General features: G+C 36.6%; 6 protein-coding genes across 8 annotated transcripts in view; 3 read left to right on the forward strand and 3 right to left on the reverse strand.

Moving 5' to 3' along the window:
• The first annotated feature begins 4,319 nt into the window (after positions 1–4,319).
• LOC147277503 (calcium and calcium/calmodulin-dependent serine/threonine-protein kinase DMI-3-like) lies at positions 4,320–8,290 on the forward strand. The gene is made up of 7 exons (XM_086254484.1): positions 4,320–5,182; positions 5,667–5,721; positions 5,818–5,928; positions 6,760–6,992; positions 7,472–7,679; positions 7,914–7,973; positions 8,079–8,290. The coding sequence occupies exons 1-7, from the start codon at positions 4,491–4,493 to the stop codon at positions 8,253–8,255; spliced, it is 1,536 nt and encodes a 511-aa protein (XP_086110610.1). The 5' UTR covers positions 4,320–4,490; the 3' UTR covers positions 8,256–8,290.
• A 10,802-nt stretch (positions 8,291–19,092) lies between these two features.
• On the reverse strand, positions 19,093–22,587 carry LOC147277504 (Leucine-rich receptor-like protein kinase family protein). Its single transcript, XM_086255240.1, has 2 exons — positions 19,740–22,587; positions 19,093–19,475 (listed from the first exon to the last, which is right to left on the reverse strand). The coding sequence occupies exons 1-2, from the start codon at positions 22,585–22,587 to the stop codon at positions 19,093–19,095; spliced, it is 3,231 nt and encodes a 1,076-aa protein (XP_086111366.1).
• A 12,732-nt stretch (positions 22,588–35,319) lies between these two features.
• LOC147277505 (uncharacterized) lies at positions 35,320–36,012 on the forward strand. Its single transcript, XM_086255652.1, has one exon. It carries the CDS (start codon positions 35,320–35,322, stop codon positions 36,010–36,012), a length of 693 nt encoding a protein of 230 aa, XP_086111778.1.
• A 4,236-nt stretch (positions 36,013–40,248) lies between these two features.
• On the reverse strand, positions 40,249–46,241 carry PDE338 (Nucleic acid-binding proteins superfamily). Of its 2 annotated transcripts, none has more exons than XM_086255248.1 (8): positions 45,220–46,241; positions 44,828–44,902; positions 44,683–44,754; positions 43,967–44,047; positions 43,739–43,836; positions 42,670–42,795; positions 40,942–40,990; positions 40,249–40,833 (listed from the first exon to the last, which is right to left on the reverse strand). In XM_086255248.1, the coding sequence occupies exons 1-8, from the start codon at positions 46,102–46,104 to the stop codon at positions 40,672–40,674; spliced, it is 1,548 nt and encodes a 515-aa protein (XP_086111374.1). In that variant the 5' UTR covers positions 46,105–46,241; the 3' UTR covers positions 40,249–40,671. The 2 variants fall into 2 exon arrangements, with proteins under 2 accessions (XP_086111374.1, XP_086111375.1); XM_086255249.1 differs by having other exon boundaries at positions 40,662–40,829.
• Positions 46,242–48,643: 2,402 nt separating this feature from the next.
• Positions 48,644–50,228, reverse strand: LOC147277507 (uncharacterized). Its single transcript, XM_086255653.1, has 4 exons — positions 49,664–50,228; positions 49,086–49,616; positions 48,836–48,966; positions 48,644–48,709 (listed from the first exon to the last, which is right to left on the reverse strand). The coding sequence occupies exons 1-4, from the start codon at positions 50,226–50,228 to the stop codon at positions 48,644–48,646; spliced, it is 1,293 nt and encodes a 430-aa protein (XP_086111779.1).
• A 20,615-nt stretch (positions 50,229–70,843) lies between these two features.
• The window catches only part of LOC147277508 (uncharacterized), a 2,328-nt gene continuing 1,082 nt past the window's right edge, over positions 70,844–72,089 (forward strand). The window contains exon 1 of one of the 2 annotated variants that reach the window (XM_086255255.1): positions 70,844–72,089. This exon is cut by the window's right edge and continues 142 nt beyond it. In XM_086255255.1, the coding sequence (XP_086111381.1) occupies positions 70,844–72,089 (1,246 nt within the window). The other variant, XM_086255256.1, reaches the window with a different exon arrangement.

The raw sequence follows: 72,089 nt of genomic DNA on the forward strand, positions 1-72,089 counted from the left end.
ATTGTTTTTCATCATTCCCATTCTAGTAGGACCTCGCTTCTTCTGTGTTTCTCTAGAAGTAGTAGCTGAAGTCTGTGAGTTTTGTTGTACAATTGGAATAGTTGTCCCAACTGAATCGTCCCTATGATCATTTCGAGCAGCTGGAGCATCTTGACTAACTGGAGTAGTTGCTGCAGCAGTCTCTGAAATTTTCATTCGTTTTTTCTTTTGATGATTAAATGCAGCCAATAATGCTCGACCTTGCTTAGTTGTTCTTTTCAAACCCTTTTTAGAAGTCTTACATCACATGCACATATAAATAAATATCATAGTTAGTATAATAAGACAAATGATTAAATGAGTTTGTAAATCAAAACCAAAGGAGTAAAGGAACTTACATAGCTCATCTTCAATTGTTAAATTGTTCCAATAGGTAAAAGCTGTTAAAAATTAAATCTAACTATATCAGTAACACCAAGAAACTCAAACAAAAGATCAATTTGACAAGTAACTTCATTACCAAACTACATTAATTTACAGTAAGCTTAAGTTAAATACCGTTTGGGTTTTTTTATCACTCAAAGATCCACATGTTGCCCCAAATTCCTTCTACGCGTGCAGCCAAAACCAAGTTGATTGTGCCCTGAAAAAAATTGATAAATCAACAATGAGAATCTTATAAGTAGATCGACGTATCAATTAACAAAAACAAACATGTTTCTGTACAAACAAACATAGCAACAAAAACTGCCAGAATGAGAATCTTCTAGGATTTCATTACAAAGCCTGTGTTCCACCAGATTTAGGATGTAGAGCCTATGTTCTACCAATAATATCAATGAAGATAAACCTATATATAGTTCGTTGATAGGAAATATAGAAGTATATATTCCCATATTTTGCTCACCAAAAAGATAGACCTATATATCAATGAACTTGCACACAAGGTATCTTGCAGATATATATATATATATATATATATAAACTATATGAATCCAATGATGGGGCGCATATTTGAAGTTAATAGGAGTCAGTTTCACTGTACATTCTCAATTAAGGTCAACTTTTGAATTTAATACCTTTGCCAAAAAGGTATCATCAATAATTATCTATTGATCTTTAAAGTCTGTGGACCAAATGTTCAAAAGGTGTTATGCACACTCAATAACCATGCATGATGCATGTACATGAAAAAGACATTTTCATGAATTTTTTTTTTCAAGAACGACTACAATTTTAGAAGAAATTTTATGCCATCCAAGGAGCAAAATTTTATGTTCTTGTGATCTTTGGTGAAGCATGCCTGGAAAAACATATTAATATTAAAAATGGTAGTAGAAAGACATGGTGATAAGCAATTAATGTTTATGGAAAGAGCAATTTTTTTGCTTTGCACTCTGTGTGCTTGAAATGTTGAATATGAAAGAACCTCACAATTAACTTTCTGCTACTTTTGAACAGGAGCATCAGACCGTCCAAAAGTAAAACCAACAGCAGACAGTCCAAAAGGAGCAGATTAATGCAACCAAACATAGAAAATGCATATAAGAGCTAAGCTGCCCATGCACACATATTTTTGAAGTGTCATCACATACAGACCCAAGTAAAGACAAAGTAAGATATTCAAATGTTGTTATTTCTTGCAAAAGTAGATGTCAACCTGAATAGATATTTGGGTTCATTATTGTCTAATACATACCAGAAAAATCAGTGACAAAATCAGTAGGAATCGCACTAAAAAATAAAGATTATTTCACTCACTTCTAATGAACTGAATCAGCAAGTGTGGAAGTGAAGCTAACAGAAGCTACTGCTAATGAACTGTCCACCTGCAGAAAAAATGGATATTATTTCAAAAAAAGGAAGAAAAGATGACAAAAGTTACCATACTAGCTACAACATTGTTAAATTAAATAATTAAAATCCCCACAAACTGAATCCAAGCCCTAAACTTCAATCCAAATATATCATTTAACTAAATAAAAAAGGAAAACAATTGACCAAAAACTAACACTTAGAGATACTAAAAATGGACCCATTCTTGTTTTCTCAATGGACCCATTAATGAAGGTTCTGCGCTGACCTGTAGTTCTTCAAGAATTGAACTTTGCAATTAAGATACAGACAGTGTGTTGCGTATGCAAGAATTGACCTATTAATGTTGTTGCTTAAGGGTTTGCTGCTTCTAATTTTCAGGGATATATCAATGCAGGCCTTCCTCAGGGTGCGATAACCATGCACGATGGAATATTACGCCTAGGATTAAAGCCTGATAGGCTCACCTATAATACTCTAATATCAGCATGTGTAAAAACTGGGAAGTTGGAGGTGGCGATGCAATTTTTTGAGGAAATGAAGGTCCCAAGCTAAAAAGAAAGGCCAGTTTAGAGCTTGTATATGTTATTTTAGTAGTATTAGATTGTTTCCCAGATTAAGGAAGTTACTAAATATTTTTCCGTCCTTTTAGGATGAAGCACAGAAATTTAACCATGGCAGAATTTAAACATATTTGTGTTCTTTTTATCTCAATTAAACAAAAAAACTAAAACTTAAAGATCCTAAAAATGGACCCATTCTTGTTTTCTCAATCAAAACCAGAATCTAAAACCCAATATTTAAACTCAGAGACTAAAAATCTAGAGAAAATGAAGTATAAAAGAAAGATCCTAAAAATTAACCCAATCTTTTTATCTCAATCAAAGTCAGAAACTAAAACAGAGAAGAAAATGAAGTAAAATAGAAGACCCTCACCTTGCCAGAGTAAACGCGCAGGGAAGAGAAAGGAATGGATGGTCTGAAGAGTGAGGGAGAGTGAGATTACTCAGAGAAAATGATTTGAAGAGTGAGGGAGAGTGAGATTAGTCTGAGACGTTTGGCCTCTTTTTTCCCCAAACGTTAAATTTTTTTAATAAAAAAACTGAAGTTTGGTTTATTGGGCTTTGAGCTGAAATATTGTAGGCGCCAATATATATTACCTTCCGCGCCAATAATTTTTAGATATAACAATGATTTATGCACGTTGTCATTACTAGATAATCCACCACAACAAACAAACGTTGTTTTTTCCTGAACAAATGACAACGAGTGATTACATGTGGTTATATGTGGAAAAAATTTGCAACATGCACTCCGTGTTGCCGTATAAGCTTTTAAGAACGAATTACCTGCACGTTGTGATACCAAGATTAATAATAGTATACCACAACGAGCATTTAATTGCACCTTGTTAATCGGTGCCTTCAACAATAAACATTACGCACGTTGTCTTATTAACGTTGTTATATCCTATTTTTGTTGTAGTGATAAATAATAATTGACACTGTTGGTTTTTTTAAAAGTTGGAAAAATGGCAAAAAAGTTACTTTAACGGGTCAACAGTAATGGCGCTACAGTAACGCCATTACTGTTGACCCGTTAAAGTGAGCGGCTACAGTATTTCACTGTAGCGGTTGAGCTTTAAAAACAATCTATTTTATGAAATGAACTTAAAAAAAAAAAAAACCCTAAATTTTTTTGACCAAAGGGAATGATATAAATCATTTGGACAAGATTCACGATAAATTTATCAAAATCTGGTTTGCTTAATAACATAAAGACATGCAATTAATTCCGAAAAGCTTTTTAATTTATGGTTTTGGTGTTGCGGCTTAGCACAACATTTGAATCATCATGTCTTTTGAGCAAAACATTTTTTATATAATTTTCGACTATGAATATATAATGAGGATTATCCATACATTACTATTCACACGTATGGCACTATTGATCAATATGGCACTGTTAACACTTCACCCACAAAAATCAAGAATATTTAGATCTTGATTATATAATGGGGATCTTTAGATCCTCATTTTATTTTATAAAATTAAGGATCTTCGGGCCTTTAATAAATTTTTATGAGGATTGGTGATCTTCTAGCCCTCAATCAATTTTGCCAAAGGATCAAGAGACATTTAGTCTTGAGATTAATTGTGGGATCAACAAAATATTGATCTCTTCATATTAATTGTCCATTTCTTTATTCTTCCTCTTTTCTTATCACATCCATACTTTACAACAGGAGGAAAATTCTATTCTACTATTCGAATTATTGACCTACTAACAGGAAGAATATAATTAGTAATTACACAGTGTATATGTTTCGAACTTGGAAGAGACAAAGTAGAAACTTATACAACACATGCTTAGTTGACTCTGTCTTTGTCGCTTCTCCGTCAGCTCCTACCCCTCCACAGCATATTTCCCTCCCATTTGAAATTTTTTAACATATGTTTATGCATTAAACAAGTTCAACAACTGTTCACTGGCTGATGTCAATGCAAACTTCCAATCTTCTCTCCCTAATCTATCAACCCAACCTATCCTTTACCACCATTCTTAATTATAATAATATTAAGGTTAATCATCATTATTATTTTCTCTCTGCTTCCAGAGTCCTCAGCTTCCAAGATTTGATTTTTCTTTCTCTCTTGGGCAGTTCTCCAATTGGGTTTGTCATCATCATCATCATCATGGGACAAGAAACAAGAAGACTTGCAGATGAGTATGAGATAGCAGAGATTTTAGGCAGGGGAGGATTCTCAGTAGTCAGAAAAGGCATAAGCAGAAAATCAGGCAGCAGTGACAAAAACAATGTGGCCATCAAGACCCTCAAGAGGCCATTTGGGCCATCAAATTCAAATCCTTCCGGCTTATTCCCGAGTCGAAAACAAGTATCCATATCCAATGTCTTGCTCACAAACGAAATCTTGGTCATGAGGAAGATAGTTGAAAATGTCTCCCCCAATCCAAATGTGATTGACCTCTATGATGTGTATGAGGATGAAAATGGGGTCCACCTTGTGCTGGAGCTCTGCTCCGGGGGAGAACTTTTCGACCGGATTGTCAAGCAAGAAAGGTACTCTGAGGCCGGGGCTGCTGCGGTGGTGAGGCAGATTGCACAAGGCTTGGCAGCCCTTCACAGGTCTAATATTGTCCATAGGGACTTGAAGCCAGAGAATTGCCTGTTTTTGAATAACACTGATGACTCTCCTTTGAAGATCATGGACTTTGGGCTCAGTTCTGTTGAGGAGTTTACTGACCCAGTTGTTGGCTTGTTTGGTTCCATAGATTATGTCTCACCAGAGGCTCTCTGTCAGGGACCAATCACTTTCAAAAGTGATATGTGGGCTCTGGGTGTAATCTTGTATATCCTTCTCTCTGGGTATGTATGTTCATATTTTTCAAAAACTTTTTTTTTTGTTTCCTTTCAATTCTCAATAATTTCCATGTCTCAATTTGTCAACCTTATAACAGCATCAAGGCATTTGTTTTCAGTAATTTGTCCAAACTAAACAATGGGGTTGTTTCAGTGATTTATTCAAGCTAAACAATGGGGTTGTTCAAACTAAACAATGGGGTTGTTCAAACTAAACAATGGGGTTGTTTCTTATGTTTTTCTCTTTACTTTCTGGGCAACCAAACAGATGACTGTAACATTAGTAGTTTCCAGCATATTTTAATCCAATTTAGTTGTTAGATTCTACAGTTCCTTTACTCTGTTGCTCAACTTTTTTTTAGCATAAGCAACTCAATATAAGTACATCAATTTGTGGATGCCTTATCAAGTTGTCATGATTCATGAAATATTCAAATTCTACAAATTTCTAGGACACTAATTACATATATGTTCTCCTGCAATAATTTAGGTACCCACCTTTTATTGCTCAGTCTAATCGGCAAAAGCAACAGATGATAATGGCTGTAAGTCCTTTCCATTTACATTCTATTATTAGAACATAGAAATTAATGTCATACTTTTTTTAACATAATTACAAGAGAAAATACTTTTGTGTGCAGGGAGAATTCAGTTTTTATGAGAAAACTTGGAAGGGCATTTCTTTATCAGCAAAGCAATTAATTTCGGATCTTCTCAAAGTTGACCCTGAGAGGAGACCTAGTGCTCAAGAGGTATGGCAGTAATTGTATGCAAGGTATTTGTGTTAAATATTATTGTTGACTGAAATACGAGGGTGAGAAATCAAATTGTAAGGAATGAAAATTTTGAATGAAATGTACAAAAATAAAGTATCATAATCTTAAATTCCTTTTTTCTTTTCTTAAATCATAAGATAACTTGAAGCTAGAATATAGCAACTTGGTATATGAGTGTATCGGCATATGATATGAGGAGGAAGTCTCTTATAAGCACAAGAAAATTGAGCCTACATAAGCATGAGAAATGCAAGAGTCGTTAGATAGATTTTGATAGCTTTACAATCTAATAGCTCGCATTCTTTCATATTTTATGTATGCTCACATTTTTTATTCTATATAGAATTTCATTGTGTGACATATGATTGTATCTGTATATGACACATGGATGGAACATAGAGAATCATATGACACACAAGGACGAAACATAGAGAGATTCCCTTGGCCATAGCCGGCCCAAATCTCAACAACATGGAAAAAAAAATTTAGTACTGGTTTGCCCCAGCCCATCCAATCCTACCCCTGGTCCACTCCCTAGCCCTCAACCTTCCCACCCCCAAGGCCCAGCCCACCCCAACCTACAAAGCTGTTTTCCAATATTAATATTATGACTTTATGCTCTCCAATATTACTATTATGTTTTCAGTTAACTTATATGATATCTGTTCTGATCTAGAGTATAGCAACTTGGTACATGACTGTATCTGCATGTGTTAGGCTATCAGTTATTGGTAGCTCCAAATGCACTCTTCTAGACTTGTAAGAAACCCAGTGAACTTTAATCGGTTTAATTCTTGTTTGGAACAGCTTCTGGACCATCCTTGGGTTGTAGGTCTTTCAGCCAAAGAGGACCAAATGGATGCTGAGATTGTATCACGACTGCAGAGCTTTAATGCTCGGCGCAAACTGCGTGCTGCAGCCATAGCTAGTGTGTGGACCAGCTCCATTTTCTTGAGGACAAAGAAGCTAAAGTCATTGATGGGGTCCCATGACCTTAAACCGGGGGAAATCCAGAACCTGAGTTTACATTTTAAGAAAATGTGAGTAGTCACCTTACTAGCTACTTTGTATTAAAGTGGAAATTGGATCTCGATCTGCTGATTTTTTTTTGGTTCTGGTACAGTGCTTATCCCAAAACTACGTCATTTTAGGATTTAAGAGTTTAGCGTTTTGAGTTTAAGTGAATTTAAGGCTTAAACAACGTAGTTATAGACATAAGCACAAATTCAGACTCGTGAACGTGGTGACAAAATGTAGGCTAGTCATGGACAATTGTCACTGAGGCATTCAAATTCTGGTAATTATAAAAACTTGCATAAGTAGCAGTTATAATACATAAGCTATAGAAATTCAAATCTAAACAACCCTAAATTACAGTGGCATGACTCATGAGCCTAAGTTCTCTCTTACCAAAAAAAAAAAGCCTAAGTAGTCTCTGAACAAAAAAAGCCTAAGTTCTCTGGTAATTAAACCAATGCTTATAATTTCTGATCAAGAAAGTGAATTTGGAAAAGTGCAGATGTGTAAACGGTGACAATGCCACTCTATCTGAATTTGAGGAGGTTCTGAAAGCAATGAACATGTCATCACTAATCCCTCTAGCACCCCGGATCTTTGACCTATTTGACAACAATCGTGATGGAACAGTTGACATGCGAGAGATACTCTGCGGGTTCTCTAGTCTCAAGAATTCACAAGGGGATGATGCTCTCCGCCTATGCTTCCAGGTGCATTCTCTTTTGTGTTTTTATGTAGTACAAACAAAAAAAAACATAAACTCACTAACTGAACTAACTTTGACTCATATTGAAGTTTCCTGAGGAAATTAAAGTTACTACTAGTAGTTCAAACCCCATATAGTTTTTATAATCCAAAATGTCTTCTCTTGCTCGCCTTCTTCACTATTATCGATCATTCACAGAAGTTGTGCTAACTGTCTCTCTATTTTGTTTTGCAAACAGATGTATGATACGGATCGGTCTGGATGCATCAGTAAAGAAGAAGTAGCATCCATGCTCAGGGTAATGCCTCTCCCCCTATCACCTTAAATTCATCTCATTTGGTAGTCTGCTCCTTTGGTTGTTTTCACAGAAGAATATGACCAAACAATTAATTATATTGAGCAGGCTTTGCCAGATGACTGTCTTCCAACTGATATCACTGAACCCGGGAAATTGGATGAAATATTTGATCGGATGGATGCCAACAGTGATGGAAAAGTTACCTTTGATGAGTTCAAAGCTGCCATGCAGAGAGACAGCTCTCTCCAAGATGTAGTCCTCTCCTCTCTTCGACCATTATAGTTTTCATCTTCACCAACTTTTCACTCAATTCTGGAAGTTTCTTTCTATCTTCGAACGGACATGTAGACAATAGAAGACCAATGACAAGAAAACTGAAAATAATCTGTATGCTAACTTTTGCCATGGAAATCAGGAGCTTTGTCATTGTCACTTTACAGACTATACAAAATAGGAAATCGGTTAAACTGACTTAACCAGGCTAAACGAGCAGAATTTCAGTTACAGAAATGAGAAAATCCAACCCTGAGTTTATCTGAGTGAGAAGTTATATATCTTCTATTTCAAACCAAAACATAACCTATCTGCTGCATGCAGCCAATGTACAAGTATTAGGCCTTCTATTTATATAATTTGCCAGTCATTCCAGATATATATATGTCTGACTACAAAATATTCTATGTAGGGCTCAATTTTCTTTAGCATTTAGATGCTTCATGTCATCAGACCATATATCAAAGTTGAGTGCAACTTGGTAGTATCCACTGACTTGGGTGTATGTATATTTAAATGAGCTATGAATTGCAAAAATCTAAGCTGTGTTTTCCATCCAAAAGAAAGAACAAAAAGTGACATCTGTACACCATAAAAAAAAAAAATGTAACATTCCTTTTATATTTTTAGTCTACTTTACTTTTGAGATATTTGACAAGACAGAAGAAAATTTTATGAATCAAGATTTCATTCTCTTCCGGCCTGGTAACCTCCATATCTGTAACAAGTCCCGATTAATCATTTGATGCATCAAGTTCTTGCCCAATTAAGTCAATAAGAACACATTTTGCAAATTCCCTCTTCTCTCTTTCTATAACCCCAAAAGATGAAACTGTGTTTTAGTCACCAAGTACAGATGATTCGTAATAAGTACACCAGATGATTTAATTTATTGAATATATATATATATATATCTCAAGTGTGTCTTGTACTGTTTGTATTCTCATAGTGAAGAACAAATATTTCTCGCGACGTAGGCAGGAAATTTGTTGAACCACATTAATCTCGTGTATGTTGTAAAAGTATATAGAAAATAGGGTTTGTGGAAAAGAGAGGCAGAGAGAATATGATCTGTCACTTTCATTCATGTTATAAATATTCTTATATAGATGTAAGGTTTACTAGGTTTTGAATATTTACTAATATGCCCCTACAACTAATTACAGGAATAGTCACACATAATAATATATTTACACTTTTTTTATGTTCTTGTTTATTTATTTGATTTTATTGTGGTTTGTTGCATGGTGAGTTTATATCTGAATCTTTGTTAGCATAGATCAAATCCCAACAAAGACATTCTGATGTGAACATTTTGGGGATGGTTAATTTCTATACTTGTTGTCACAACTCACCTTCTTGTTGGAAAAATGTGTATGTGGGTAATTGCTAGAGAGGGAAAAATGCTTCAAAGGCACGTAAATGTTTACGCTTTCTTTAAGACTTTATTTGCCCCCACAACAAGTGTGCAATGAGGATATGCAAATAAGTCTCTAGGATACAATGAAGCCTAGCAATTAATATGCTAATGTTGGTCTGCGTTTTGCACAATCGAAGACCAACCCAACACTCAAATGAAGGTTTTCAAGAGACTCAAGGTTTCTAGTAATTGTTTTTGCAGTATAACAATTAATTACTAGATGTTTTTCTAGAATAATAACTATAGTAAAAGCTTGTTAGAAATCTCAAAGGAGATGAAAGCACAAGATACAAGAGATGGAATAGAATTTTTGTATGTAATTAATCTGCAAGAAATCATCTTTTTATATAGATATGATGTACCTTTTCCGGCCAAGTGGTGTAATACATTTTCAGATTTTTTGGTTACCACTCTTTGTTAAGAGTTGTCAATTGCAGCCAATATAAATTAATGGCCATTAGACACCTTTTGATCAAAAGTCACGTACAAAATTCAACAGACATCTTTTGATCATAAGCCATATACTTTAAACCCAATAGACACATTTTGACATAGACATCCCTCTGTAGATTTAACCCAAGTGGTGCAAAGACCACTTTGCACCCTTTCACAATGAAAGGTTAATTTCATGCGGTTATAAAACCACCACTTTACTAAATCCTCTTCCTATCTCATATTTATATTATAAAAATATATCTAACCATTCTCCACCATTTTCAAAATATAAAGTATAGTTATACGTAAAAGAATTTAAAAATTTTGAAAATTCCTTGAGCAAGATCTTGGAAAACATAGTGCATAAATCAAGGTGTCTTGTGGACTTGAACTTTAACTTAGTGAGAACACCTCAAAGTTAATCAGGATGGCGAAGTAGCTTTGCTTTGAACTTGCGATCCTCTGTGACTAACCGGACATGTTTCACACACTAGATTTCTACTTCTTTGTGTGTTCTAAGAAGCCGACACGTGGATTGGCCTTGTGTCTGTATCCTTTTTCATGAGTGCTCTAGAGACTAGCCCAAGTCGCATAGGAGGCGGCACCACCTCCGACACTCATATAGGTAGGCATGTAGTACCCCTATAACTCTAGTACTTTCAATCATGTCTATTAAGAGCCATAGTTCAACCTCCACCATTCATTACAGGTACTAAGCATGCACTTTTACCTTGGGATGGATTGAATAAATATTTAGAGTGCTTGCAATCACAACATATGATGTACTTTGCTCATTGAACTCAAGGACTTGATGTTTCAAGTGTCGAGTTGAGTTTCCATCATTGGTGATTATTAGAAATGGGCTTTAACCCCATCCCTTTTGATGTCTTCCACACCAAATCCCTTGCAAGTCCTTTGGTTAATGGATCAGCCAAGTTGTGGCATGATCTGACAAAGTTAATGGTGATCACTCCATCACTTATCATTTGCCTCACATAGCTATGTCTCAAGCCAATATGCCTAGACTTGCCATTATATACTTGGCAATAGGCTCTTGATAGTGTTGCTTGACTATCACAGTGAATAGAAATAGGAGGCATTGGCTTAGCCCAAATTGGTATCTCTATTAACAAGTTCTTTAGCCATTCCGCTTCTTTACTACAAGAAGCCAAGGCTATAAATTCGGCTGCCATGGTGGAGTCCAAGATAAAAGTTTGTTTCTTAATTAGAGCCCTAAAAAATGGCTCCTCCACCAAGTGTAAAAATCCAGCCACTAGGGATTTATGATCCTCCCGATCTGTTATCCAACTAGCATCAGTGTATCCTTCTAGAACTGTAGGATACCCATTGTACCATATTCCATAATCCATGGTCCCTTTTAAGTACTTTAATATTCTAGAGATTGCATCCCAATATAATTGACTAGGATTACTTGTATATCTACTAAGCCGATCTACAGCAAAGGCTATATCTGGCCTAGTACAAGTCATAGCATACATTAAACAACCTATTATTCTAGAATATTCTAATTGATCAACAGATCTACCATTGTTAAGATACAACTTCAAGTTTGGATCAAAGGGTGTTGAAACAGGTTTACTATCAAAATGATTAAATTTCCTAAGTATCTTTTTTATGTAATGTGATTGTGTTAACATCAAACCATCATTACACCTTTTAATTCTCATACCTAGGATAACATCTGCTTCACCCATATCCTTCATGTCAAAGCTAGAAGATAAAAATTTCTTAGTTGTGTCTATACTTTCTAAATCAGTTCCAAAAATTAGCATGTCATCAACATACAAACAGATAATCACACCTTTATTATTATGGAACTTACTGTAAACACACTTATCAGATTCATGAATCCGAAAACCATTAGACACTATAACCTTATCAAATTTCTCATGCCATTGTTTAGGTGCTTGCTTTAAACCATATTAAGATTTAATTAACTTACATACCTTATGTTCTTGTCCAGGCATGACAAATCCTTTTGGTTGTTGCATATATATATCTCTTCCTCTAATTCACCATTTAGGAAGCCGTTTTCATGTCCATTATCCACTTACACCCTATTAGTTTTGATCCAGGTGGTAGATCAACCAATTTCCATGTCTTATTACCCATGATAGAATCCATCTCATCATTGATGGCTTCTTTCCAAAAGGCTGCATCTTGGGTTTTCATTGCTTCCTCATATGTAAGAGGATCAGACTCTATGCTAGGCGTAATCATAGTTTGCCTATTGTGTGAGTCTCTAGTACCTTCTACAAGATACACTATGAAATCCGGCCCAAAGGATTTTTCTATTCTTCTCCTTTTACTTCTTCTGAGTTCATTAGGCTCAGTAGGCTCACTAGTTTGACTAGGCTGATTTGGTGATCATTATCTTTATTATCTCGTAACACCTCCACCTTTTCATTGGTGGCCTTAGGTAAAGAATTGAACCTATTCTCATAGAATTCAGCATCTCCATATTCTATTACAGTATTAACCCCAATAGAATTATTAAGTTCTATGACAAGAAATCTATATCCCTTGCTATGTTCTGCATATCCTAAGAATATGCATTCTATAGCCTTTTGTCCCAATTTCTTTATCTTAGGTTCTGGTAACCTTACTATGGCTCTACAGCCCCAAACTCTAAGATAACTTAGGTTAGGATTTCTTTTGAACCATAATTCATAAGGTATAGACATAGACTTCTTAGTAGGTACCCTATTTAAGATGTGACAAGCAGTAAGCAATGCTTCTCCCCAATATCCTTTACTTAGACTAGAATTTTGAAGCATTGCATTAACCATCTCCACAAGGGTCCTATTTTTCCTTTCAGCCACCCCATTTTGTTGTAGGGTATAGGTTATAGAGGTCTCAAGTACAATACCAACAGATTCACAATAAGAAGGAAAATGGTATTCTCCACCTCTATCAGATCTAAGATACTTGATCTTAGTCTCACAAAGATTCTCTACTTCATTTTTATAGATTTAGAATTTCTCTAGAACTTCATCTTTACTATGCATGAGATAAACATAACAAAATCTACTAAAGTCATCTATAAAAGTCACAAAATATTTTTTTTTCTCCTCTAGTAGGTGTACTATGTAAATTACATACATCACTATGAATGATTTGTAATAAAGTAGAAGTTCTTTCTATCTTAGGAAAAGGCTTCCTAGTTAATTTAGTTTGCATGCAAGTTGTACATTTATCATGCATATCATTCACATACTTTGGAATTAACTCTAAGTTAGTCATACCATTTAATTTCTAATATTAAAATGACCTAATCTATTATGCCACAAGAATAAAGAATCAAGCATATAAATAGAAACTGTGGATACTTTATTAATATTGAGTTTGAACATTCCATCATACATATACCCTTTTCCAACAAAGGTACCACCCTTGGTCAAAATAAACTTGTCGGATTCAAAGACAAGTTTAAACCCAAACTTATTCAATAGACTTCCAGAAACTAAGTTCTTTCTAACATCAGGAACTTGAAACATATCTCTTAAGGTAAGGGTTTTCCCAGAAGTGAACTCAAGATCAATTCATTTGCCTTTAATAGATGCAGTTGAAGAATTTCCCATGTAAAGAACATTGCCATCTTCACATGATTCATAGGTCTTGAATAGATTTTTATCCTTACATACGTGCTTGGTAGCACCAGAATCTATCCACCATGCTTCATAATCCTCCATCATATTGACTTCAGATATCATTGCCGTAAAATTCTCCTTAGGGTTGGATCCTCCTTGTTCTTTTTTAAGAAGACGACATTCCTTCTTAAAGTGACCAGTTTTTCCACAATGGAAGTAAGATCCTTTCTTTTTCTTGTTTGAGTTTTGACCTTGGTTGTCCCTTTTGGAAGATTTATTCTTCCTCTTGTTGTTAGTGGACTGTTTAGGCCCATTATCAACCATATGGACTTTATAAAAGGGATCATCACCTTTTTCTCGGGTTCTATACTCCTCCTCAATACAGAGGTGTTGTCCCAATTGTTCTATGGATAAGTCATCCTTCTTATGCTTAAGGCTTTTCTTGTAGTCTTTCCAAGGAGGGAGTTTATCCACAATACCAGGGACAGAGATGCTTGAATCCATATGCATATCATACTGATTAAATTGATTGAGTATATGCACTAATTCATGAAATTGTTCAATCACAGGTCTAGCATCTACCATTTTATAATTAAAGAATTTAGAAACAAGGAACGTCTTACTTGTTGCATCTTCGGATAAACACTTAGCCTCCAAAGCATCCTAAAGCTCTTTTGCAGTTACCATGTTTTGGTAGATATCGAACAATGTGTCACTCATGGCATTGCAGATCTTGGTCCCATTTAATACGTTCATGTTGCATTGTGACCATCTCATCATCATCATTCTCTGCAGGCCTTGGAGTTGTAAGAACATACGCCACCTTGAGACTAGATAGGAGAAAATGCATCTTCTTTTGCCATCTCTTAAAGTTACTTCCATCAAAACGCTCTAACTTAACAAAATCAGCAGTGAATTCCCTTAATGAAGACAAAGCCATTGTAGCAAAAATAAAGTCTTAAGATTGTTGGAACAATGTGTATGTGGGTAATGGCTAGAGAGGGAAAAATGCTTCAAAGGCACGTAAATGTTTACGCTTTCCTTAAGACTTTATTTGCCCCCAAAACAATTGTGCAAAGGGGATATGTAAATAAGTCTCTAGGATACAATGAAGCCTAGCAATAAGCTAATGTTGGTCTGCGTTTTGCACAACCGAAGACCAACCCAACACTCAAATGAAGGTTTTCAAGACACTCAAGGTTTCCAGTAGTTGTTTCTGCAGTATAACAATTACTAGATGTTTTTCTATAATAATAACTGTAGTAAAAGCTTGTTAGAAATCTCAAAGGAGATGAAAGCACGAGATACAAGAGAGGGAATAGAATTTTTGGATGTAATTAATCTGCGGGATTAATGTCATTTTGCTCCCCAGACTATTACACATGTATCAGTTTGCTCCCCAGACTTCTAATTTGGAAAATTAAGGACCCTGACTTTTTCAATTTTGCCAATTAAGGTTATTCCGTCAATTTATACATTTTTCATCTAAAATGTCGAGATGATCAAGCAAAATTTAGCAAGAAATAAAAGAGAAAAAATGATGCATGAGGAAAAAATGATAAGATCTAATTGGAAGGGACCATTTTGCCCTCAAAGATTTGGATAAAAAATGTGTAAATTGACAAAAGAACCTCAATTGGCAAAATTGAAAAAGTCAGAGTCCTTAATTTTCCAAATTAGAAATCTGGGGAGCAAACTGATACAAGTGTAATAGTCGGGGGAGCAAAATGGTATTAATCCCTTAATCTGCAGGAAATCATCTTTTTATATAGAGATGATGTACCTTTTCCAAGTGGTGTAATACCTTTTCAGATTTTTTGGTTACCACTCTTTGTTAAGAGTTGTCAAGTGCAGCCAATATAAATTAATGGCCATTAGACACCACGTACAAAACTCAACATACATCTTTTGATCATAAGCCGTATACTTTAAACCCAATAGACACCTTTTGACATAGACATCCCTCTGCAGATTTAACCCAAGTGGTGCAAAGACCACTTTGCACCCTTTCACAATGAAAGGTTAATTTCATGCGGTTATAAAACCACCACTTTACTAAATCCTCTTCCTATCTCATATTTATATTATGAAAATATATCTAACACTTCTAAACCTTCTTTTTATTATTATTATAAATTATAAATTAATGATTATTATGTTATTAGTTCTTTGGGATACACCTTTTAAGGTAGCATTCTCTGTTCGATAACACAGGTTTTAAAGCTTATGGATTTAGAATTGAACTGCTGCACCATTAACTTGTTGTGTCGCAGGTCAAATGAAATTTGCAAATTCTAAATTCCAACAATTTTGCTAATTCGTATTAATATCCCTTATATCCAGCTATTCATACTAAAATGTAAGCAACGAAGCTAAAACCACCAGCTACTAATCTGTACTGTCACTACATTCTATACTACAAATCTTCATTTGTGTCCATACCTCTCCCATCATCGCTACCTCTGTCATCTGTACTGTCATTACAATCATCAGTATTTTGTACTCTCAAACTCAAAAAATTCCGCTCACTGGGGATTGTCACATCCATCCAGCTCAGGTCATCACTGCCAATAACTCCCAGGTCACATTTATTCTGTTCTAGATAAATGTTGATAAATAAATATGATGCCAAGCAGTAGAGTTATCTGACTTCTTATTATCCTTTGCTTTCAGAAGTTAGGACCCTACAAGTGTAGCATAGAAGAGACCAAAAGAAGGTGGAAAAGAAAGCAATGGTGTCAACCTTGTTGAAGAAATAAGATTGGTTTCTCATGTGGTGGGCATGAGCTATCTAGATTAGTCCTTGAAACTACTCTGTGGTGGCCTCACAATTGTGGAGGCACCAAATATGAATGTACCCTGCCTTCAACTTGATGATTTTGTTGTGCCATTGTGTCTCGAATGAGTTGACTAAATTGAATATTTTTAAGAGAAAATAATAACAGAAATAAAGAATAGTCATGGAGTCAACCATTTCCTCCAACACTTCTTTATATCTCACATTGGTTTATTAGAAAAGAAACTTAAAAAGGGTGGCTGTTATACAATTGAAATGATGCAAGTTCTATTTTTATGAAGTCATATTTTGAAATGCTCCATTCTCTTTTATGTTTCATACACTAATATAGGACTTATACAGTTGTACTTATGGTAAAGAACATTTAACCCTACACCCGAGGTCTCGTGTTTGAATCCCCTCCCCCAATGTCATATATATATATATATATATATGTATATAGTTCATAGATTCCATGCCTTGGACCCCGACATACCATGAGACTTGTATTGTAAAAAAATTGGGTTTCTTTTGGGAAAGTGGACAAACCTGTTATATATATGCAGTTCTTATGTTGGTACCACTTTGCATCATTTTGGAAAAAAAATTATTAATTTGGTTGATATCATGGTCTGTTGTGGTAGGTACTGCACTTGCTTCTCTGTGGTGATCTTTTGGGCATGAGGCTTGAGTTCATGAAAACTTTTCAGGAGGATTCTTTTGGAAAAGTGGGCAAACCATGTTATCTGCAGTTCTTATGTTGGTACCACTTTGCATCATTTTGGGTAAAAAAAAATTAATTTGGTTGATATCATGGTGTGTTTGTGGTAGGTACTGCACTTGCTTCTCTGTGGTGATCCTTTGGCCATGAGGCTTGAGTTGATAAAAACTTCTCTGGAAGATTCTTTTGGAACAGTGGGAAAACCATGTTATCTAGATTTCTTATGTTGGTACCGATTTGGCATTTTAGAAAGAAACAAATAATAATGTGGTTGATATCATGGTGTGTTTGTTGTAGCCTGGTAGGTACTGCACTTGCTCAGACAATTAGGGACCTCCCTCATAGGGAGTGTACTTTGTGTGGTTTTCACTTTTCACAACAGAACTGATTGCCTGTTGGTTGGAAAGCTTTTGTGTGATTCTTTTGGTTGGAAAGTTTGTAGCTACTTTAGCGTCGAGCATTGGTTTTTTGTAAGAATGGTTTCTTTTGTAGTGAGAGTTGATAATTATCTCTTTTGTATAGTTCTCTTTAGGTTTGCTTTGGAATTGTGTTTTATAATAATTTTAGATAGTTCTTTAAGAATACACATAGAATGAGAACACAGAAACTATCTTCAAGAATACAAGGATGAGAATGCTTGTTGAGAACAGGACAGAAGGGGTTGTCTAGCCGTTCTCCTTGGAAGCACTCTGTAGGGACACTCCTCTTTCAGAAGATAGGAGGCACTATAAAATAGGATAAGGGTCCAAGCGATTTTGTAGCATGTGTATTTGTTAGAAGCACATAAAAGATTTATATAAATGAAAGTGCTTCTTGTAAAATGTATTTGAAAGCATTGTCTGAGGAAGCACCTCGTAAGTTCTTTGTCAAAAGAACTAAAGAGTGCTTAAAAACATTGTCAAACAAGTCCTAAATCTGTTTTGCAATCACCTTATTTTCTGGGTTGTATTTTGCCATGATATCCGGATTGAGAGGATTGACTTGACCATCAAAGAAACAGAAAGAGAAGCTTATTGGATTAATAATCCAATCATTGATCTTCCAATGTCTGTTTGTGATACCATGTTCTAATGAATCAAGGTATTTGATATATGATAAAATTTGATTTCATCACATTGAATACTCTTCTTCTTTTGAACCAACAATTCTAAAAAAACTAAAAGGGGCATGGACCAAACAAAACAAAGCGAAGGAATTCAGACGTGGGAGACAAATCTTCTGTCTGCTAAGCATGTGGGGGAGGGGTAGGGAAGCATGCCCTGCTTCTGGCTGTCTGCTTTTTACACTGCAATACAGGACCTACATGTGGGACAACATCTGCTTTCTCTTCTCCTAGCCCCCAAAATTTCAGATATTGTTTGCAATTTTTGTTGAGGGAATTGCAGTTCTTTAGTATTGTTACATGCAGAGATTTAGATGGTCCATAAAACATAAATTTGAGGGTATTCACTCTATTTGTGGTCAATTATTAGTATTTCAAAATTGTTGAAAAAAAAAATGCAATTATTGATGTATAATTTCAGCCATTTCAGTAATTCAAACCATGGATAAATTATTGGATACGTGGGTTATATATGTATGACCTCTATCTCACAATATGTATGGTCGCTGGAAGCCTGAAAACAAAATTAGCCATAATGATGAAAATATAGTAAGAAAAAAAAATTAAAGAAAAGCTAGGAAGTGTGACATGAAGCAATTTCACCATATTAACTTCTCAAAGCTGTACAAGAAAACCTACACCATCCAAGTCCACGAAAAGCACTACTCAAACTTTCCTTATGTCCCTCAATAATAAGCTTCTCTCATATTGGGATAGAAAACCAATTGCTTATGTCCTTGAAAGGTAAAAGAAAAAGAAAATTGAAAAGGAAAAAAGAAAATCAACTTTGATTTGAAGACTGCTTTATTAGTGGTTGGGAAGTTTTTCCCCATTCTTCAGGTGGGCTCTTAACCTCCATTAGCAATGCCACCACTTCCTTCATGGTGGGTCGTTCCACCGGCGAAGAGTTTACGCAAAACATTGCTATTCCAAGTGTTTGTAGCATCTCTTGCACCATTTGATCTGGGAGGCCTTGGAGCTTTGTATCTAGTATTGATGCAGCTGGTTCAAAGCTTCCCATCTTCTTCTTCACCCATTCAACAATGTGTAGTCCATCACCAATCTGGGGCTGAACGGCACTACGCCCGCTTAGGATCTCCAGCAAGACCACACCATAACTGTAGACATCACTCTTCTCTGTTATGTTCATTGTGTATCCATACTCTGCATTCATAATGCAAATTTCTTAGAATGTGCTCTGACTATTCAAGAAATAAAATATGGACCATTAACAATGCTGAAAATTATGGCGCTCAAAATGTCCCACAGCAAAAAATTATATGACCTTCAAGACTTGTGACAAAATAAACACCAATCTATTTGACCAGAGGCATCAATATTGGACATTTATAAAATAGTCTACTGCATAACCAATGAGACAAACAACTAGAACAAGATGCAATGTTAATGGGGAGGGAAGTGGTGTACCTGGGGCAATGTAGCCATAAGAGCCAGCTACTCTGGACATTGCATGGTGGTAAGTTGGAGAGTTCATCAACTTTGCTAGACCAAAATCTGCCAGATAAGCTTCATACTTGGAATCTAGTAGAATATTATTGCACTTCACATCCCTGTGAAGAATTGTTGGGACACAATCATGATGAAGGTATGCTAAACCCTGGGCTGACCCAATTGCAATCTTGTACCTAGTCTCCCAGTCCAAGTTCCTATTCCCTTGCAATAGCTGTTGGAGATTACCATTGGGAATGTAGTTGTAAAGAAGTAGCTTGACACTCCTATTTGAACAGTAGCCTAGGAGCTTCACAATGTTCCGGTGGCGAATGTGCCCAAGAATTTGAATTTCTGCAGCAAAAGAGTCTATTGCTTCCTCCTCTCGCTTTGTTTTCCACAGCTTCTTCACCGCAATCAAGTCCCCGTTTGGCATTTCTGCCTTGTAGACAATCCCGGAACAACCCTTCCCGATCACATTTTCGTCTTTCAAACAATCCAAGATGTTATCAATGGTGAGATTGAGCTTCTGAAATGGGATGAAAGTCCACGGATAAGAGAAATCTTCAGCCCCCGATGAGGATGCCAATGATCCTAAAGATTTCTCTACCATATATCTATGGTTTCGCATAACAAGGATCCATGAAGCAATAAGTGCTATGGTTACTGAAGCCAGAATCACTGAGATTAAAGCGACAGTTTTGGCGGATTTCAAACCATTCTTCCGCATTAGACTTGAAGAACAAGTAGACCCATCAACAGACTCACAAAGATGAGGGTTCTGAAGATATGAATTTGAGGAAAGAGTTCTGAAGAACAGTGTAACTGGAATGGCACCTGAGAAATTGTTGCAGGAGATATTAAGGGAAGTGAGACTAGTTAGAGAACCAAGAACCTTAATTTTTCCATGGAGCATGTTATGGGAAAGGTCCAGTGACTGTAATTGAGTCAAACCAGCCATTGTCTCCGGGATTTCTCCTGTAAAACTATTTGAGCTCAAGTCCAAACTGATTGTCAAGCTTGTCACATAACCAATTTCAGGTGGGATTGCGCCAGAGAGGCTGTTGTAGCTCAAATCCAATAAGGTCAGCTTCTGCAAGTTTCGAATAGATTTTGGTATTGTACCTGTGAGTAGATTATTGTTGATGATGAGCTTGTTCAAGTAACTCAAGTTTCCAAAGCTCCACGGAATGTCGCCAGTGAAGCTGTTTCGGCTGAGATCAAGCTGCTCCAAATTCACAAGCTCCCCAAGCTGAGGTGGAATTACACCACTTATGTAGTTATTGTGCACATCCAATTGTTCAAGAACTGTGATGTTGGCAATCTCAGTGGGAAGGCCTCCGGAGAAATGATTCATGTACAAGTCAAGGAACAGAAGGTTTTGCAGTTGGCCTATCTCCTTTGGAATTTGTCCTGAAAGCTGGTTTTCTCCAAGTCTTAACCTGACTAGTGATTGACAATTTGCAACACTTCGCGGTAAACCGCCAGATAAAGAATTTCCCAGAAGCAGAAGCTTGCTCAGCTTCTTCAAACTGAAAATCTCTTCTGGGATTGACCCAGTAAGCTTGTTTCTTGAAAGATCAAGTGCATAGAGTTCAGTGCAGTTTCCAAATGAAGATGGTATGGTTCCAGACACTGAATTACCCCACAAGAAGAAACTCTGCAAGAATTTCAAATTACCAACCTGCCATGGAATTGTACCTGATAATTGATTCTTGTCAAGCTGAAAAGCAGTAAGGCTTGTACAGTTGCTCAGCTGCCACGGAATGGTCCCCGTGAGCGAATTATCCGATAGATGAAGCAGTTCCAGAACCACCAGCTTCCCCAAGTCACCGGGAATGGCTCCAGAAAGATCATTTGCGGAAGCATCAAGAACAACAAGCGAAGAACAGTTTGAAATCTCAGCTGGGATTGGTCCTGATAATGCATTGCTCCAAAGAAGCAGGCTAGTGAGCTTTTTCAACTTCCCCAGTTGTGCAGGAATTGAACCAGTGAGATTGTTCAGGTACAAGTACAGATTCCTTAGGTCTGAACACAGCCCAAGTTCGGGCGGTATTGAGCCAGATATTTCAGTGTCATAAAGCGCCAATGTTTGGAGATTGACTAAGTTTCCAAATGTAGGTGGTATGGTCCCGGAAAGTGCCGTGGAGGCAGCACCAAATGTGGTGAGATTGGTGAGTAATCCTAATTGTGATGGAATTTCTCCGGTTAGATACGGATTCCCACCAACACGAAACTGTTGGAGGGAAACCAAAGAACCCAATTGGGATGGTATTGAACCGTTGATGAGATTGTCTTGGAGGCAAAGCACTTGGAGTGAAGTCAGATTGGCAAGTTGCTGGGGTATCCTATCTGACAATCTGTTGGCATTGAGGAAGAGGAATTGGAGAGAAGAGAGTGTGCCAAGCTCTGGAGGAATGGAACCAAAGAGAGAATTGGAGGAGAGGTCGAGGAGGCGAAGACGGGTGAGTTGGCCAAAGGAAGGTGGGATTGAGCCAGAAATGTTGGTGGAAGATAGGTTGAGAAGCTGAAGAGATGAAAGAGAAGAGAGTTGTGGAGGCAAAGAGGAGAGGTTGAGGAAAATGTTGGGGAGAGAGAGTGAGATGACTCTGTTTTCAGCAGAGCATGTGATGCCCTGCCATGAACATGGTGTTTGGCTTGATGGGTTCCATGAGGAGAGCACAGAAGAAGAGTAGGATTGTTTTGCAGGGAGGAGGGATAGAAGAGCTTGGCCATCTGGGGACAGAGAGGCAACTAAGGGTTTGGTCATGGTCATGAAAATCAACAATGTGAGGGAAAATGTGAAAAAGTGGGTGTGTTTTTCCATTTGGGGGTTTTGGGGAAATTGAGGCTTTGGTGGTGGTGAAGGTTAAGAAATAGGGTTGATGGGGTGGTGGTGGTTGTTGATGTTGGGGTAGTCTTGGTGGTGATGTTGGTGAAGGTGGTGGTGGTGGTGAAAGTCCACTCTAGGGAGACAACATGCATGTGAAGGAGGTATTTGTGGTTGAGAGAATGCTTCAATTTTACAACAAGGTTTTAAGTGTACCCATGCATGTGAACAAAAATGCTTCTCTCACACATCTTTAAAGTGGAGTTATATACAGTGTGGAAAACTGGAACTTAGTCAAAGTAACGGTGGAGTGTGATGTTATCTTACCGGAAAAAGCTTTTTCTTCTAGCTGTGCTGCTAAACCAGAGCCACTTGTTGTGATGGTGGTGGTGGTGGTGGAGATGAGAAGGTTAAGCCCAAGCTCTTGTTGTGTAAACACCACAAGAAATGGCCATAGCTAGCTTGAATAGTTCAGGGTTCAATGGTGGTGGTGGTGAAGAGGATAATAGACTATAAGCTTTGAGTACTCTTTCTCTTTCTCTTTGCTTGTGTTATGTTTCCAAGACCACTTCAATCTCATTTCGCCATTTGCATTATATAAATATACATAAATATACAGTGAAGTGCTTTGAGTATTAACTCTAGACTTCTAGTGCAGTGCTTGGGCGCCAGTTATTAACTAGATTACCCAAAGTACCCTTAATAGCCAGTGAAGAAGCAATTGGGGGAGTAGTCTTTCTCCCTAATTCATTGAGGGCAATGTTGACAGACTGCAGTGGGGGGTTGCTCATATGGTTTTCCTCCTGTCTATCCCCACCCATACACTTGTCAGTAATCGAAGATATTTGGAACCTTTATCTTCCATGCACACCAAATGTTAAATTTGAAATATTTTATCTTCTGTATTAAATTCTGTTCAGTATTTTCAGCATTGAAAATATCAAAACCATGTAATGTCCAAGACAATTACAATTAGGATTTCTTGTTTATTTTACGATGTAATCTTATAATAAGAATTATTTATTTTTTAAATTATATTTTAAAATTATTATTGTAAAAATCAACTTGTAAATTATAAATTATTTAGTCAAATAAATAGATGGGTTTTTTTTTTTTTTTTAAGTCTAAAACAAAAAAGCCCATGATTGGTTAGTTCACCTGCAAAATCACGGTGACAGGCTGATCCACTTTAATTTACTGAGTGCTCGACAATTGCAACTATCAGACAATAGCAATTAATGCGACATGACGACAATAACTATTTGAATTGTATAAAACACTCGTGTTATACTATTATTAATACAACGTTTTATTTGTACAAAGTGGATCTATTTATCATTGCAATATTTTATGTGGGCTTAATTATCATTAAGAGTCCAAAGTGAACTTTAGAATCATTATCTATAAATAGATTCACTGTCTACTTATTTGATAACAGTTAAATGATTAAATATTTTTAAATAATATGAGAAATGAATAGTTCTAATCATTCAACTACACAACTACATAATGTGCAGAAAAAAAAAAAAAAAAAAAAAAAAAAAGGTAGAAGAAGCTAGCTAGCATTCCTCTTACAATTAAATAATATTTCATAATTAGCATATGCATGCCTAATTCCTAAATACTAATTAAGGATGTGATCCAATGGTTCAAGTTAATTAATCTAAGTTGGATAAGAATAATGTTATATAAACTACATTTACTATCCGCTTTGAGAGAGATATTAGTAAAGCGGTTATTATTAGTAAAGATGGTACAAATAAAATACAGAAATCAACAATTTCAGTATACAATCGGTGAAGATGGTTCAAGTAAAACATTATTGGATGGTAATATTATCATGCAGCATGGTACTGAAACATCTATATATTTACAGTTCACAACCTGCAGCTGACCTAGCATGCAAGTGACAAAGGCATCCTATAATTTGTTAGCTCATCTAAGCCTGCACTGTACTGCACCCAATCCTCCTAACAAAGGTTTAAATTGTTTAATTAATGTAAAAATGGAAATTACATTAAGACCGAGACAGAATCAAAAATTTCAGAGTCTAGGGCATGGGGGTGAGCACACACAGTGAGACTGCCTGGTGCCTAGTGCCTAGTGCCTAGGAAAGAGAAAGGCTTTGATGATAATATTGGAGTAGTGAGAGGCAGTGACTAGTGAGCATGGAAGATTGTGAAAGGTAAAAGGGTTTGGAGTAAGCAAACCAATTTCAATGTCTTTTTCCTGCATAAACTATTTGGCCTCAAACGTGGTCTTGGTCTTATTATAAAGGGGCTTAATTGGGTTTAAGGGTGGCGTGGAAGTAGAGGTGAAATTTTATTGGAGCGTTTTGGGTCATACCATTTTTTTACTGCTGATTTCTGTGGTAGGGTGAAATTAAGTAGGGTGCAGTGATTTGGATACCGAGGTAGAGATGGTGGGTTTGTTTTGGGAGTAGTGGGGCAAAAGAAAATGTACATGATCACATGAATGAGAGAGAGAGAATGAGAAAGAGATACGGTTTTGGAATATATTAGTGCACAATGAACGATTAGGGTTTTATTAGGGCTTTAGGTTTTGGCTGTTTTCTAACATTTCAGCCGCGCGAAATATTTATCTCATTAATGTCACATACAAAAGCTTTTCATGACAAACAATTTGGGCGCCCACAGGTTTGATGAAAGAGGAACAATAATTTCAGGTTCACTTAAATTATTCACCAGATCATATGTGTTTATATGTACATGCAATTATTTTACTTGCTAGAAATCAATAAATTAATTTTATAATATATATGTTCAAATTTAAATAAATAAAACATTATTACATTGCTTCGTCAAAAATTTAATGTGTGTATAACAATACTTAATAGGAAAATGTTGATTTTTAATGCCGCTGTAAGAACATATGTTTAAGATGAGCTTAAGAACCCATTGTTCCAACCTAAAGGGAGTGGCTTAATGATCCTGAGTTGCTCAAACTTATGTCCTTAATTAGGAAGGGAAATTGGCCATACATGCATATATGGGCAAATTAAAACCTAATTTATGTACTTATGCTTTGGCAGCTTCAAGTCAAAATGGATAATTAGTTTAAGAAAATAACTTATCTATCACATGTATGACCTAGCTATAGCACGTGATGATAAAAATAGATACAATATATAGATGTATACAACTCATACATGTAAGTTTTATCTTAGCTTAATTAATGCCTATCGAAGGTTCAATTGCATGCAATGACTTAATTTAGGGGTGACATTCGTCGGTTCGAATCGGTAATGGGGTTATATCAAATCAAAATTTATATTTTTCAATTTCAATAATTAATTTTCAGTTTTGGTATTTTTCAATTTTGGTAATTTTGGGTAGCTCTAATTTTTTAATATAGTTTGTTAATTTCGATTTTCAATAATTTTTGTTTACTTTTGGTTTATTTTCAATAATACTAATTATATATCAATATAAATTACAATTGATATAAATATGATGCAAAATCTATAATGTTTGATGAATATCTATTCTAGAAGTTTTAAAAACATTTTTTAGAACTCTTACACATTATAAAAATTAATTTTACAACATTCGTATTTAAGTATATTGCTGACAAATTTTTTAAAGTAAATGATTTTAAAGTCCATTTTGCTTATGTTCACTATTTACTTTGGAAGGGCATTGGAATGAAGCTTTTATTTGTGCCAATTTTTTTGAGGATGATGTGCGAGCAATTCTCTTTGTTTTTTTGAGTAGTGGATATAAATTGGGCCAACATCTTAAGGTTATGAAGGAGGGTCTGAGGGCGTGTTCTAATCCTCAAGCTTCGAGGGTGTTTTGGCGCTAGTTATAGGCATTAAATGTGCCAGTGAAGGTGAAATTGTTTTTATAGAGGGTTATTCATAATGGTTTGCCGTGCAAATCAAACTCAGTGCTTCGAAAGGTTACAACGGATGTTTGTTGTCCGGGCTATCATACTCACTCTAAAACTTTGTTACATGTATTGTGGGGATGTAAGATAGCTCTTCAAGTTTGGAAGTTATGGCCTCCGTTTCAAATCTTAATCGACTTGGCATGGTGATAATTTTGCTGAGCTGATGGCGTTTGTAGAGCATAATTATCAGTTGAGGAGGATGGGCAGTTTATGACTATATGTTGGAGTTTATGGTTTGCACGGAATGCATTGGTTCAAGAGAAGATGCAGCCTATTGCTTGTACTGTTCTTGAGAAAGCTTTGCAACTGCATGCAAGTTTATGGATGCCCAAGTTTCGCCCAAGATTCCTAAGTTGTTTGTGCTTGCATCTTGGGAAACTCCTCCTACTAGTATATATATGTTTCACTTTGAACGTGGATGGTGCATTTAATCCCACAACGGGGGCGGGGGGTGTTGTTCGTAACGACCGTGGGGAGGTCGAGGTGGCGATGGCCCTTCCTTTCTTAGGTATCTCTTTTCTTCAGCATGCCAAAATAAGGGCTTTATTACACAGGTTGGAATTCACTATGGTGGATGGTTTTTCCTCTATTTTTCTTGAGTTTGATTCTCAATTGGTCATTTCTCGACTTCGGAGCAAGGAGTTTGATCTAGCTCTTGATGGGCACATCCTAGAGGTAGCTAAGGGCATTTGCCATTCTTTTGTTCACTTTTTTTATCGTTACATTCCTAGAGCTTGGAATCGAGTGGTGGATTCGCTTGCTCAGTTTGATATGAGTTGTGGGTCTCAATTGAGTTGGGTCTCTTTTATTCCTTCTTAGCTTGAGGTCCATGTTCTCGCTGATTGTAACACCCCTTAGTTTTGCTTCAATGAAATGATATTTCTAAAATTGTTAGAACATGCACTAAACAAGCCTAGAGGGGGGTGAATAGGCTTAATCAAGTATTATACCAAATTTTAATTTTACCAAATTAATTTAGATACGTTGCGCATTAAAGAAAGTGAAATAACCAACTTAGATAAAACAATCAATCACAAACAAAGTACACACAAGGAATTGTTGCCGCGAAAAACCCTCCATTGCGTAAAAACTGCGTGCGGGAACTAGTCCAGAAAAACAATCCACTATGTAAATAAGAGTTTACAACCAGTGACTCGATCCAAATTCTACCTAGACTCCTTCTAGTAAGAATTGACTGACCCCACGCCACTTTGCAACTTCTTCCATTACACCAATTGTTGTGGAGATCTTCTTGCCAACACCCTGAAGACAAGAACTCATGAACCCTACTTCAACCTTGATGCAATGAGTTCAAACCTGTATAATGAATGAATGTATGGATGATGATGATATATAACATGAATAGATTCACAAGGAACAATCTAGTTTGCTATCTATACGTTGAATGCACAATTAACTAGTCTCACAAAAGTGTTTATGCAAACCCTAGTTCATATCACAGCCTCACACTAGCAATAATCCTCATATGATAAATCTCTTTTTTGTGTATTATGCGTGAGCAACCCTAGTATCAATTCTAACTAGGTATATATAGTCATAACACAATATGGAAACCAAACACCTTGAATTGGAAGGTAAACGTGAGAAGGAAAAATCTGAAAACGTACTATGCGATTGATCCCACTTACATTGGGATCAATCCCTCAGAATGCACAAGCTAAGGGAAAATCGGCATTGTGCGATCGATCCCACTTATGGTTTATGTTTTAAACAGTTAGTAATTTAAAACAGATTATTGGGTAATAAAATGGGTATGGATGAATAAAAATATGTGTCATTGGATTAATTTAAAGGCTCTTATAAAACATTCCCTCATAATTAGTCACTCATATTAGCCATTCTGTAACATTTAATGACCCAAAAGTCTAGTTTTAAGTTTGCATTATTTATATAATATTAATCCTTGTCAATTTTTTTGTCAAATAGATTCATGTTTTAAAATGTGCGGCTGCATTTTACAAGGCCATTGATTCCCTTCTGATCCATTGGGGTACTTTTTCTTTTCTTTTTTTTCTTGTTTTGATCTCATACCATACAAGATGATGTAAGCTTAGGGTTTATGGTTTAGCTTCTACTCAAAATATTAAAACTAAAACTTAAATCCTATGCAATTATGAACGAGTGCCAATCAACCCGAAATAAATTTTTCAAAAGTTTTTCTTGATAAATCGATTGGCATACATTTTTTAATTGCTATGCATGCTTGGTAATAGAGTTAGATTCATTGAAACCATCACTTAATTACATATTATACCTGACTAGTAGTAAATCACAAATGATTTTACTTTTGTGTTTTTTGTTCGTATATTAATTTTAAAATTTCACATGCATAAATGAGTAACAGTTACAACTCCTTGTAACTGATGGCAATTACAAAGGTTTGTAATTGACGAGGCAGTTACAAGGAGTCAACTGACAGGTAGTTACAAGGTTTCAACTAATGGGCAATTACAAGGTTTCAACTGACATGTAGTTACAAGGGGTGAACTGATAGGGTAGTTGCAAGGGGTTGTAACTGGTAAACAACCGATCGATTGTCATTTTTATATAAAAAAAAAAACATTGTAATTTTCCATCAATTAAAACCCTTTGTTTACCAGTTACAACCCCTTGAAACTGTCCTGTCAGTTCACCCCTTGTAACTGCCCCGTCAGTTACAAACCTTTGTAATTGCCATTAGTTACAACTCCTTGTAACTGCATGTCGATCAGTTGAAATTGCTCTGTCAGTTGAAACTTTATAATTGCCCGTCAGTTGTAACTACATGTCGATCAGTTGAAATTGCCCTGTCAGTTGAAATCTTGTAATTGCCCGTCAGTTGAAACCTTGTAACTACATGTCAGTTGACCCCTTGTAACTGCCCCATCATTCACAAACCTTTGTAATTGCCATCAATTACAACTCCTTGTAATTGCCTGTCAGTTGAAACCTTGTAATTGCCTGTCAATTGAAACCTTGTAACTACCTATCAGTTGACCCCTTGTAACTGCCCCGTCAGTTACAAAACTTTGTATATTGCCATCAGTTACAACTCCTTGTAACTATTACTCAATTAAGCAAAACTTTAGAAAAGAAATTTTGTTTTTTGTTCGTGTATTAATTTTAAAATTTCACATGTACATATAAGGTACTAAGTAACAGTTACAAGGAGTTGTAACTGATGGCAATTACAAAGGTTTGTAACTGACGGGGCAGTTACAAGGGGCCAAGTGATAGGTAGTTACAAGATTTCAACTGACGGGCAATTACAAGGGGTGAACTGATAGGGCAGTTGCAGGGGGTTGTAATAGGTAAACATGGGGTTTTAATTGATCGATATTGGACAGTTACAATGTTTTTTTTTTTTTTTAAACGCCAATTGATCCGTGGTGGTGTCCTTGATCGGCCCATTAAAAAGTCTACTGTTTAAATATATTTTTCAGTGTTTCTCTTATTTTATCATTATATTTTTTGTACTAGGATTATAAATTTTTTTGTATATTTGGCAATCCAATAGTTCAAATGTCATATGCATATTTGGTTATGGATCTCATGCTTATAATGAAATTCTCATAAGAGTATCTCATTTTAGAGTTTCGTTATCCTGTGTTGATTTCTTAGTTTGGGTTGAGGAGGAACCACGCACCTTTGTTTTTTGTTTTTTTTTTTTCTTTTTGTGTGGTCTAAGTGGAGGAATCGCGCACCTTGGCTCTACGTTGTTGTCTGATGTAATTGTTTCTTCTTAGTTACAATATATTTCTTTTCCTTCTGTTGAAAAGAAAAAAGAAAAAATTAACCTTAGGATCGGCCTAACAAATCATCATGTAGCATCTTAAGAAGAGGTTCTACTAGTAAAAAGCAAATATATAAATACAGCAAGAAAAATGGAACAAAAATAATGTATGAAGGCCTAGGGGTGTCGTATAAATCAAGAATATTCTTGTATCTACCTAATGATTTACTCATATAATTGAAAGCTTCTAAATCTAGTATATCATGGATCCCGTACACATATCTGGTCAAACTTGAAAGAATCCCTACACTCTTCATTTGAAATGATATATATGGAGATGAACTTTTTTTTTTTGTGTGTGTCTGTAAGATATGAAGATGAACTTGATTAGCTTATTGTTTGTGGGTAAACCCACACCAATACAACAGCCAATCATTGCTCGACACGTGGCTGATCTGATCCATCTTCAGGTTTGACTTTTCAACGGTCAAAACTCGGGTCTTCATGTCACCACATCAGCTCAGCGTAATTTCATTCCTGATTCTGATCAGCCCATCTATTCGGGTTCCTCGCTCCCGATCCCATCCGATCTGAGAATCTTCCAGGAATCGAGTGTTCATCTTTTCCTTGGTTATTCGAGATCGGTACGGCTCGGCTTTGGTGATCATCATCTCAAAAACCAAATCATAGCTGATTTCTATTCGACGGGTGTATGACATCATCTGTCTGATCGGATCGGCCAGATCACCTGAACATTCGATCCGATCACACATGGGTTTCGCATCTACATGTGGGGACATGTGTTCGGATCGGCTCGGCCTCCCACCACCATTCTAAGAAGATCACGTTGGGACAAACCGTCATACTCAAGTGCACCTGACATGATCCTCTGATAGATGAGATATTCCAGCCCATAGACATGACTATTGGGGCATTCCACCTGATCTTCCATCATTGCATTCAATGCAGCATTGAATGCAAAGGAGGTGGGTAGCTGTGCACGCCACTACTCATGACCGAACACGTGGATCTTTCTCAACCACTCATCCACATGCAGGTAACTTACTCCCCACAACTTCCTTTGTCTATATAAACCAACTTATATGCACAAAATCAGGATCTATCAATCACCAAGCAAACACATACACCAATTTTCATTCACGAAAGGCTTACCAAAGACATACTCAACTTGCTGAGAATAATCTAGAACATTTTTACCTTGTTCTTCCCATTCTCCCAAGTTCATCACTTTCATTCAAACACCTCCAAATACACATCACTGACTTCATCATCGGAGCATGTTTGGCTGGTACCACACCGGTCCATCTCCTTTGATCTTGTATTTCATACAGGAAGAACTCCAATCGACATCCACGTCATCATCTACATCATCTCTAAGTTGTTGCATCTATCTTACGGATATTTGCATTAACAGATTGGCGCCGTTTATGGGAAGATCGTCTTGAGCCGTTGTGTTCATCACCACAAGTGCTAAGCTCTTCCTTCAAACAAGTCATCATGACTACCATCTTTCATGACAGCAGCTCTTCCTCGGGAGGATCCCAGAATAATGAACAACATGGGCCTGAGAAGACGAGAAGAGCCCAACCTCCTAAAGCAGCAAAATCCAAAAGTTCCTTGAAGATCAAGGCCGCTCACAAACTCCTCAAGGAGAACCAATGCCACTTAGTTGCTTAGAATGCACTTAGCTGCGTAGCAGTCACCCATGACATGGCCGTGATTGGAGTGATACTTGTAGAAGATGCCCTCCTTGATCTGATCTGGGGATGGCCCCTTGATCTCCCTTGCATCTGGGAGTTGATCCTTGACCTTGAGGAAGATTGTCTCCAGACTGGCGTTGAAAGGGGGTGTTCTCCGTATATTGGACAAATTTAGGCCCCTTGCCCAGAAGTTGGCGTGGTTCCTCAGTCCTGGTCTTTTTGGTTTGAATCTGAGGTTTGGGGCTTACGACATCTCCCTCCTTCCTATTGGCCGAGGTCGACTTGGAATTTAGGGCTTCCACCTGGGCATCCCAATCTTTAGCCCGTGCCCACTTGGTGGCTTCGGCGGGTCTTAGTTTTTCATTCTTTTTTGGTTTCATTTCTCATGCACATCGTTTGGCCCCTGCAAACAGGAATTCATGCTCTGCCTTTGGTGCAGCTAATAGTTTGTAACTACTGGAAACTCTGATGCACGTGCTTGTAACTATTGGAAACTCTAATACACATTCTTTTTACTTTAATATACATCCGCCACTATGTCCACATAGGGTCAATATGTATTGCAGCAAATTTTTGAAATTTCGTGTCAGCCCATATCGGCACTGTGTTGGCGTTGGCACTTGCAAATGTGCTCACTTGAATAAGACTGTATATACCCACTAGTGTGTTACGGTCACATATAATAATTTTCCAACAAGAAAGGAAACAACAATAACAGTGGAACACGGAATCAAATTCGAACCTGAAGTTGTGGGAAATCCTCCCTGGCGAGGAACTCAACAAAGCGAGGAACAACCCCAGATAGAATAGCTTCTCCAATTGGAGGGCTTTGGTCTAAAAATTCAAAATTCGGATTATAATTACCAATATGCCCATTTACAATGTAAGCACAAAAATTAAACGACTAAGGGTGTTGAATTTTAAAAATCCAACAAAATCTAAGTGTTCTCAATTAGGATTTTAATAGATTCTATAAAAATCTTGGTGTCCCAACTCAGATTTTAATAAATTCCTTATAAATTCAGGTGTACTAAAAAACTTATAAATTTTATTAAGTGATGAATTTTGGTGGATTTGGATATATTATGTTCAAATAACAAAGGCCATGACAATTTCAACCATTTCTTCTTGAATTTTGATGAATTCTATGAAAGTCAATAAGAATCTATAAAATCTATGAAATCTACAAGCTCTTTTAGAATTTATTAAAATCCGAGTCGAGGACACCATGGAAAGCTCAAAGACAGAATAATGGCCCTAATCATGTAAAATACCATTAGAAAGCAATTTTCGAAAGTGCGCAGTGGCCTCGAGCTGCAAATTATTATTGTCAGAACAAACCCCAGCAAGCATCGAAGGTAGAATCTCTAACTGCAATCAATGCCATGCCCATAAATAATAAATTGGACCATTAAAAGCCACAAACGAAGATATTCGGCGGATAAACTCCTAGACAAAGACTGTACCTTCCTCTCGAGGTTTGAGGGCCGAACCTTGCTCCGGTTCTGGTGGACCTCGATGCTGGCGCTAGGCCTCCGCGACATGATGTTCGCTTTGCTTGTGCCTTGGGACCTCTCGGTCGGAGACGGAAAAGGACGAGAAAACCTAAGAATTCTGAACTTTTTTTTGAGTATTCGAAAGAGAGGGATTACTGTTTTGTTAAGATATCATATATTATTTACATCATTAAGGCTATATATTTTTTTTTCTTTTCTTCCAAGTTTAAGTGTATAAACCAGTGTTTTAAAAGGCGGTGGCGAGGCGTGCGTCTAGACGCGAGTCGAGTCGAGGCGGCCGCCCATCGCCTCAGGCGGAGCTCTGTTTAGCGATCCTCCCGTTTAGCGCATACGGAGGCGCGATATCGATCAAGGCGCTGCATCTGAGAGGAAGGCAGCGCGTAATCGGTTTGAGGCGTAAGCCTCAGCAAGAGAGATGAGGGTTTTTTGTTTTTGTGTTTTTGTCGTTTTGTCCCTTGATAACGTCGTTTTGTCCCTTGATTTATCTGGGTTGGTTTAATGAAACGGTGTGTTTGAGTTGGTTTCCTGACCAAAACGACACTAGTGGTTTGTGCTTCGTTGACGGAAGAAGTTCGGTCAACGTCCTCTACCACTCTGCGTTTAAGCAGATGGGAATCGGCGAGGACAAGTTGGAAGCTGACACACCTGCCCTGATCGGATTCGGGGGAGAAGTGGTCCAACCCCTCGGACACGTCTACCTTTCCCTTTCACTCGGGAAAGGAACGGTCAAGAAAACTTGCATGACGTATTTTATCGTTGTCAAGCGACCGTCAGCTTACAACATCATCCTGGGCAGACCAGCTCTGGTCGACCTCGACTGCATTGTCCATTATGCCAACCTTCTTATCAAATGTCCGGTGGGTGAGGACTGCATAGTCATTCATGGAGACCAATGTTCGGCTCGGTGTTGCTACGCCACTTCCATAAAGCAGAAAGGCTAACTACCAAACTTCTAGGAACTGGACTCCATCACTGATTCAAGCAGATGGCCAAGGGCAGAAACGTTTGACTTCACCATCGAGCCGAACTCAGATGTCCGACCTCTCCTAGCCAAGACTTGGGAAGATGTGTCGATCACAGAGGACAGTCCGGATCGGCTCGTCCAAGTGGGGACTCAGCTCACCCCAGCTCAGCGGGCGGCCATACTTGACTTCCTCCGTGCCAATGCGGAAGTATTCGCCTGGTCTTACGATGACATGTCAGGCATATCGTCTGACGTGATCACCCACAGGCTGAACATGGACCCGAGATGTAAACCGGTCCGTCAAAAGAGGAGGTCGTACGATCCAGTCCAGTATGCAACCATGGCTGAAGAGGTAACCAGGTTGCAAAACAACGGGTTCATTCAAGAGGTCAACTATCAGATGCAGCTGAACCCAGCCAAATGTGTCTTTGGGTTCGCTCAGGCAAATTCCTTGGCTATCTGGTCAGCCATAGGGGAATCGAGGCCAATCCGGAGAAGATCCATGCCCTAATCAACATGAAGTCCCCAAGAACACGTAAACAGATCCAGAGCCTGACTGGAAGAGTTGCCGCCCTGAACCGGTTTATCTCAAAATCCACTGACCGGTGCCTCCCTTTCTTCAAAGCCCTGAAGGGAGTATGGAAGAGCATAGAATGGACCCCCCAATGCGAGCAAACCTTTCAAGATCTGAAGACGCACATGGGGGAACCTCCCATCTTGTCCAAACCAGAGGAAGGCGAAGAACTTTTTCTTTACCTATTCGTCTCTGACTCGGCTCTCAGTTCGGTCCTGGTGAGAGAAGTCGGCGGGATACATCATCCGGTCTTTTATACAAGCCGAGCTCTCGTCGACGCCGAAACCTGATATCCTAAGTTCGAGAAGATGGCCTTCGCCTTGGTCAGCTCGGCTCGGAAACTAAGGCCTTACTTTCAGGCCCATTCAATCATCGTCTTGACCGACCAGCCACTCAGGCAAATACTGGCCAAACCCGAGACTTCTGATCGGCTCATCAAGTGGTCAATCGAACTTGGTGAGTTTGACATTACCTATCATCCCAGAACGGCCGTCAAGGGTCAGGCCATGTCAAACTTCATCTGTGAGTCCACCATCACAGCAAAAGATCCACTCGACACCGACGTTACATCAACCACATCCGATCTGAACACAAACGGCGATCGTACCCAAGCTTATCTCCTCACTTGGACCCTGTACGTAGACGGATCTTCCAACGCAATTGGAAGCAGAGCCGGACTTGTTTTGATCTCCCCAGAACAAGTCGTGATGGAGTACGCTCTTCGCTTCGGATTTCAAGCATCCAACAATGAAGCGGAGTATAAAGCACTCATCGCCGAACTCAGATTGGCAAAGGAGCTCGGCGCAACTAGGCTAAACATCTTCAGCGACTCCCAACTCATCGTCAATCAGATATTGGAAGAATATGAGACTCGAGAACCAAGCATGGCGGCCTACCTCGAGAAGACCCGCACACTGCTCGGGGGGTTTCAGAAATACAAGATATCCCAAATCCCAAGGGACGAACCGTCATACTCAAGTGCACCTGACATGATCCTCTGACAGATGGGATATTCCAGCCCACAGCCATGACTATTGGGGCATTCCACCTGATCTTCCATCCTTGCATTCAATGCAGCATTAAATGCAAAGGAGGTGGGTAGCTGTGCATGCCACTACTCATGACCGAACGCGTGGATCTTTCTCAACCACTCATCCACATGCAGGTAACTTACTCCCCACAACTTCCTTTGTCTATATAAACCAACTTATATGCACAAAATCAGGATCTATCAATCACCAAGCAAACACATACACCAATTTTCATTCACGAAAGGCTTACCAAAGACATACTCAACTTGCTGAGAATAACCCAGAACATTTTTACCTTGTTCTTCCCATTCTTCCAAGCTCATCACCTGTTCTTCCTCACTTTCATTCAAACACCTCCAAATACACATCACTGACTTCATCATCGGAGCGGGTTTGGCTAGTACCACACCGGTCCATCTTCGTTGATCTTGTATTTCATATAGGAAGAATTCAAGTCGACATCCACGTCATCATCCAACAAGGAATCTAATCAGCCAGATCATCATCTCTAAGTTGTTGCATCTATCTTACGAAAATTTGCATCAACACTTATCCATATTTTTGTTTGTATTAAATTACTCTACTTCTAGCTCTAACTTGGTTTGTTTGGGGCATTAATTAATTGTTCTATAGGTGGGGTGACATTGGCCGAGATCCATCCTACATGAGATGGTTTATTCACTTATACATGTGGACAGTGGATTAAACTTAAAGTACAAGTAACATTAAGCACATGTACATAAAATCCATCAATTTATGGACATGCAGTTTATATTGGTGACATTAACCACATGTACATGAAATCCATCAAATACCAAGTAGTCAACCAACCATGGGACCACATATATAAAATCAAGATCATATAAAGTTGGTATATACTATATATAGTTCTAATCAATACTCTTCTGCCACATACAGATTCGTATCCAAAAATGATGTAAGATATTAGTGAAATACAGGTTCATATTGCTTAAGCTAGCTTGAAGTACAATTAATTCATGCACTGATGTCCAAAAATATATATTCAATTTCTTAGTACGTACAAGGCTATAAGCTATTGTTTTGATTGTCAAGCAAGATATATATATATATATAAATGTTGGGTTTTTGGCTGTACATAAATAAAAATTAATAAAAAAAAAAAATTGGGGGGGGGGGGGGGTGTGGGGTGCATGTTGAGGGTTAATTTAAAGAGACGAACATAAAAGGGGGTACAATGGGCCGTTTTGTGCTGTATATGATATGTTTTTTTATAAACAATAATATAATATAGTTAAATAATAATTAAATAATAGAAAGTTACATATTATAGTCTCTTAAGTCTGAGCTGCAATGGGTTTGACCCGCATATAGTCTTAGGGATCCAACTTTGCAGTATATATATATATTTTTGATTTTTAAGATCCTCTCCCTCACCACTGATACATGGATGCATATAATCTCTGAGTAGGAGACTGAATATATGTCAAAATAAGATTAATAAAATAATAATGCTATTTTTTTTTTTTTGACAAGTATATAATAATATAATTTTGGTACTAATATATTAAGTTTTAATTAGTTGGTACGTAGCTTTATCCTCCTGTAGATTAAAAAGTGGTTCTATGTTCAAATTTCCTTATTAATTAGTGAGTGTCCTATGTAGGAGTGGACTTAACCCTGCCAGAATGGACTGGTCGAAACCAGAATAAACCCTATGGACTTGGGTTTGCACTTTACAGTGAACTAGTTAGGGAGTCCTCTTTGCTTCCCTACTTTTCTCTTGTTGATTTTCATTTTTGTTCTAGCTCTTGTAATAAGGCAGCTCATAGACTTGCCAATTTCTCTTTATCCATTGCTTCTGATGTAGTCTGAATGGAGGATGCTCCATCTTGGTTATTATCCATCTCCTTAATTAATAAGAATGGCTTGACTGTTGGCCAAGAGCCTTAAAGAAATGAGAGGCCTCATTCCCTATATAAAAAAAGAAAGTATTCAACTATAGGCATTACTATATTTCTCTCCTTGTGTATGTGAAGGGACAGCCTAGAAGTCAATTAAGCGCACACACACACACACACATATATATATATATATATATCAGACAATTCCATTCATTGTACCAATCAGTGTTAAACACATTAGTGGAACTTATCCTTGAAAATTGGCTTGCAAGAAAGGTGCCCAAATACTTATACCAAAGGTAACTAGACAATGTGGGACTATACTAACATTGCCATAAAAGTTAGGGTTGGAGTCACTCGGCACTGCCCAAGAATAGAGATACGAGTTCGACCCATCCTTGTGGTACACCTACCCTAATGCCATGGTACATAGTAGAACTTATCCTTCAAAACCAGCTTTCAAGGAAAAGGTGCCCAAATACTTGTATACTACATATTTCAAAAGTACCCAGACAATGTGGGATTATGCTAGCTAGCAATTAGAAGCCAGAAAAATATATACTCTAAAACTCGGCTCTTTCATCAACTTTTTCTCACTTCTATGATTTTATAGGACTTTTATAATGATGGAAATTTTAGTGATTATTATAAATAATATAATGAAACCATCGAATACTAAAACATAATTCATTTAGAATGAAAACTCCAAATGACTAAAGCTATAAATATGAAAATAAATAATACTTAAAATTTGAATAGCAATTTGGAAATTTCTCCAACATATGGGTTCAACAAGTGATACTTTTTTTTTTTGGAGAAAGAAGCTTTGAAATTAGAACCTCCAACACTGTGAAGAGATTTGAGAGTTGAGAAAACAGTTTGGTTCTATAGCCTCTTTTGACACTAGAATTGGCATCAAAATTTGTAATTCTACCTTTTAACATTTTTTTTCTTTTAATTTTTTTTTTTGTAAGGAAGAAAATTCTCATAATTCAGTTTATCATCTAATAAAAGTAATTCCCAGCTACATAGTCTGTTCACAATAAGGCCCTATACAAAATCTGAAAATCCCACCTCAGAAAAATTTACCTTGTGACCAAAGAGTTGTCACTTTTGAGGACACCCCAAACAGTTGTTTATCACGTGGATGACCTCAGGTACCTTTGTTGGCCTTGTTTTGGTCTTTAATTTAATTCATGGAGCCCCAAACCCTATTTAGTTAGGGCATGACAACTTGCCCTATTAGGTACTTTATGCTAAAGTTATTTCACTATAAAGAAAACAAAAAAAATCCACTTATATATGAGAAATAGTGGAAAACATGAAGAAGACAAAAAGAGATGCCCCCAAAGATTAGCCGCGGACTAATTATGATGATATGTATGTGGGTGATATATAGCAAATAAATTAGTCATCTGACTATGTAGGCTAGGGTTAGTAAGGCCTCCTAACTTTCTCAAGAGACAAACAAAGCTTAAATTTAAGAGACATCTTACTGGAATCCTGTTATGGGTCAAGCAATTGATGACTTTTTGGGTCAAATATGACATTTTTCATTGCATAAATATGCAATTTTTTTGTGATTCTTTTCGAAGCTTTATTAATGACAAAACTGCAATAGTGCATTAATTTGGTCATCACTCTTAAGAACAGAGATTCTTTGTAACCAAAATTGTCTTATTTCAACTCTTCTTGAACTTATCATGTCAGTATATTTTATAATTTTTTGAACTTCATAGTTATCCTTATTTTTGTTCTCTAGTACAGGTGAAATTCATAAATAAATGGTATACATTATTTTCAAACCAGGCTTTGTTGAACTGATATTAAGGGAAAAAAAAAAAAACAAGGAAAGTAGGCCAATGCCCTACAATTTGGATATTCAACAGACCTAATTTCAGTGCAACAAGCCCGTATATAAATTGCAATGATGGTGATTTAGCTGAGAGATACCAAGAAATAGCCCCACGGTACCTCAATCAGTTAGGTATATAATATGACTCAGTTGGCCTAAATAAGGCCAGACAATCATGCAGATCATACATGTAAAATGAGCAAACATCATTTCTATAGAGTCTAGCTACCATTAGAACACTCAAAAAAGTTGTTGCAAGCTCAATTTATCTTTGCTATTTCAAGACCAGATTTACAGGCACCACCAAATCATAACACCTAAGTTCTTAAATTAAATATCCACCTAATTTCCAAATGAAATAGATTTCTTTTGAGTTCTCTTTGAATAATAGAATTTCATGTAGGATGTTTTAATGCTAACATGATGATCGGCCACAAAAAGTGTTGAAATGGTGCATGGACAATCAAGTGCAAAACATAATTACACATCCCAATTCACTAGAGCTCATGGTTAGGAGTTCTCATGATAGCAAGTGAATGAATAATCAGTTCCATGGGTGAAGCATCAACTTACAAAAATATCATGAAGACTTGCATCTTCAATAAAAATAAGGGGACAAAACTAAAAAGGAAGATAGAAGAAATTATGATTTACAAATTTCAGTAGAATGCTCAATGGAATAACCATGTTTTATGCTGTGAGCATCTTATGCTTTTTGCTTCTGCAGATTTTCCAATGGGTCATGAGGTAAATGAAGTAAATGCACCAATCTAAGACTAATTCATTTTCTTTCTTCTACAGGGATGTGTAGCTTTGAGATGGATGGCACAGTTAAACAGTCCTCTTTTAAATCACAGGGCAGCCTAAAGCATCAGCCTCATTCTTTCCTTTTTATTCCTTTTCGAATTTAAACCACTTCCAATTTGCATACATGCTTAATTTGTCAAAAGGTAGAGCATCGCTTGGAGGGGGTTCTGACCTACGAGTGGCTAGAACAGAAGGAAGCTTTTGCCTGTACTTTTTTGCCATCAATTCAGCCTCTGACCACACTTTCTGCCAGAAGGAAGAAATTTATATTTGCTAAGCTCAACTCATTATGGAAGCAGTACTCAGGCCAAATGATATTTTCAATTCAAAGGGGGAAAAAAACAATATGAATACCTCTTTGTTTGATAAAAAAAGGCCAGGCTCGCTTTCAAGGTCAGCAATGCTGTAAGCCACAAAAGCGAAAGTTGAATTTGGCATCAGTCAGGATTTCCCAACCAAAATGAATTTGAAGAGGAAAAGAAAAAATCAGTAGACAATAGCTAGCTCATGAGAATACCATTACCTGTAGGGGGTAGAACTATAAAGCATTAAATGTTTACAAAACGGCAAATCCACATAACAAAAAAAAAAAACCCTATACAATTTTGCTCCTCTATAAGCATGTTCTTGCATGCCAAACAATCTGTTCTAATTATTACAGTGCTTACAACAAGGCAGCAACTTGGAAACCCCAAGTGACAAACTGAAGACTGCCAATCCAGGCAGTCTATTCATGATAAAGTACTTTCCGGAGGGGGAAATTGAAGAAAATTGATTGACCTTGATATATTTCTCAGTTACTGATCTCTAGAGAAACATTTTATACTGCATGATGAAGTTCTGCAGTATATTGAGTAATGCTAGAGGTTCTACAATTTTAGACCAAAATAGTGGAGGTGGGATCCACTTGTCACAGCAACTATTATGACTAGTTGGTACACATCACTTGCCACATAATGTGGTTAGCTAATGTAGTCTGAAAATGTGCTCCCTTTAGCATTATTTGTATATATTACATAACTTTTAGCGGTAGTAACAACATGACGTACCAATGTTAACAGAATTGCTCATCCATTTATGAGCAACCTACATTAAAGAACAAAGTTGATTAATGCTTTTATTATGTAAGTTCCGGTACCCTAGATCCAAAAAGAAAAATAGTATCAATTTTGGCCTACACTATGAAGGCCACAAATAATTGAAATATATTTTCTTGCAAAACAAAAAAGATCATATACTTAACCGAGTTTATCTTAACACGAGGAAGACTATTGCAGAACCAATGGAGAACAAAGAGAGAGAAAAAGGAGAGAAATAAAGAGAGCGTTGAAGAGAGGAAATAAGAGTAGACTGAATTTCAAGTTATTCAATCAAGCTGTGTAAAAAGGGTTACATCATGACCTATTCATAGGACCATCCGAAAATCAATTCCCTAATCAAATTCCTAAATTAGGATCTCCATCAACATGCCAAAATCTCCTTAAACAAGAGTGCTGTTTTTGTATTTCTTCCTTAGGGGAACCCCACAATACGTATGAATTCTGATATATTAGTCTTGTTTATAACTTCTAGTACTAGTTTGAATTGACTGAAATCAAATGTTGTCTAATATTTGACATAGATGATTCCTAAAGGATTTATGTGATTTTATTTTCCATAAGGAAAGGAACGACTTCAAAGTTCAAATCTCAGACCATGTCCACAGAGCTTCATCATTAACCAAAATGTACTATGGAACAATTTTTATATAATGGAGTTGCGGCTATAATGGCCATGTGTCTTAAACCTTTTGGTCGCATTCCAGAACGGGCCTCCAGTTTAATGGTCAAACTGTTCATCAATCCAATTCAATCCAGGTTTTAAACAAAACTAGTTCATAGGTTATGCCTGGACCGGAAGTGTGACCAGTTCCCAGTTTAATACCTCGGACTGGTTGGTTGGGTCCAGGCTTTAGAACATTGGTCTAGAATAGTGGTAAGGATTGAATTCACCGAGTTAAAAGTAAAAATTGGAGATTTGACCCAGGACAAATTATGGATGAACTCAAAAAATAAGCATTCCGGTCCTTATATAGTTATATACCTGAGAGATATTTTGTCAGGAAACATCGACTTGACAACCAGAACTTTGATCTTCTCGTTAAGTGAAAGTAAGTCACTAACAGAAGTAATTCGGGCACGAGTGAGGTTTGAGATATGCAGCAAGCCACTGAAACAATAAAAAGGTTCAAAAAAATTATCGACCAGTAACAAGCATAAGAAAAATTAAGATACATATTTAACATGTTTACAGTCTTAGATCAAAATGATGCGATCAGGGTTTAGTACAGTCAAAAAGAACAAGCCTCAGCATCATTATAATTTTTATTGACAATGTGACAGCAAAGCCACATCCTGAATGGATGGGCTTTCTCATTTTCTCATTTTGGATAAAAACTTTTCCTTGCAAGGTCATGTTTACATTCAGATGTTTATCCTGCTGTATCTCAACTCTAATTTCTAAACTAGATCATCTGCTTTGGAATTTTAAAATTAGTACACAGTTGCATAGAATCTTGATCCAAGTGGACACTAGAACTGGTATAATTAGCAAAGGAAATATACTCCGACACATAGAACTTTTATACTCCGACCAAAAAAAAAAACCCAAAAGAAAAGGAAACCTAGCAGGTGCCTTCAGCCTACTGAAGGATAAGATAATCTCAATTTCAAGTTATTTTTCAACATGGCATGCCCTGCCTGTAAGTTCTATCTACATTAGAGAGGCGACAAGGTCATAATGAAACTCTCTTTGCCATAAGACTATCTTGATGATACATTTCTTAAGTGTTTTCAGTATCAGAATATCTATTATCATCTTCAACGAACAGCAGAAGTCCTGAAAGTAGTGCAAAATTACATACCTTTTCAGCTTAAAGTTGTGGAATTTTTATTTTCATTTCTTGTTTGAAGCCTAACATGTATCATGTCTTCTTTTTCATGCATTTACATCTCTTTAGAGAAAACTCCATACAATTTAATTTCATGTCCTGGTGTTCTAATCTTTGAAGAGTATTCCACATATACAGCATGCATTTCCATTTTTAAAAAGTGAAAAATCAGGGAAACCATGTGCCCAGTCTAATTTTGAGGTAAGTTTGCAATTCCTTTACCTTCTGTTAGTATCACCTATCCTTACTTGGGCTCCATATGGAAATATTTTTTTAACAGTCCCATCTAAAAGTGTTCCCTCTTTAAGGTATAACATTTCCTGCAACATTATGTGGCAAACTGAGCTCAGTTTTTAAGAATAATAAGAACAGAAAATCAAAGAAGACAATGAGAGAACATATCAAGCAACAAAATCGCATGAATAACTTAGAACTCAATATGGAACTGACCCACGCTTCCCTCTCACTCAATACTAAGTCATTCTTAGCTTCGTCCATTCGAGTAATCAGTACATACATCCGGCATCCCACCTACACCATTGGGAAACAGATTGTGTAAGAAGCACACTAACAAAGCTAATTTATGCAAGTATATAGAAAATAGAAAACAGAAAATAAGTCAGGGACCCAATTCTTAGTATAGTCAAGGTGTCAAGTAGCTAATGACTCTTGGATTCACAACCTTCCTTATGCCAAAAGGAAGGGGAGAGAAAATGGAAGAGAATGGGACAAAAAGCCAGCATGGGAGTCCATTAAAAGTGAAGTCCACCTAAACATTTGAACCACCTACGCTTATTTCATATTGTAAAGTAATGATGATACAAAAGGGTTTCTAATATATGAGTGGGATAAGAGTGGGATAAAAAGAGCTTCCAGTAAAAAAACAAGCTGCGAGGCTGGTGGGACTATCTAAACATATATAACATCTCTTACATACAACTATGTTTCTTATATTTTCATCTCTTGATAATACTGTTGGCATCTCAATGGAATTGAAACATCTAAACTGTTGTAGCAAGAAATAGTTTCACTGGATACATGATATCAGTATTGATTGATGGTCCGAATGCATCAGCATAAAGAAATACAAATCATAACTGAAAAGTAGATAAATGAATATTACATGAAAATATAAAATATAAAATTCCTCAAAATCTTCAACATACTTTTTCTTTCAGCTCAGTGAAGCTGTTCACTCTATTCAATAACTCCGCTTTTGGAAGGAAACCTCGCAAACCCTGAAACCAAGTTGTAGAAATGTTACTCTTGAGACAAGTGTGTGTTTGCATGCACAAAGTCAGAGACACAAACCTCAATTCTCGTAAGAAGGCCTCCGGTATTCCATTCTGTAATTCTAACTTCAATAGGTTCATTGAGTTGCTTTATCTGTGTAACACATAGAAAAGCTTCAATCTTGGACTACATTCTCACCAAACTACATCAGTCAGACATTAATGCGCTAAATGCTGCCGCCAACAAAGTAGTAATGAGGAGAAAATCAAGAATCATGAAACATACTAATAAAAGATTGCACTTTTCCGAATAATTATTTAAAATAAATATGGCGTTAAAATTCCTTATACAACAAACAAAGGCAACCTATTTCCAGGATGCTCATAAGAAGTCATGCAGCAAGGACATAAATTCTCCATGTAAGTTGTCATATCCACTGAAACAGAAAAGTTAAAAAGCGAGAAAAGAACCTGCCTCACTCGATGCCAAGCAATCCGCCGGAAGAGCCGTCTAGTTGAAAGCAAAGGCCGACCACTGAGCGTTCTTCCAAGAACCTCAGCAAACAAAACTGTTCCAGTTTCAACAACAGGCCTCCCTGGCATTGGTCCACCGCTCACAGCTTCATTTTTCACAATTCCCATCTTCCCTCTAACCATAAATACTTCCGCGTCATAATTCGTATCACATAACAAGTATTCCATCTCTTTGTCATACAAAGGCAGCACCTCCTTAGTCAACATCGTACCCAATAAGTCTGCCCCCACATTCACATCCAGTTTATTCTCATTACCCGAAACAACAACACCAACCACAAAATCACCCGGTTTTGGTTCATAGTACTCAACACTAACCTTGTCAGCTTCCTCATTTTCATCATCCAATTCACTCTTTTCCTCAAAAACTCCCAACTCACCTTCCTTTTCTTCTACTCCATCCGTAGAATCTCTTGGCGTGAAGAACTTCAGGAAAGGCGCCAAGGCCTCGTCTTTGTCAAGCTTTTCAGAATCTTTATCTACTTCTGAAGCAGACCCATTACTTATTGGTACTGGAGAAGGCTTATTCCGCAACTCAAGCTCTTCATTCTCTTCAATTTCGTCCCCTTTAGACTCATTGGGCAAATGGGTACTCGGGAAAACATCATACACATCATTCCTAGAGCAAAAGGTAGTGCGCGTACTTCTCCAAATGGGAAAATTCTTAGAAATCAGCAGTCTTTCACGAAACCGAGTAGGAGCTTTTGCAAGTTTTTGCAAGTTTTTGCTTGCAAGCGCTGTGCTTGGCGTGTTGAAATAGTTACGCGGTGGTAATGAGTCGGGAAAGGAGAAAGACTTACAGGGGAGAACAAGGACTGGCATATCTTTTTCTTTATCCTGGGCACCTCATGAGCTGTCTAACGGACCTTGGAATCCACCATTCTTTGCAGCCAGGCTTTCCCGGCCAGCTTTATCCGTTCGGGATGATATTTTTGTTCCAGAGGTTTTGGCATACAAACGGCGCGTTTTATCTATGAAAATTTCACATAACGACCTTTTGGCCAAATTACATTAGATGACTGTATAAAAATTTTGGGTTAATTACAAAGTACACCTCTCAAGTTTGTCTTTATTTCCAATTTCTCCCATAAGGTTTCAATTTTTTCAATTTTTTCAATATACTACATATAGTTTTCAATTTAAGTAGTCAATACAACTCAACCCACCCCTGCACACAACGACCAAACTCGCCAACGTGGCTGGACTCATCACCCGCGCCTCTCCTCCTCCTCCTCCTCTCCTCTCACACTTCCTATATCTTTCTCTTCCTTTATTGTTCTCTTTCTCTCTTTCGCACCCCCTTATTGAATCAAAAGAGATTGGCGACAATAAGGACAGTGGCGAAGTGGCAGAGATTGGCAAAGGCAGGAGGCCGAATTGGTTCCAATGGTTTTGGTCTTTTCTTTTTTGTCCATTATGGTCTTTTAATATTTAGTGTTTTTGTCATTTCATAAATTAATTGAAAGGGATGTGTATTGAGAAAGGAAAGGGTGTTCAAATATCAGCCAAGTACACGACTCTTTTGCATGTGAAAGGTCCAATATCAAATATCAAATATTCAAAAAAAAAAAAAAAAGTATTATTTTTTCAATTTTGGTACCTGAATTTTTGATCTTGTCTTAACAAGGTATCTAAACTATTATTTGTTCAAATTTTATACCTAAACTTTTATTTTGTCCCAAATTGGTATACAATGTGACTTTTATTAAGAAATACTAATAAATTTTGGTCATGTGTGTTACACATGTCTTATATCTAAGGTTAATTTGGTCTATTCACGATCTTATGTTGACTTAAATGCCCCTAATTTTGATATATTATTTTAAAAAATTACCTTATATACTAAATTGGGACAAAATAAAAGTTTAGATATGAAATTAAGACAAATAATAGTTTAGGTACCTAGTTAGGACCAAGGAATAAAATTTCGGGTTTCGAGGAAATTTCGAAGATTTTTAAATTTCGACAAAAATTCGACGGAAATTACTATCAAAATACAGAAAAACCAAATTATATGGTAGGTTTCATGTGATATGCGATGAATATAATACGCGCTGGAGGCAAATACTGTTAAAAAAATGCTTCACTAATTAATAATTATTTCAATAACACCTCAATTTTATTTTTACTATAATATTGCCACATGAATTACAAAAGTAATCAATACCACATAGAGTTTCTAGGAGGTTCAAAATTTCCGCTGTCTTCAGTATCATCATGTCCAGAGTAGGTGTAATGCGAAAAATAATCATCTCAAGATACTTCTCCAGCATAATTTTGCATGTAATTGCCAACATGCCAACCATATGGATCATGAACCTGTTGTGATTGAATTTGCGCATAAGCATACTCATTTGAAGAGTTTGTCTCTTGTTGTGCCAATGAGTTACTATTATACTCAACCAAGTAAGGCAGATGTGGTGGGTAGAATATTGGAGGGTTTTCCCCATAATTGTAATTGTCACTTCCTACCCCCATAGAGCCAAAAGTGGTGGATAATGAATCATTTTCTTCTTGTGCCAAACTCTCATGATCTCTTTGTCTGCGACTATAGTCTTTTCCTATGGCACCAATTCCTGGTTCGGCACGCCTACTCCCATGATCCTCATTTTGTGTTGCATGTTTGTAGTTTGCTTCGACAGAAAATAGGCTCATATACTCTTGAAAATGTCCAGTGACATCTTCATTTCCACCACCACCACCACCACTACCTCTACCTCCACTGTTGGTAGGAATGCCTGATCTTGTGCTAGAGTTGTCTGATCGAGAAGAATTAGTGGGAACTGGCTTAGTACGATGTGTCGACCTTGGTTGCATAAGTTCATTGAAACTCGCAGTAGGGCTCACCTCCTCATTTAGAACTCTGTCCACATTGATACCTTCCTGACGTGCTTGAGCTGCAATATCAGGGTCTGGATTGTCTGCATCATCATCTAAATGAAGGGGCCTAATCCACTGATAAAGCTGGTTTTCCTCCACATCATCATCCCCTATAGCAGCATCATATATATCTAGCGGATCATATTCATCGACGCGATCCTCCTCTGTTTTCTTGTCTTGAAGTGCAAGCCTCATATTATAGTAGGAATACACCATCTTTTCTAACCTACTATATGAGAGCCTGTTTCGTTGTTTGGTGTGTATGAGTGCGAAAGTACTCCAGTTTCTTTCACAAGCTGATGATGACGCCGTTTGTGATAAAACTTTGATGGCTAACTTCCTCACAGTAGGCGCATCACTCCCATACATGATCCACCATTCACCTGAAATGAAAAATTTGTTTGTGTAAGTGTAACTATAAAAATAAATAATTAAGTTAATCTAACTAATACAAGTACAATGTATACTCACTAAGAGACATTCATGATCTAGCGGCCTTTGCAGCTCGCTCTCCGAACATTTTCCGGACATTTTTAAAATATGTTAACTAGATACAAATACAATACAAATTATACAATATCAATCAAATATATAATTTAAGACAATCAAGTTCTATAAAGTATTAATATTTTTCGTAAGGATTCTTATGGGCCTTATGGCAAATTATTTTTACCTCATTTCCAAATTGGCCAACTTCTGGTGAATAGGGATCCAATTTGGAGAATACGTTGTGCACAACCCGAATAAGTTCACCCTCATCTCCAACGCCAGGTCTATATTGATAGCGAGGATTCAAATAATATGCTGCAATCATGCATCAAGTAAATATAGAAATACATAATTAGTAATTTAGTTCATTAATTGAAAGCTAAATCAATTAAAAAAAATGCGGAACCAAAATAACAAATAAATTATTGGGTTACCTGCTGCGTGCAAATCGTGTTGTAACGTTTTAAACCATCGATCGTTGATGATTTTTATTACCCACCGTGCACCCTGTTTTTTTTCTAGCTCTTCCTTCACGACACGCATCAACTCATAAATTGATCCCATTGTAGAATACACTTCTGTGTCGACAACACGTAAAACTACGTAGAGAGGTTCAAACAGACCGCACACCTTATGCACCTGTTGCCAAAAAGAGTGATCAAGAACTATATTTTCAACCGTAATGCCTGCATCTGAACGCCGGAAATTGCTACGACCCCAATCATCACTGGTGAACAATTGCTTCAGCCCCATCATCTTACCATACAAACTATCCAATGCAATAGAGTTTGTAGCAAATCGGGTGGCACCAGGACGAACAATATCTCCCTTCGTGATCTCTCGCATCTTTGCCAACAACCAGTTATGGTTGTAAATATAATTCGTGATCATTCTAGTTTTTTTAATCACATTAGCAACCTGCTCTTTCTTCTCCATCTCTTCAAACATTAGATCAATACAATGTGCTACACACGACGTCCAATACACATTGTTTTGTTCATTAACTTCTTACCTGCTTTGACAAATGCAGAACCATTGTCGGTCACAACTTGAACAACATTCTCCTCTACAACCTCCGTGATTACATCCTTCAGTAGCCCATAAATATATTTATGATCCTTTATGCAATCTAAAGAATCAACGAACTTAAGGAATTCCGACTTCCCTCTTGAGTAGGCCATAAAGTTTATGATAGACAGTTTGGTTGGACCTGTCCAACCATCGCATATGATTGTGCAACCATAAGTTGACCAATCGGTCTTCAATTTGTTAACATGCTCTTGCATTTCTTGAAACTCCTGGTCCAAAAATCTGGTGCGTATCTGATAGGGTGTTGGAGGTTCCACTCCTACTCCTACATGTTGACATTCTATTACCAAATGATGAGATGCTGCTTTTGAAGGAGGAACATTTTCATATATGAAGAACTTGTTGATCAAGCGTTGCATCCCATCTTTGATTGACCCTCCGGAAAAGAGATTTTTAATACTCTTTTGGCGTGTTTGAGCTTCCTTGTACAAGCTTGGTGCTACTGGAGGTGTTGGTCGTGATTCCCTCAAGCTTGATGCTCTTTGCATCTGTGCACCAATACTAGACCCAGAACCTTGTCCCCTATTTGGGACTTTATGTAAGTGTTCCCTCTCCCATTCTGCTGCTCTAGAGGCTCGAAGTGCAGCTCGAAATTCTCTTCGCTCTTAAGGCCCCATATCATCATTATGATCTTCATCATCATCACTCAGCTCAATCTGACCTTGTCCTCGAAGCTCTTCTCTGAGCTCTTCCATCCTTTGTATTTTTTTGCTCTTTTGGTGTTGTTTGTATTGCATCCCTGCAATGATGAATTGTCTCACTTCTGGTGGGACACTATTGCATCGTTGCACATTGTGTCCAGGATCCAAACCACTAAGGTGGTATTTCAATCGTATCACACCAGCACCCTTCATTATAAGGCCACAATATTTGCATATTGAACCTTGTCTGCTACCCGGTAGTGGATCGGCATGATCCCAAGCTGGATCATGTGATCTCCCTCCACTGGCCATTGAATTCTAAATTTCTAATAACAAAAAGACATACACAGTAACACAAGAACAATAACAATTAACAAGAGAGTTAAATTCTATATTAATATCATATCAGTATATCACCAAGAAATTAATATCATATTAGTTATTAACTTATTACTAATTAGTAATTTCATATCATATTGATATTACCAATTGGCAAATCCATATTACTAATTTGTAATTTCATATCATATCACCAATTTCATTTCCATATTACTAATTTCATATTAATTATTAATTTATTACCAACTCCATATTAATTTCATTAATTCTAAATTATCAATTCGGCAATTCCATACATGATACATATTAGATACTATTAACAAATCATACAAATTTCATATTAATTATTAACAAATCATACCAATTCCAATTCCATATCATATCACCAATTTCAACTTCTATATCAATATTTATATATCATACAAATTATACAAATCATACAAATCAAAATTAACCTAAACTTATACAATCAATTCCAAAATTATACAATTAAAGATTCAAAATTAACCCAAAATCATACAAATTATACAAATCAAAATCAACCCAAAATCATACAATTAATTTCATATCTATATAAATCAACCCAAGATCAATATAATTTTTCTTATATAAATCAACCCAAAATCATTCAATTAATTTTGATCCGTAAATATTAATAGGTGATGATAAATTGATAATATATTGTAACTTTGTAAGTTTATGAATTGTAAATTTGTAATTGACTAAGTGTAAATCATTACTTACAAATCAACCCACCCAAACTGATTTCGGGGTTAAGACTTAAGAGGAGAGAGGTCGAAGACTCGGAGTGGCTTCGAGGTGGCCGGAGTTGGTGAGGAGACAGAGCAGTCCGAGAACACAAACAGAGAAGAGAGAAATAGATGAGTTCGTTCAGCCTTCAGTCCAGTCCGAGAAGACGAAGGAGAGAGGCGAGCCGGCGGCGCTGCAGATCGAGAGAGGTGTGCGACTGGCCGACTGTGCAGGTGAGAATGTGAGGGTTAGGGGTTACGGGTTAGCTGGGTTAGTTGGGTTAGCTGGGGTCCTGGGTATTTGAACGAAATTTCTCTCAAATTCAAAAAAATTTGCATCTCAGGGTATTCGAAATTTCGCTCAAAATTACAAGACCCAAAGTTCAGGTAATAAAATTGAAAAAGACCCTATTATTAATGTTGTCAAAAAGCTTGAGTGAAAGATTCTTTATTTTTTGGGTTTAGCAATAATTTTTACTTTTGAGAGCAACAATATTAATTTTTTTGGGTGATGCAGTTTCGTTCAATATTCTTATATAGAATTCAAATGTTGTAAGCAAAGTTGATCAAAATCTGATTTAAGTTGGGGAAGGAGATTGATGCCAAAATACAATTTTGTTCCTCAATTAGAAGTGCCAAACAGGTTATAACGTGTTGGTCCAATTCATTTAATCCAATTCATTTAAATTAGGCTTATTCATGCTTCTTGTCGTGCTCATGTCCAACCTATTTAATAATCTTATCATGTTCGTGGCATGAGGCAAAGAAAGATAGAAGGAGGGCAATGTTTGGACCCCTTAGAAATGGGTTTGTCACTTGGCATGGGCCAAAGAAAGATGAAAGGAAGAACAAAGCCGAAAGGGCAAAGGATAGATTGTCTAGTTTCATGGACCTAAATAAAAGAAAAGGCCAGTTGGCCTAATTAATTAGTCAATCTTACTATGCCCAAGGCTGAACTAAGCCGAAGAAAATCACAGATAAGAAAACATCTCGGCAAGACCTAGCTGAGACCTTTCTTGACACCCATAACAGTAACGGACACTCATAGCTAACAAAAGTTGTCAAGCCAAACAAACTATAATTGCATATCTTAAGATTTTGTTTCTCTACACACCTCATCAACACGCAAGCCAAGAAATGCTGCCAAAATGCATATCTTAAGCTACCTTTTGATAATTTCTACAATATTTTGTTTATTGTTCTTCATTTTCTGCTTAGTTCTTACTTTTCTTGTTGGAATTATTGTGAACTTTGTCAAAATTATTTTTTGGAATTGTGTACCAATTTTAATATCCTATTTGACATGAGTAATGTTTCATTTAATGCTCACTGGCTAGATTCATGGTAAGCACCACTATCTTGTATCAGCCTAACATTAATGAGAAAAAGTTTACATTTTTATTTCAAGTATTTTGTTTCATTTTGAGTTCATTATTATTATTACCAGTGGTTCAATCTTTTGAGTTTACACACACCATCACCACCAACCTAGGCCAATGAAGTCATATGCCATATAGGCAAGAAAAGAACCTTGACCAATTAAGTTTGGTTCCTTCTTGGTGTAGCAGTTGCTTGAGAAATAAGAGCTAGCCAAGGGCCAAAACAGAGTTCAAGACCACACATTTATTTTCCGAGCTAGGCCCAAAATCTGCTCGGTGGCAGGCCGCATCCCAAAGCCCATAAAAGATCCAAAGTTATAATCTTATCTTGACCATACATGTGGTTGAGACATTTTTTTGCTTTAATAGCTACTCTCTTGGCATTTCAAAGATTTAGTTCTGGTGCTTACCCTATGAGTCTCATCTTAAATCTCTCTTTGACTTCTCTTGAGTTTAGTTTGTGGTGCTCAGTTGTAATTTTGTTTCTTAAGCATAAAAGAAAAAGAAAAAAAATAAAGAAAGAGAGAGAAGGTGATGCGATGGCCCAAGCTGCTACAGTTATTGATTCTATGGGTGCTACTAGGGCTGGGTCGGTAGCGGTTACCGAACCACTAGGTCCCAACTGACCACCTGCAGTATGGCTAACTTGTCCACGACACAAGTAAATGGGCTGGACCGGGCTAAATTCTTTAACCCATTAGTCACGAGCACGACACGAATGAGCCCAGATTAGGCACAACTTTTTTAACATTGTTTTTTTATTTTTAAAGAACTTTTCAACAAGAATATTCAATTTTCATGCAAAAAAAAAAGTTAATATTTAATTATAAAGAAGAATAAATATCATAAAATTAATTTTCTCATCATAAAAATAAAAAGAAAAAAAGACTCGTGGGCCAACCCATTTAAGGCACGGCATGAGCACGAATGGCCCCGCGGGCCGTGCCGAGTGTCACACCGCAAAATGGGGTCTAGCACTTTGAGCATGTGGTAGCGTTACATTAGTCTTTAACCTCGACATACTCTCACTAATCCTAAGTAAGAACATGCCAAGATCGAAGATCAATGTAAAGCTTAAAATTTAAGCAAACTAAACTCCAAAACAGTGGGGAATTTTATTCATTTTTAATAACAAATTATCAAAGTGTACCGAAATGGAAGCTTTGTAAAATAGTGCGCTTTAGTTAAACACTTTCCCAAATAAATCAATTTTCAAAAATAAAGACAGACCATTTGTTTTAAAATCAGTAAACAAAATAACAAATAAGAAATTGAAATCCAATTGAAAGTGAAAACTTTAATTTAAATCCTAATTTTGGTGTAAACAAATCAATATATAGAAGTATCAAATAATAGTTAAGTAATTGAGCCATACTAATACTTAAATAATCAATTCCACAGATTTTTCAACTAAAATATAAAAGATAGTAATAAAAAAAGATAGTAACAAACTCATCCATGATTGGGTCATCTTCCTTATCACTTGAGTATTTGGATGTGAGTGGTGTTGGTATGCTATTCCTTGGAGAATTCTCTCTACTTCCAAACCTTCATTCCTCGTTATCTGAAACGTCTATGAAGCTGACCATTCTTCTATCTTAATAGTTTCCTGCAACTTAACAAACTGTGTAGGGGTGAGCATCACCAAAGCAGCTGGTCACACACTCAACTAGTTCAACAAAACTCAATCATCTCAATACAATCAATTCAATAACAAGTAAAATATATTATTGGCTTAGTGCTCATGTCGAAATGGCCTATGCCCAAACAAGTAATTTAATAAATAAATGACATCCTATTTAAAACATTTAAATGGAAACCAACTCATTCTTTCTTTTAAAAAAATAAACTTATCTATTTTCAAAGATTGAAACCACAATTATACAAGCATAAGTATAATCAATTTTAATGCTCAAAAATACAATTTCACATACATAAGTCATGACCATAATTCTATACATAAATCCATGTCTTTTCGGGTTGGGTAATGTAAATCATCATGCATCCATTTTTCATATATCTAACATGATTAATCTCATGAAATGCAAATGCATGTTAAATTAAATAAAAATGCAAGCATACCTTTTTCTCCATGACATTGCAAACTTGTCAAAGTTTATAGACAGTAGACTTATCCCCTAATTTGTAAAGTTAATTACATATATCTCTCATATCTTACTAAAAAGTAAGATCTAGATAGTGAGATGTCATTTCATTGAAATAAATAAAAACCATATAGTTCCCCTCTAGCATATTAACCAACTCTAGACGACACTTGTATGTATACCATTTAGGGAATTGAACCCAAAGATAGAGTAAGAACTGTACCCTTTCATCTCTAATTAGGAAGTCCAAACACTTAAACCACATTAGTGTAAACATCTTGATTCAATAAATATGAATGCTAATATATGCCTTGGCAGCCCCATGAAAGGCATGGCTGCCATCAATGCTTCACATGTATATATGATGCTATATAATCATGTAATAACAATTCAATTATATAATTAATTCATTCTTTTTATTAATCATATAACATGCTTTATAACACAACAAATATAAAACCTTAAAAAAAATTAAATAAACAACTAAGTTTAAATTTAAAACCTCATATCCGAAACAAAAAACGAGGCCAAATAAACACATATTTCCCTATTGGTTCCAAGCCTCTTTTACATCTTTGAATTAGTTCTTAAACCTCAGAACTTTCAAGTTTTACAACAAGTAGAAAATCAATTCTTAATAACTTTCGGGTAACACCAATTATGCAAGTCATATTAGTTTAAGTTTGGGTGATCTAGTACCTTCTCAAAGCCACATTAATATATCAATTAGTTGATTACTATCCAAAATCAACAAAAATAAGTTTATTAGAACCTCAAATCCTAGATTTGTTTCTTTAAAACTAAACATGCAGCCCTAGTAACTCAATTTTCAGATAAATTCACTTAAGTCTAGTTGTTTAATCCTAGAACAAATAAGTTAACTTATTTCATCCTCACAAGATAAGTTGAAGTCATCAACATGCATTCCAAATTGAAATTATTCTCGGTTTCAAAGCAACCTATTTACCTCTTTATATAGCTAATTTATAATTAACCAAATATATCATAATTTCCTTTTAAGGTTAAATTTCCAATTCTCAATCAAACATGGCAGCCAAGAAACAAATTAAAACAACTAAGACAAGAATCAATTCGAGCCAAGCATTCAAGGAAACAACCACTTCCATCAAATTAACTAGGAATTGACTATCGCCCCCTACCTCAACTGAAGCTTCTTATACTTGTGGTGATCCACCAAACTGAAATGAATCCCAAAACACAAAGGAGATCAGATTTCACATCCTAAAACTCAATTGGGGTTTTCCATGTTTTTGATGTTGTATTGGCTAAGTTAAGTGGCATCCGAGACTTCTAACCTATAAATAATCATCCTATGACCTCAAAAAAGTTCTAAATTATATATGCAAACATAAAATGAAAGTTTAAAAATCAACACATAGGCCATAGCCAAAAATAGGTATGCTGCAGCCTAGTTTTTGTTCAAAAACATGAGGTTTCGACAACCCAAATTCCATTCCAGAAGTAAATGAACTCCCTCATACTCATAGATCAATCCCAGAGGTGATTTATGATTTGTGTGAACCAACACTTTAGGCCAAAAAAGCCTTAATGTCAAAATGGCAGTTTTGAGGTAAAATGGTTTCTTTAAAAACGCAAATGGGCAGCACCTGCTCCTTGAATTTTATAAAATCACACAAAAATAATTTGAATGAGATTTTTCACAGGAAATTATAAGACATACTAATACTCATGTACAAAAATTTTCAAAGCAATTGGAGTTGTGCAAATATGGTTTTCGAAAGCCCAAAGTTCACATCAGAATGCTGATTTTGCTGTATAATTACTGTTCACGTGGTGAAAAATGTCCTTTTCGGGTTTGATGCACCAAATCAAGTAAAACCAATTGGTATAAATCCAAAATCAGTACTACAATCTACTGTGATGATTTCAAATCAAGTCTCTAAGTAAAACAAAATCCGAGCATGCAAACCTCAAGAATTTTCTTTGAAAAAGCTTTAGAAAATAGGCAGATTTTGAGGCAAACTTTAAAAATGCATAACTCACTCAATATAAATGCGATTTGCATGATTCTTGGCTTGAATGAAAGGTGTATATGTCTAGTTTTATGCACTAAAACTGTTTTGCAAAATCTTATGCCGATTAGTACATAAATCGATTTTTGTGAAGCAAGGTCAGAAAATACGAAAATTGCCAAACAAGGTTAGGTTGTGAGACTCTTGGATTTTTCTTTGGATGCACTTAACCCTAGCCATTCAACAAGGTATTGAAAATCAGACTTAGAGGGTAGGGTGAGGGTTCTTACCAATTTTTGCTAAGTTTTTCAAAGAGCAATGCAGGCTGAAAATTTCATTCCCTTTCTCAGGTTGGCCTTCCTCTTTGGCTTCTCTCTTATTCTCTTCTTGTTCTCTCTCTTTCTCTAACTCTTTCTCTCTGTCTAAACTCAGAATTTTCGTGGAGGGTTTTGGTTTGAACATGATTTGGTTTTATAAAAGGGTTCTTGTGTTTGTTGCAGAGAAAACTGAAGAGTCACTTCCTTTCTTACGTGGGAAAGGTTTCTGACAAGGCTTTGGGTTGTTTGTCAGGGCTTTTGGTTTCCCAAGAGGCTTCTAATAGGCTGGCCCATCCTTTAAACCCTTTTTAATTGAGTGTTTAGCCTAAGGCTCTAGGCTAAACAGCCCAACAACCAATTAAAGGCTTTTACTTAACCCAAGTCAATTAATTAAAAACCATGATAACCCTTTATTTGATTTTTCTTTTCCTCTTTTTCAAAAATTCACTCCATCTTCAGCCCTAGTCATGACCTACATGTCATGCAATAGCCATCATTTTAATCTCTTGCCCAAGTAACTTAAGTTTCTAGCCTTAGTGGTCTAGATTGGTCAAAGAAAATAGGGTTTTAAAGTCAACTTTGCAACCTTTGATATTCCTAGTTGTCAAATCCTATTTCTAAACAAATATATGTCACAAACACATATTTGTACAAGCAAGAGTGGGTGTGTGTGTGTGTGATCTGAAAGGATCATTTAAGTATCCAAACAATCAATTAAAAACATATTATTTAAAATAAGTGCCTTAAAACAATTTTTGGATGAAATGTAAACATGCAAGCTGTTTGGCATTCCTTTGGATTTCAAAATTACCAAATTAGTGAACAAAGTGATGTTCATAATCCAATTTGACCAAACATAAGCAATTAGGTCAAAGTGTTATTCACAAATGGTTATTTAGTCATTTTAGGCATGTATAAGTGTACATATGCCTTAAAATTCGAAATCACCATAAACACGTGAAAATAATTATAGTTCAAGCAAGTGACATAATTTCAAATAAAGCATTTAGATAAATGAAATTCCATAAACTTGTCTATGTGGAAATAAATCCACATTTGTGTTCAAAAGAAGTAACAATTAGTTCCTAACTAATTTCAATTAGCCTAGTAACATCTTTAACTCAAAATTAATAAAATTTGGAGTGTTACACTGGGCCTAAGTCTTAACTATATGGGCCGACACGAACATGGCACAAAAGCACGATGAGCCCAACTTAAACGGGCCGCCCCTGTTTGACACCTCTAATTGCCACCTCATACAAATAGTGTTAAAATGACTTAATATTAGAAAAATACTAATTGTCCCTACATTTTTTATATTTCCCACTTTACGTGTTATTACTTTACTTGACAAGGCTTATCTTTTTATTTTTAGGTTTTTATTTTTATTTTTTATTATTCAGCATATGAATGTCATATAAGAAAGAAAAATTAGGTAAAGACATTGTAACAAGTAGTATCTTCCTTTTAATATTATTGGTCCGCTCTGAATAAGGTTTAAATGAAGAAGATACAAAATCTATATTTTATATTATGTATATTGTCACCTCATATAAATAGGACGAAAATTATTAATATTGGTCCGACACACATCAGAATGACACGATATGTGTCAGTTATGCACTTTAATGTGTAAGAATAAAAGTTTTAAGTGATAAAATATAAGAGTATATATGTTATTATGTTATTGAGTTGAGATACCAAATCAGCTATATCTCTGATACTGGAAAGTTTCTCTCATGTTTCCTATATATATATATATATTAATGAGCTTTATAGCCCTTTATCACACAGTTCGACGAAAATACCTTTCAGATGGTTTGATTCAACAAAAACCTAGACAGAAATACCACATTGCTGCGCATATCAAAGTTCAAACGCAAAATTATAAATTTTTTTTACAGTGGTAAAATCACACCCCTATTAATCCAAGTGGTATTTATACAATTTTCTCTAAAATTTAAAAAGCATGTACAAAATAAATATTGATATGCCAAAATTTAGCCAAAGAGCATTTCCAATAGTAAATGTCAATTTTTGGGTGTGGTATTGCTAATTTGCTATCCCGCCTAGATGGCACATTATTATTCGAGTGAGCCAAATTTTGGCACTTTGCCATTTGAGCATGATAAAATGACATCCGGAAATACCAATAGCTGTCACCAAGGGCTTTTTTTTTTTTTTTTTTTTCAGCTTTATAGACCCGTGACACAAAAATGACTTCGAGGTCATTCTACATTCAAGTACGTAATTTAAGCCAAAGACCGAGTAGCTTACTGTTTGTTCTCTCCTTTGCCTATGCTTTCAACCATTTTCCACACAACATTAAACTCCGGTTCCTAGGGCCCGAGTCACAATCCGTTTGGACCAGAAAGGTCTCAAACACAAGCTTCTAAGCTTCTAACATAATATTCACGATGACACATAAATCAGAAATTTGAACTTCTATCCTCCAAATTGTAAATAAAGGGCAACATTCCATTACAAGCAACAAAAAGCCATATGCACAGGCTGAGTATAGACATATCATCACTTGTAGCAGTACTCATCCATTCACAAGATTGATGCACTTACGTCAATCCTAACCAAGTCCCGCAACAAGGATCTAACAATTATCATAACCCAAAGTGCACATTCCAAAAGGGGAATTCTTCAAAGAAACGGGAAAAACCCATTCACATTTTGAGTAATTATTGAGTCACAAGGATTATTTCATACCAAACTTAAAACTAAAAGAGAAAACTTCTCCAATATCCATTTCCATACAGTATGCCCCTGTACAAAAGAAAAGTTACAGTCAGTTAAAACCCAGGCATTGAATTCCTAAGTTCTCAATGACTACAAGCAATCAGATGGCACCATTTTACACATAAAAATCCAAAACCAAAGCATTTGTTGTTTTCTAAAATAATCACTAGCTCCATAAGAATATAAGAAGAGAGAAAAGAAAGCTGAAAAAGGTTAAAATACCAAAATTAAAGGAGCTGAAAGTTAATGATAAGAAAGGTCACCACCAGCATCAGAAAAATTCTAGCATCATTCTCTTTAGTTGTTCAAATAAATCTAATGACACGTTGTTTATGTAAATAAAGCTAGCACAACATAGTAAGTGAGTAGCTGTTTTGTTAGTCAAGATCAAAGTTTTAAAAGGCGAGGAATTGACGTGAGGCGTTTTATGTCTCACAAGGTGAGGCCTAAGCCTTGAGGCATTGAGGCGTAAGCTTTTCAGGATATAAATTATTATAATAAAAATATACAATTATATATAATATGTAGATATATTTCTATAACATTATGCGTGTGGCATAAAATACCCTCTCTATATCTCTTTTACAATATTATTATAAGTCTGTTAGAATTAAAAGCCTTATTTCAACTAGTCTTATTGTATTATAAGTGTTATTTTATATATGAAACTATTGATAGTTTTTCTCAAATAGTTTTTTATGTCTACTTAGGAGTTTTGTTTTTTGTCAAACTAAACGCATGAATAAAGATAAGATAAGATTAAAGAGATTGGAAACGGCAGAAACACAACGTCCCTTCATTAAGGGATCTTTCCGCGGCACCGATAGTAAGTACTCTATGGTTCGGGTCTTTAGCAGGTTTATTAATAGAGATCAATCGTTTTTTTCCAGATGCGTTGATATTCTCCTTTTTTTCATTCTAGTTATTGATATGGGAGGGGGGAAAGAAAGTAAGATGAAGCTGTGCATTGTTTAAATAAAACAAAATCCCAAACTCACCATTTCATTAAAAGGAGGAAACAGACAAAGAGACAAAACGCTGTCATTTTGTACCAAAGATTTCAAAAAAAAAAAAAAAAAGGTCATCCCTGTCGAGGCTTACGCCTCACACCCAGATCACCCCACCTCTGCAGAAAAGCATACGCCCAGCACCGCCTCTCGCTGCTAAATGTGCTTTTTGATAAACAACCTAATGACACAGGCAATCTGCCACCGCCTCACCTTGACTTGCGCCTTAAAAACACTTTTTAAAACACTTGTTAAGATTAATAGTAATCTCGTGTAACTAGAAAGGTTGGGCTCACTAATTGTATGAAAGAGGACATACATCAAGATATCAGTAACTAATACTCCCAAGAAAACATTACGTGTCCTTTTGGTTGAGTGCAATGGAGAAATAAACAATTAAAAAAGAAAATTTGATACAATCTTGGGCTTTCTAGTGGAAAAAAGGAATCTCTACTACAGATCAACAGACTGCACTCTGAAGTCAAAGGATATATTAGTTTAGAGCATCAATGGAAAACTCATAAACAAGCTACCTATTTCGAATTCACTTAATATCTTAACAAAATCTCAGCATGCTTTGTTGAAATTCAAGGAGAAGGAAAATATAGCGTATTCTAGAAGACCCAATACTTAAATGCTTTCAGATATGTACTTTGGGTGAAAATTTCATTTCTCATAAACAAAATCTCTTTCTTTCTAAAACTAACATTTTTTAGCACCCTCTAATGATGCTTGACCTTGTTCATATTTCGCAAACTAAAAACTTTGGCCAAAACGCTAGACGGAGGAGAGAGCTAAGTTGAAGAGGAGATTTGATTAGCTGCTGTTCAGAGAAGAAATTCTTCAAAGGCAAAAAGCAAATTGGTTTGGGCTAAGGAGACAGCAATTTGAAGTTATTTCACAAAGTAGTAAATGGAATAGGGAAAAGAGGTGTGATATAAAAATTGGAGTTGGAGGGAGGTGTGATTGTGGAAGATGAAGGTGTGTTGAGAAAGCAATTATTAGTTGTTATGACAAACTTTTTTCTAGTGCTGGAGGGTACAGATTAGGGATTGAAGGTTTGGAGTGGAGGGCTTTAAATTATGATATGGCAAGGTGGATGGAGGGACCTTTTGTGGAAGATGTGAGAAGGGCAGTTTCTGATTGTTGCAAAGAGAAGTCACTGGCACCCAACGATTATAGAATGGCTATGTGTTGGGATTAAATCCGATAATGAACCGAGATTCAGATATGAATCACACCATGAAATGTACCACAAAGAAGAATAATATAAACAAGAAACAAAGATGGTGCACACAAGATTTTACGTGGTTCGAAAAATATCATGCCGACATTCAAAAGAGATATAGTTCTTCAATATGAAATATTGAATACAAACAGTACAAGGCACACTTTGAGCTAAATCAACATAACCCAAACCCAAAACCCTTATACCACTCTCACAGTATTATCCAAGAACACTCTCTCACCTAAGATAATCCCACTCTTAGCTCTCTGTTTTTCTCACGCTTGACATTTTGAAACAATCGGCCTATACATGCATTTGTAGGCACTCCCAAGACCACATAAGAGGACTAGCTAGGCGACATAACTCTTTCCCTCACATAGAAGAATTCCCACTTCCTTCTATAAAAAGATTTTAGTGCCTACATCAAGACCAAATCGGTCTTCTCTTGCTGACCATAATTGCAAGCCCAGTAGAATCATTAGGTGCCTAGCTGGGGAGGCATCATGATGATCACCTGAAATCAGCTAAACTCACAGCTTACTATTCCTTCATTGTGAAGGACTCTCACGCCATAACACCAAGACATACTTACATATGTTGCTAATCTGTGGGCCCATAATTAATGCACCAATATATGAGCCAATCCAACACTATGTATCAACATTGTTGGGATAATTTGAAGAATGATGTGATGAAGGTTTTTGAGGAATTCTATAGGAGTGGAGTGACAAATGGAAAGTATCTAGTACTTTTGTTTAGCTAATGTTGGATTATAGAAGGAAAAAAAAAAAAAAAAATCTCTTTCATCCTATAGATATAAGATACATAGATACATCTAAAACAGTCAAATACCTATTATACCTAGAGCACATCCAGGGCCTTCACAGAAATTCAGAGCAGCATACATGTGGGTAACATCCATGGCATTGGTAATACATAAATTCCAACAAATAACAATAATTGAAGGCTTTGAATGGCAAAGTCAAGAAGCACCAATTGGTGACTTCACAAACACTTGCAACGCAATCGAAATCAGAGCGGAGATGTGAAATCACGCTTAAAAATCAGAAAAGAATAAAACCTAACCCAGAAGAGGAAAAGGTACTGACCGAGAATAGTGGCGTAGTTTTATTTGGTGGACTTGGGATCGTTCTTGTAATAGGCGTAATTCGGAGGGGAATAGACGAGAGCGGCAGCCATGGCTCCAGGAAGAACCACGTACTTGGCCAACACTGCCAGCTTCGTCAACAGAGGCTCTCCTCTCATCAACGCCATCCCTTTTGCTTAGCTCAGACTCTGCAACACTTTCCTCTACCAAATGTATACAAAACCTAAACAGCACATGGCACACAGAAACAAAACAATAAATCTATAATGCGGCTTAGAAAATATACGGCTTCGATCATCAAATGAAACACAAATTCCATAAAACCCTAAAATTCCACAAGATAGAGATCCAATCATCACAGAGAAACGAATTAGAATCAATAAATCGGAAACCTAAAATATGTATCTCATATGATCCCACACCGGCACTGCACTGGAGAAGCCTATCCGGTGCGGTGCGGTGCTGAGCACCGGAATTGATGCAGCAGAACTGGACCAAACCAGATTGGTAACAGTTCCGGTCTGGTCCAGTGCACTGTTTCTGGATGATAGACTGAGATGAGAGAGTGAGAGACTGGACCCAACCCGAAATCAAACCCCAAATTGCACAGAGATGATAGACTGACAGATGAGAGACGCGAGATGAGAGATGAGAGTGAGAGAGATAGTTACCTGAGAAGCTGAGATGAGCGTGAGAGCTGAGAGCTGAGAGTGAGAGACAGAGCAGAGAGTCCAGACTCGACTGCGTGAGAGACTGAGATGAGAGTGAGAGATCAATTGGGGATTTGGGGTTGGGGTAATCCGTAATTGGGTATTTGGGTAGGGTAATTGGCATAATTGCCTAAATGGCCAAATGGGTAAATTGGTAAATTGGTAATTTGCAAATTTGTAATTGACTAATCTAATTAGTAAGAGGGCTTGCACTGCAAGAAGTTAAATTTCGAAATTTTCGGCGAAATTTCGCCGAAAAATTTCGTTTTTCAGGGGTATGAAAATTTTAGCATATATTCGTCAATATTTCGTCAACATTTCGCCGAAATTTTCGAAATTTCGCTCTATCTTCTCCAACAATTTCTCCTTTTGTCTTCTCCAGTAGTTTCTCTTTCTCTGTCTTCACTCTTCGCAAGAGAGGGAGATCCCCAACTCCGGTCAGATCTTGGCAGCTCAAGAGAGGGAGATCCCGGCCAGATCTAGGCGGCCCAAGAGGGGAGAAGAAATCGGGGAGGAGAGGAGGAAGAGATCGGAGAGAAGAAGAGGAAGAGAGGGAGAAGAGAAGGAGGAAGAGATTTATGCGCCTGGGCTGGAAAATGGAAGAGAGAAATGAGAGGGAAGAAGAGGCTCTCTGCCACGGGAAGGAAAATGGAAGGAAAAGCCGAAAAGGTGAGGAAAAGGAAGTGAAGGAAAGAGAAAGGAAAAAAAAAAAATTCACTCACGGACTCACCAAACAATATTCAAGTCAGCTAGCTAGCTGTCCACCTATGACCCAGCTTTTATTTCTTCTCTTTTGGGGTAGGCCAACGCTGACACAGTCAAGGTTCAAATACTTAATGGATACTATTAAGTCTATTATCATGTGAAGAGAAACAAAAAGGGTGCTGTGTCATGTACTTTAATGGATACTATTATTATGTGAAGAGAAACAAAAAAGTAAAAAAAAAAAAAGAGAGGTTAAGGTTGATTGGGGTTTGGGATTTGGGACTTTTGGGCAATTGAAAAGATAAAAAAGAGTTTGAAGTTTCGTTTAATTATTTATAAACTCTAAACTCTAATATATTTTTATATAAAAAATAATAAAAAATACCCTAAGAGGCCTAAACTCTAATATCTTATATTATATCATAAACAATATAGAGTATAGATTATATAGTATAAAGAATATATTAATTTTATTTATTCATTATACTAAGTTTATTTAACAGTATTTGCCTCCAGCGCGCATTATATTCATCACATATCACATGAAACCTACCATATAATTTAGTTTTTTTAATATTTTTTATCAATGTAGTAAATAATATGTTAAATAAACATATGGTAAAATTTTATTCAAAATTTCCGTATTTTGATAGTAATTTCCGTCGTTTCCGTCGAATTTTTGTCGAAATTTAAAAATCTTCGAAATTTCCGTCGAAATTTCCATCGAAATTTCCATCAAAATTTCCTCGAAATCCGAAATTTTATTCCTTGCTTGCACATCTTTTTTTTCTTCTTTTTGCACACCCTTTCCGAAAAAGAAAAAAAAAACTCAAGAAAAAAAACCACTTTGGCCTTCCCCTCACCCACACACCTCATCCCCATCTCTCCCCGTACACACCTCATCTCCATCTCCACTTCATCTCCATCTTTTCTTTTCTTTTCTTCTTCACCGTCGAAGCCCACCCCCCACATTTTCTCTTCTTCTTCTTCCCCCCACCCCAACAGCCTCCCCCCGAGCCCTCCCTTCCTCTCCTCTCCTCTCCTCTCCGACTCCTCTCTCCTTGCCACCTCCCAATCCTTCCTCCCCCTCCTCCCCACATGCACCACCTGCAGACAGCCAAAACAGCCACCACCACATTCTTCATCTCTCTCTCTCTCTCTCTCTCTCTCTCTCATTCCATCTCTCCTCTCACCCAAGCAGACAGCCAAAAAAAAATTGCAACGGGTTCGGCAGACCAGTGTCGAACCCGGTGGTTTCATTCGACAGGTACCTGCCGAATATAATAGGATTGTTCGTTGGGTACCTACCGAACGAAACCACCGGGTTCAACACTGGTCCACCGAACCCGCTGCAATATTTTTTTTTTTAAGTTTTCTTATCTCCGGCGCGCGATGATGAGCTAGCTGGAGGAGCAATTGTGGAGTGGGCAGGAGAGAGGGGGTGGATCGGGTTAGGGTGGGGGTGAGGGAGGGAGGGAGGTGGTCGGGGTAGGAGGAAGAAAAAGAAGAGAGAGTAAGAGAGAGAAAGGGAGAGAGGAGAGAGGGGCAGGGAGGGGGTGGGGTGGTCGCCAGTGGTGGTAGGCTGCTCGGCGTGGTCGGGGATGAGTGTATGCCGGAGAAAGGAGAGGTGAGGAGGGAGGTGATCGGGGATGGGTGTGTGGCTGTGTGTGTGTGTGTGTGTTTTTTTTTTTTTTCTGTTTAGGAATGGTGTGCAAAAAGAAAAATTGATGGGGTATAAGGTCTTTTCCCTTTAGTTTTTTTTTTTTTTTTTTTTTTTTTAAGAAAGGGTGTGCAAAAAGAAAAAAAAAAGTGTGCAAATAGCAGCCCTCATTAGTAATTAGGGTTTGACTTTTTGAGGGTATCAAATTTTCAATTGGGGTTTCATTTGATTTTGGGGTTTCATTTAATTTTGGTGTTTTAGTTGGGGTTTAGAGTATAGGGTATTTAGGGTATAGGGTATAGTCTTATAGTAAACATATACATACAAAAATTATAAGTTAGGATATACTATAGTATTATAAACTATATACTATATGATACTATCAAATATATAATTAGTGTTTCAATTAGAGTTTAAATTGGTACTTTGTAATTGACTAATCTAATTGGGGTTTGAGGGTTTCAATTGGGGTTTAGAGTATAGGGTATTTAGGGTATAGTCTTATAGTAAATATATACATAAAAAAATTATAAGTTAGGATATACTATAGTATTATAAACTATATACTATATAGTGCTATCAAATATATAATTAGTGTTTCAATTGGGGTTTAAATTGGTAATTTGTAATTGACTAATCTAACTGGGGTTTCAATTGGGGTTTAAAGTATAGGGGTCATAGGGCATTTAGGGTATAGGGTATAGTCTTATAGTAAACAATATTATATATAAAAAAAATTATAAGCTAGGATATACTATAGTATTATAAACTATATACTATATAGTACAATATATAGTATATAGTATATATATATAATATACTATATAGGCCATATAGGGATATATAAAATATATTTTAAGGTCTAAAATATAGCTAGGTTAATATTAATTTTATCATCTAAAATGTGTATAAATGTGTGTAAAAAAGTGTATAAAAAAGTGTATAACAAGTGCTAAAAAAGTGTATAAAAATATAAAATGGTATAAATATGTATAAATATATATGTTTTTGGTCCTACACGGTCTGGTTCGGTCTGGCCCAACTTCAAGAAGAACAACATCGAAACCGAAATCGTATTGGACCAGTCCGGTCTAGTTTGGTCCAATCTTTGACCAGTTTTGGTCAACACAGTTTTTTCGATTTTTTTACCCTCGGTTTGGTTCGGTGTGCTCAGTTCGCTGTTTAAATGCCCACCCTAGTTTGTGCACACGTAACACTAAGTGTTTAGGGCATTTTTATAGATGAAATGGAGCCTTGAGGGATATAGAAAGATAGTTTGGTAAAAACAATGGGCTTCAACCTGTGTCTGGTAATAGGTTTTGTTAGGTGGAATGACCAGTTTTATCTTATTCAGGCAAGTGCTTTAAAAAAAAAAAAAAATACAAAAGACCTTGGGTTGGTTGGGGTGCATCCTCACCGGCCTTCCCTCTAGCCTTGTGGTTAAGTCTTTATATGCTATACCTTAAGGTTTGAACTTTGAAGGCTGGTATCACCAAAGTTTTTTTTAATTCTTTTTTTTGGTACTAGTTGAACTTGATAAAAATAGATCCATTGATTTTAACTACTAAATTTCAATAATTTTTTAGTTTAGGTACCAAAATTAAATAGTATTTTAGATTAGGTACTAGTTGAAAAGTCAAACAAAATAATAAAATAAAAGGTATTAGAATTTACAAATATTACATCATATGCCACTACAATAAAAAAATAAAAATAATATTACATCACAAATATTACATTAATTTATACTATATTGTATTAAAAAAAAATCAATCCAGTCACAACTTAACTATGACTGTCTTAGTAAATTGAAAGAGACAACTTACACCACTATACTATGTATTATTTTGAATAAAAGTATTGTTTTGACATCTTTTTATACTATATTGTAGTATAATTTTTCTAATTTTTTTTTAATTAAATCACAACTTAACTGTGACTGTCTTACAATTTAGATGTGACTATCGTTCAGTCACAACTAAATTTGAAGTTGTGAGTGTTGTACAGTCACAACTAAATGTGAAGTTGAGACTACATTAGCAAAATTTTAAGATCATATAAAAGCCTCAAGGGTAATTTTGTCAAAACCTTATAAAATTTAACTAACACCCATCATATGTGGGTCAAAGGACAAAAATGTCAAATGGAAAATGCTGAAATCAAAGGGGCCAATATATTTGTGACATAATCTAAAAAACTACATTTAAATTTGGTAGTTCAATTGAAATATTATATGATCTTTATATTATACCAAAAATTATTGAAATTTGATATTTAATCATAATTTTCTAATAAAATATTAGAGAATTTCTTTTCAATATTTTTTTCATCAACTTTTTTTTATTACTTAAGATTTCCATATAGGAATAATAGTCTATTATTATTGGAGAAAGCGGTTTGATTATAAGTAGGCAACCACACATACTAGTGTCGAAATCAAATATGTATTTTAGTGTGTGATGAGTGTGCATTTTGCATCACTTTATGATACTAATTCCTTAACCTAGAGTGTTAGAACTCGATATTTTGTGTTTCTTGTCTTGTTTTTGTGTTTTCAGGTCAAATGAAGCAGAAATAAGAAAAGGAAGCAAATTGAGCCATTTTGGGACATTTCTTGGTCAAACTAGGAAAACGAGTGAAATCCTGGTCAAACCAGGAAAAGTATAGAAATCCTAGTCAAATGAGGATTCCTAGTCACACTAGGAAACATCAAGTCCAGAACCATCATTGTGGAGCCAGAAATGAGAAATCCTGATTGAAATAGGAAATCCTGGTTGAACTAAGAAACCTAACCATATTAGGGAAATGAGTCCTAATGACACTAGGAGACCCCAGGGGCAATATAGTCATTACAAGAAGTCGAAATGGATAAGAAATCCTTCATTTACAAGAAATCCTAGTTGCACTAAGAAATGTTGGTCAAAGTCAACTCTACAAAGTCAAGGTTCCAGAAGCTTCCAAAAGGTGGTGGACATCCATGGAAATGAATAGAGGGAAGAAATGAATTCAAATTCAAATAGAAATGAGGGGCAAAATGGGAAGTCAAAGTCAATGGTCAAGGGTCAAAGATGACAAGTCAACAAGTCAACAAGTCAAATGGGTCATGGGCCTATGGGATGCCGAAGTCAGATGGGCCATGCATGCATACATGCGCCAAACCCTAGCAGCCCAAGCCCAATGCGCATAGTCCAAGGTGGCAGCCCATGCATGCGCATGCATGCCATGCAAGCTACTTAAGCCCAACATGCAAGCCCAATGTGCAAGCCTCAAGGTGATAGCCCATGGAGTAAACCCTAGCCCACATTGTGCAAGCCCAATGCGCCAAGACTTCAGCCCAAGACCAGCAGCCAGGGACGGACGCACAGCCAAGGTTGGGGGGTCGGGCGACCCCCCGAACGGCGGAGCACGCAAGCTTAGACTCGTCCACGGCGACGCCAGCGACCCCCCGACGCGAAGAAGGCGACCCCCCGACCCCGACGGCTCGACGTGAAGAAGGCGACCTCCAGGGCGCCAGCCTCCAGCCTTCCAGCAGCCATCGTCGCCATCGCCAACTCGCCATGATTGCGTCCCTGGTTCGGTGTTCCTGAAATTCTGAGAAACAGAGAGAGTCGAGAGAGAAGAGAAACAGTTTCGGGCTGAAGACTTGAAGAGTGAAGACAGTGAAGACTGAAGAGGGGGCTGGGCAGCTGGGCTAGTGGGCTGTGGGCTTTTAATTTTTTTTTAAGTTCCTACTCAAAACGACGTCGTTTTGAGCTAGGAGTTTAAAAAAACAAAAGACTACCCAGGCAGACAGGCAGTGACCCGTGTGTGGCTGTGTAATTGTCTGCTGTTTGCCTGTTTCAGCTTCTTCCCCAAATCGAATCCCCTCATTCAAACCCACACAGACAGAGCCTAAGTGCCCAACCCAGCTAGCCGTGAGTCTTTGACGCCGTCGCCCCTGTTGCCCGCCGTCGCCCCTGCTGGCTGCTGCCCAGTGTCCCTCAAAACTCAAGTTTGAAGTTCCAATTTTATTTTTTCAAGTAAGTTTAAAGTTTCAAACCCTAATTCCTAATTCTCAATTCACTTTAAATTTATAATATATGTTGTTTTTTAATTAATTGATAAGATTATTGTAATGAAATTAGACTAATTAGTGGTTTCTTGAATCTTGATGTTGATTTAATTATTGGTTGATTAATTGATTATGGGTTTTTATTGTATATTTGTATTAATATGATTATTGATTTATTGGATTGTTGGATTGTTGTTGATTATTGTTATTACTTTCATAATTTGATTAATTAATTATGAGTTTTTATTATATTAAGTTGATTATTGGATTTTGGCTAATTATTGTTATTACTTTGATAAATTTGATAAATTGATTATTGGACTTTAATTGATTATTGAAAATTGGTTTACATGTGTAGAATTATGGAACGATTTTTTAAGAGAAAATGTCCAACGGGTAGTTCAAATAATTCGGTTAATTCAAGTTTTGGTAAAACTTTAAGTGGGTTAGATGATATTTTGGCTAATCTTCAAGCAGACCCTGGATTAAGAACTCAAATGGCGGATTATAGCCCTAATATTCGAGATGAGATCCGAAGAGCATATCTACAAAAGGGACCTTGTCAACCTAGAGGTCATATATTCCCACAAATTAATCAATCGGGAATTGATCGACGCTTCATTGCCCAATGGTTTGATGAGTTTGATTGGTTGGAGTATAGTCAATCTAAGGATGCCGCATTTTGCCTTTATTGCTATCTATTTAAATCCAATTTTGAACAAGCGGGTAGTGACGTCTTTACTGGGGTAGGCTTCAGGAATTGGAAGAAAGGGAGAGAAAAGTTTAGCACGCATGTTGGGCCGGTTGACAGTGTTCACAATCGATCTAGAGAAGCTGCTATGAATCTAATGAACCAAAATTCACATATTGAAACAGTTGTGCAAAAACAGTCAGACAAAGCTCGTATTGCTTATCGCACTTGCTTGAATGCATCAATTGATTGCACAAAGTTTTTGTTGCGACAAGGACTTTCTTTTCGTGGCAATGATGAAAGTGCCACTTCAAGCAATAGGGGGAATTATTTGGAGCTTTTGCAATTTCTTGCAGATCATGATGAGAAAGTTAAGGCCGTTGTGTTGGAGAATGCCCCGGGGAATCTCAAGTTAGTAGCTCCTTCAATTCAAAAAGATCTTGTTAATGCATGTGCCATGGAAACCATTGGGGTTATCATGAATGATATGAAAGATCGACTTTTTTCTATATTGGTGGATGATTCACGTGATATTTCAATAAAGGAGCAAATGGCTATGGTGTTGCGTTATGTGGACGACAAAGGGCAAGTAATTGAAAGGTTTGTGGGGGTCCAACATGTTGCCGAAACCACTTCTAGTGCACTAAAGGATGCCATTGATGCATTCTTTTCTTTCAACAAATTGAGCTTTTCCAAGATACGAGGGCAAGGTTATGATGGAGCTAGTAATATGAGAGGTGAGTTCAATGGCCTTAAAACAAAGATTTTGAGAGAACAACCTTGTGCATTTTATGTTCATTGCTTTGCTCATCAACTTCAACTAGCTCTTGTTGCCATTGCAAAGAAAAATGCCGACATTGCCACTTTTTTCACATCTTGTAATAGTGTGGTTAATATTGTTGGAGCATCTTGTAAGC

Source organism: Dryas octopetala, chromosome 8 (assembly GCF_963921425.1).
Source record: "Dryas octopetala chromosome 8, drDryOcto1.1, whole genome shotgun sequence".
In the NCBI taxonomy this organism is placed as follows: domain Eukaryota; kingdom Viridiplantae; phylum Streptophyta; class Magnoliopsida; order Rosales; family Rosaceae; genus Dryas; species Dryas octopetala.

Coding starts and splice junctions, on each gene's coding strand:
- LOC147277505 (XM_086255652.1), top strand. CDS start 35,320: ATGGCCTTCGCCTTGGTCAGCTCGGCTCGGAAACTAAGGCCTTACTTT.
- LOC147277503 (XM_086254484.1), top strand. CDS start 4,491: ATGGGACAAGAAACAAGAAGACTTGCAGATGAGTATGAGATAGCAGAG. Junction 5,929..6,759: donor GGAGACCTAGTGCTCAAGAG/GTATGGCAGTAA, acceptor TGTTTGGAACAG/CTTCTGGACCATCCTTGGGT. Junction 7,680..7,913: donor CTCTCCGCCTATGCTTCCAG/GTGCATTCTCTT, acceptor TTTTGCAAACAG/ATGTATGATACGGATCGGTC.
- LOC147277504 (XM_086255240.1), bottom strand. CDS start 22,587: ATGGAAAAACACACCCACTTTTTCACATTTTCCCTCACATTGTTGATT. Junction 19,476..19,739: donor TTATGGCTACATTGCCCCAG/GTACACCACTTC, acceptor TTATGAATGCAG/AGTATGGATACACAATGAAC.
- LOC147277507 (XM_086255653.1), bottom strand. CDS start 50,228: ATGCAAAGAGCATCAAGCTTGAGGGAATCACGACCAACACCTCCAGTA. Junction 48,967..49,085: donor ACACGATTTGCACGCAGCAG/GTAACCCAATAA, acceptor GCATGATTGCAG/CATATTATTTGAATCCTCGC. Junction 48,710..48,835: donor TTGGCCAATTTGGAAATGAG/GTAAAAATAATT, acceptor ATTTGTATCTAG/TTAACATATTTTAAAAATGT.
- PDE338 (XM_086255248.1), bottom strand. CDS start 46,104: ATGCCAGTCCTTGTTCTCCCCTGTAAGTCTTTCTCCTTTCCCGACTCA. Junction 44,755..44,827: donor GCCTTCTTACGAGAATTGAG/GTTTGTGTCTCT, acceptor ACTTGGTTTCAG/GGTTTGCGAGGTTTCCTTCC. Junction 44,048..44,682: donor TCACTGAGCTGAAAGAAAAA/GTATGTTGAAGA, acceptor CCAATGGTGTAG/GTGGGATGCCGGATGTATGT.